Genomic DNA, 72,089 nt, shown 5'->3' with positions numbered 1-72,089 from the left:
GCACAAAGCTTTGTGAAGGGAGCTTTGATGGGAAATCAAAAGGTGATCATTTTAGGCAGGTGAATTAGAGGGGAAAAAAAAAGAAAACCCTTTAAGGCAGATAAAGACAGATTAAAGGCTGGATTTAAGCCTTCACTCTCACCCATGAATACATACTCTGAGCCAATACTTACACTGCTCAAGGGCACCAGGAACCTTGCATAAGGAGACTCCCAGTAAATTTCTTTCATTTCTTAAAGAGCTTTGTAAGAAGTACTTGCTTTGTTCTTTTGTCAGGCGAACATTAGCTGTCAGTTGATAATCAGCCTAAAGCCCATGAAAGGGGTTACATGTAAAGTATTATGCACAAATAAAAGAACAAAAACACCATAAACAGCACCATCATTACTTAGAGGTAAGAGTTTGTAGCCTTAAGGAACCATAAAAGTCTACTACAACTGCTGTGGAATAACACCAGGAATCAGTCACTCCTGTGGAACACTGTTTCATTTTTAAACACCTTTCTCTCTGGAGGCTTATTTCACTAGATCTTCATAACAATTGTTGGAAGGAGTCATTGTTTCCTCACATTGCAGATGCAGACTCTAAGGTATATATTGTACACACTTGGAATAATATACACCCCATGTTGAAGATACAATAATGAAGGCTGTACTGTAAGTACTATTCAAGGTCAGGCGCAATAGGTCACAACTGTAAGCTATGGAGGCCAAGGCTGGAAGACCACTTGAGCCCAGGAGTTTGAGACCAACTTGAGCAACATAGCAAGACCTTGTCTCTACAAAAAAATAAAAAAATTAGCCAGACATGTTGGCATACACCTGTAGTCCCAGCTACTCAGGAGACTGAGACAGAAGAATCACCTAAGTCCAGGAGATTGAGGCTACAGTGAGCTCTGATTGTGCCACTGCTCTCCAGCCTGGGTGACCAAGTAAGATTCTGACTCAAAAAATAGATAGATAGGTAGATAGATAGATAGATAGATAGATAGATAGATAGATAGATAGACAGACAGATATTAAAAGTACTAGTCAAAAGTTAAGTACAGACATTGCAAACAAGCAAATTTGGTGGTATATGTTTCAACCATTGTGTTTTGTTTAGACTTCAGAGCACCTTACAAAACATTTTGGTAAACATTTAAAGTTGGTAAATTGCATATAAAAATCCAGATTGTCATGTCTGATATTCTAAAATGGCACCAGGCTGTTGGAGGTAAGTAGTAAGAACCCTCTTAGAAAAGCTGCATTCCTTTCAGGGGAACGTCTACTGTGAGCATTATTTTGAGCCTGGGAAAGAGCAATGAACAAACCAGACAAAGCTCCTGCTCTCATGGAGATGACATTCTGGAGAGTGACATGCATGGAGAGTTTGATGGAACTTGATGGAATCCTCTGATATATTTCATTGTAAAGGCCACATGCAATCATCTTGAAACATATTCAATCATTTAATGTACTATGGCGTTTGGGACTCTACTAATAAATTATGATATTGTGCTGCAGCAAGCACATTGCATATCTCATCTAAAAGTGAAAGTCCAGCAATAACTCTCGGAGACAGGGGTGATTATTTTCTTTATTTTAAGCATCATTTTTCAAACCAAGTCTCCTGGAGGAAAACCTGCTCATGATATCTCGGCTATAAAGCAGTGAAGTCATGATTCATTTACACATCTGATTAGCACAATTGTATTTCTTATACTTACTTATCATATGTTGCTTAAGGCCATTAGCTTCTCCTTCAGCATTTTGCCTGGAAGCCATCCTCCCAAATCTACAGGTTTGTTTGGTGCCCTTACCATGTGCAATTTATTTTATTTTAAAAATGTGAGGTACAATTCGGGATCAGATATACAAATGGTCATTATGCAGATACTCTTTTTAATGAGGTGTGCCACCCTCCCTCCCCTGGCAATTTTCCACTACCGCCAATCCCTTTCTTACAGAATTATGAAAATTGTTTAAGGTCTGCTTATGAATGAGAACTTGTGGTACTCAGTTCTTTGTTTCTGTGATAGATCATTCAGTATTATAGACTCTAAGTCCAACCAAAGGGAACACTTCTACATTGTTGGTGGGAGTGTAAACTAGTACAACCTCTGTGGATAATAGTTGGCGATTTCTAAAAGATCTAAAAACCATGTCTAATCTCTAGCAGTACAGTTTTATTATAGTGTATACATTGGTTTACCCTTTTACTAACCTCTTGCATTATTTTTCTTTTTGTTGTTGAACCTTTTTAAGAAATCTGTTTTCTTGTCTTTCACTATTTAGTACCAAATCCAATACCCAGTACTTTTTTGTTCTAGCAACAAAATACTTCCAAGTTCTACCCCTCATGAAGACTTTATCTGAAGAATTTCTGCTTCATTATAGATATTTTATCTGATTAGTCATGTGAAACCAATGGATTTAAATTTGTTGTGGTGAAAAGAGAATAAGGAAACAGATGTGAGATCAAATAGTATAATCGTGAATGATTAAGGGACATTTACCCTCATTGATGATGTTAACCATGTCACATGGAATATGTAGCTGTCAACAGATTCTGCTTTGGATGCGTGTGTGTGACAATAATTAAACCTTAAGGAAGTTAATTTCTAAAACAGTAAATTTAATTAGGTATCTGATTCGGCAGAGCAGTCTTACCACTATTGCAATTTCTTTTGTTCATAGATGGAAACTCCCATAAAACAAATGAGTTATTATTGGCAAGTGTTTTTTTTTTCTTAAGAATAAAAATAACTTCTGAATTATAATCTCCATTGACACTATAAAATCAAGGAACTCTGTGTTTCTATGTCAAACCAAAAAAAAAAAAAAATCTACAGCTTGAGTAATATTTACAGTTATCTTCAGGGTATAATTTAATGCAAGTGAAAACACATAGCAATGCATTCCTTCAAATACATAAATTATATATCTTTATGATTCATAGCCCTGTATCCCCTGCAAACATTATTAGAAAATGAATTTCTTTTAGAGAACAACAAGGTTGGGTCAATAATTAGTTACAAAAAGCAATGAGAGATGGAAAGACAATCAACTGGTAAGAAATTTAGAAATCTTAGAATAATAAATTTAACTATTCAAAGCAATATTATTAACTCTCTGAATCCATCTATGATTTTATTCAGGCACTAAAAACTTGCAAAAGTTTCAAAAAGTAGGAATTGTGCATGTGCATGGACACATATATATTTCCCTTGCCTCTATGTTCCCATGTCTGGTCACCAAGGCCAGCCGTGATGAGGTGCAGTAGGACCACCTAGCACTAGACTTGACATTCACAGTTTCTCAAATTTCAGCTTTCAGCACAGTCTCCAAACAATCTCATAGATATAGCCACAGAGATCCACTGATGGAATTTAAAGGAACCTATGAGCACACCACTCTACAAGCACAAGTAGTTTCATATCCTACTTTTCTAGATCTCAATTTTAAAATGCTAGCCTATGCAATGAGAAGGATGTTTCTCTCTATCAAACTTGTAGAGACTCTGATAATATGACTCTTATTTAGTAGTTTTTTTTCTTCTTCAGAATAGCTATTTACAAGATTGTGTAGCCAGTTCTTCAATTTGATTCACATCATAGTTCCAAATGTCTATTTAATCATTTAGTTATTCAACATATATTATTTAGCATTTATACAATGACCAGTGCACTAGATAATAAAGGTATCAGTGCAGAATCTTTATTCTTTATATGTGTACTAAAGGCACTATCATGTAAAAAAGAGAGAGACATACAAGCACACAAGCATAATTGAATGTTATAGTTGATTTGAAAAAAGTCTGTCTTAAGTACACGATAGTGTAGATAATGAAAACGAGTAATAACTACTTGTAAAGATTAGGACAATGGCAAAGATCAAGTTAGACCAAAGGGAATAAAGAAGAGATAATGGATCAATATCCATGGAAAATTCTTAGACCATTGATTAGTTATGGGGGCAGAAGGGGTGTGAAGGTGAAATAAAATCAGCTACCATATTTTTAGCCTAAGTGAATGAACAGGTGGATGGTTTTGCGATTTCCTGAGATTAAAAAAATACGAGAAAAACTAGTATTAGTGAATGATGGTAAGCTCAGTTTCTGGCATGCTGAGATTGAGGTTCCTGTGGAACATCCCAGCAGGGATACTCAGGAGAAAGAGTAATAGATAGTGTATAGACGATATCTCTAGCTCTCGTACAAGTTTTGCTAAGATATAATGCAAGCACATTTGTTTACATAATGTCTATGTCTGCATTTGCTCTACAACACCAGAACTGAATAGTTGCAACAGAGTCTGTGGCTCACAAATCCAAAAATATTTAATATCTAGCCCCTTACAGAAAAGTTTGCTGACCTCTGCTTTAGAGCAAGTGATTAGTGCGCTATATCATAAACAGATATCCCACAAATAACTATGTGAATTAAATGCATGAATTCACTTGTTTGAGCTATCTACGCACCAGATGTTAGAGTAATAAATGACAGATGGAAATTCTTCATTAAAAGTAATTCAGGCCGAGCTCGGTGGCTCAGCCTGTAATCCCAGCACGTTGGGAAGTTGAGGCAAGTGGATTGCCTGAGCCCATGGGTTCGAGATCAGACCGGGCAATGTGGCAAGACCTCATCTCTACAATAAATCAAAAATTAGCCAGGTTTGGTTGTGCGTGCCTGTAGTTCCAACTACTTGGAAGGCTAAGGCAAAAAGACCGCCAGAGCCCAGCAGGTCATCGCTGGGGTGGCCGTGAGTGTGCCACTGCACTCCAGCCTAGGCAACAGGGTGAGACGCCACCTAAAAAAAAAAAAAAAAAAAGTAATTCAGTGTGTGCATATATATGTATATATAGTGTGTGTAAATATGGGCGACCAAAAAAATGGAATTGATTTATGAAAAATGTGTATTTATTATTTCATGTTCAAACTTGTCACCTTTAAAGTACTCTGTTTGATGCATTACACCTATTGAGATGCTTTTTCCCACTGCTTAAACGGTTTTTGAATTTGTCCATTTTGATGCCTTTTAGTGCTTCTGCTGTCATTTGTTTCACCTCCTTCACATCAGCAAAACGTTTCCCTCTGAGGACTTTTTTCATCTGTGAAAACACAAAAAAGCTGCTTGGGATGAGATCAGGTGAATAAGGAGGGTGAGGCACATGGGTCATGCCATTTTTGGTGAAAAACTGCTGAACACTCAACATGATGTTGAGTCTGTTGAACAGATATGCTGTTAAATAATCCATCATGAAATGGGAAAACACAATGAAAGAATCTCAAAAAAAAAAAAAATTCACTAAAGTCCAACACAGCCTCTCACAACAATACTAGCTGGTACATAGTTGCTGATTGTGATAAGGAAAGAGACTTACTATTATTATTTTTTTCTTCTTGAGTTATCATAAGAAAAAAAATATTACCAAGGCAAAGTTTTGAATTCTGTCAATTTTAACAGTTTCCAGATAGTTTTGTTTAGGGTCATGCAGCATTTCTTTTTTTGGGGGGGTTGGAGTCTCACTCTGCCACCCAGGCTGGAATGCAGTGGCTGCTCCTGGCCACTGCAGCCTCAACTTGCTGGGCTCCGGCAATCCTTCCGCCTCAGCCTTCTGAGTAGCTGGAACTACACGTGCACACTTCCATATCCGGCTAATTTTTTTGATTTATTGTAGAGATGAGGTCTCACCAAGTTGACCAGGCAGGTCTTGAACGGGCGGGCTCAGGCAATCCACTCACCTCAGCCTCCCAAGGCGCAGGATTACAGGCTGAGCCACCAAGCCCGGCTCATGCAGCATTTCTACTAAACTATTAGGTGAGTATGGATTTTGTACCATCTCTCTCAGAGTAATTCTGCATTCTTGCACAACTCTAGAGATTTGAAGAGACTTTAAAATTGAAATCCATGAAATGCTAAAAAAAAACTTCCAGCTGGAATAGGCCATTGATGAGGAGATTTGAAGAAAAGACTGATTGGCATAACTACTACCACAATAAAGTAGGTGACTGTTCACTGTTCAAGGTCACCCATCCATTTACTTAGTAAATATTGTGAAGTACTTACTATATGCCAAATACCATTTTGGCCATGAAGATAACAAAAGTAGGAAAACTCATAAATCTAGGAACTTATATTAGTTGTGACATAATTGATGAAATTGTGTTTCATGAGGTTATATTTATCTAAAAGAATAGTGGAAAGAGGAAAGGAGACTATAACAATAGAATTTTGTAAGCTAAAAATATAAAGTTTACCAATTTAAAGAACTGACATTTGTAGTTTCAGCAGCAACATGTAAGGAGTTTAGACATTATGGCTGTCATTATTATTATAAAAAGCCAAACTGAATAGCAGTGACCTTTCTTGGACCCATCAGAAAAGGTAGGCTTCCTGGCAAAATACCATACTGAAATCTGGATATACAGGTAAATTCAGAGTCACAATTGGGGATATGCTTAATTGAAACAGAAGTCACTATTTCCATAAATTGGTAGAAACAATTTAATGGCAGTTTTGATGTATTACCAGAGGCTGAATGTGGATGACCATGACAGTGAGAATCTCCTGGGATCAGCAGTCTGGGGGAAGCCTATACTTTCATGGGTTTTACCTTTAGAAACCTCACCAAGTTCCCAAGTTGAAGATAAAAAAGGGAAGGAAAAAAAAACAGACCCTCATGGCTCTGGAATTGGCAGAGAATGATCATTTTATAATATGTCTGGAGTGTTCTCTGTAATAAAGACATACTATGCAGGGGAAAAGACTTTACCAGAGTTGTAGCCTAGCTAATAGTAGTGGTTTCCACCACTCCGGCTTCTGGCTTCTCTACCCTTCCTGTTTTACCAAGGAGAAGAGATGCTACACCAGGAGAAACACACTTGAGAGGGTCATAGCCCAGGCACACAGGCCCAGGAAAACTAAGATTCAATCATAAGATTATAGTCTGCTTTTTCTCCCCCCTTCCTTATCATCCCACATAATAAGAGTTAATTACAGCTGTAAGCGCTTCCAGGCACACATCCTCTCTGAGGAAGAGAACTTAGGGAAGACTAAAGCCAAGCAGGGAGAAGAAACAAGGACACCAGGGGACTTTAAACATTTTGTCACCCAAAACCACATCAAATATGGATATAGTCTAATTCCTAAACAAATTAACTGAAAACCTATCTGCATCAGTTCCCATCACTCAATAAAGCATGCCTAGTTTTCAATATAAAAAAATAACCAAATAGAAAAAGTAGAAGCAAAATAAGCAAAAGAACCAAATTCAGATATGACACAGGTGTTGGAAATATTGCACAGGGAATTTAAAAGAAAAACTATGACAATATGTTACAGTCTCTACTGGAAAATCTAGAAAACATGCAAAAACAGTTAGGTAATGTAAGCAGAGAGCTGAAAAAACCTCAAGAAAGATTCTAAAAGAAATGCTAGAAATCACAAACACTGTAACAGAAGTAAAGAACGGTGACAAACTCATCAGTAGACTAGGTGCATCTGGAGAGAAAAATCTGTGTGCTTGAAGATAGGTCAACAGAAACTGGACCTAAAATATAACCCTTTCTTTAAAAGTAGTAATAGTAACAAGTTATTGTGTGATTCTAGCTTATGAAAAGTGAAATGAATATCAACAATGTCATACGGAGAGAATGGAGGAATTGGGATTACTCTGCTATAACGTACCTGTACTACAAGTGAAGGGGGATAGTACTATTTTAATGAAAATTAGATTTGTTAAAATATATATTGGAGGCCAGGCTTAGTGGCTCAGCCTGTAATCCCAGCACTCTGGGAGGCCGAGGCAAACGGAGGCCTGAGCCTGTGGGTTAGAGACCAGCCTGGATAACTGGGTGAATTCTCATCCCTACAGTAAATCAAAAATTAGCCGGGCATGGTAGTGCAAGCCTGTAGTTCCGGCTACTTGGAAGGTTGAGGCGGAAGGGTAGCTGGAGCCCAGCAGGTCAACGCTGGGATGGCTGTGAGCGTACCACTGCACTCCAGCCTGGGTGACCGAGTGAGACTCCAACTCAAAAAAGAAAACAAAACAAACAAAAATATATATATTTATAAATATATATGAAAATCTGAGAAAACAGAAACTTCAGGAAATGAAATTTGAAGAGAAAAATGAGTAGCAAGAGAAAAACAATGTATGATTTAAAAACTGTGGAACAACATTAAAAGGTATAGCATACACATAGTTAAAGTACCAGAAGAAGAAAAAATATTTGAAGCAATAATGCCTAAGAACCTTCCAAAATTAATGATAGACATCAAATCATAGATCCTGGAAGCTCAGAGAACACTAGAAAGGATAAATATCTAAAGCAAACCCGAAACAAATCTAGGCATATCATATTCAATTTTCTCCTTCTACCTCCCCCTAAAAAAAGAAAAATAATCTAGAGGAAATAACTTTACCCTACATATAGAGAAACAAGGATACAGAGGACGTTTTGTCATAAATCATGCAAGGAAAAACAGAGTAAGGTGAATATTTAATGTGCTGGGGTGAAGAAGCACCTGGAAAGGATTCTATATCCAACAAAGTTGTCCTTCAAAGTGAATAGAGATAAACACTTTCTCAGACAAGCAGAAACAATTTCATTGTCAGCACAACCGCATGCGAAAAGCATAAAACACTTTTTAGGCAAAAAAAACAAGCAAGTCACAAACTTAGACATAAAGAAGAACATCTCAGAAAAAAAAATGATAAAATATTTTACTTTACTTGTATTCATTTGATCTAAACTATAACCCTTTTTTACAGTAATAATAGTCACAAGTTATTGTGTGATTCTAGCACATGGAACATGAAATGAAGGTACCAATGTCACAGGAGGAAGAAGGAAGAATTGGGACAATCTATTATAAAGTATCTGAACTACAAATGACTTGGGATAGTATTTGAACAAAAATGTACACTGGAAAACCTGAGATAACCACTAAATTTAGAAAATTACATTCTAACACAGGAGACAAAACAAAGGTATATAAAGTGCTCATGTAAAACGAGAAGGCAGGAAATGAAAAAAATGCAACAAATAGAAAAACATTTCAAATATATTAGCTATTAATCTACTATATCAATAATAATTCTCAATGTGACTAGTCAAAACATCATTTAAAATACAGAGACTCTCAGACTAGATACAAAAGCAAAAGCAAGACCTAGCTTTGTGTTGTCTGATAGAAACTGACTTTAAAAATAAGGCTGAGCAAGGTGTATGGTGGCTTGTGCTTATAATCCTAGCTTGAGAGGCTGACGCAGGAGGATCACTTGAGCTTGAGCCCAGGAAGTCAAGGCTTCAATGAACTATGATCACACCACTGCACTTCAACCTGGATGAGAGAGTGAGACCCCATATCAAAAATGACTAATCACAATAAAATAAGTTTTAAAAATCTCAGATTGGTTAAAAGTATAGAGTTGGAGGAAGACATATCATGAATCAAATGAAAGCTAAGGTAGTTGTATTAATTTCAAGCAAATCATACTTCAGAGTAAGTAAATATTACAGATAAATTGAGTCATTACAAAATGATAAAGTCAACTGTAATTTTTCCTAAATGTTTACGTATCAAACGACAACATATAAAAAAAGTGAGGCAAAAGCTGACAAAACCAGAGGGAGAAATAGACAAATTCACAATGAAAAACTTCAACACCTCTCTCTCAGTAACTGATAAATCATCAAGCAGAAAATCAGAATATATTTAAGGTGAATGTCACTATCAGTCAACTTGAGCTAATTGACATTTATGCTGTGCTCCAATCAACAATAGCAGAGTACATGTTCTTCTCAAACTCACATGGGATATTCATCAAGATTGACTATATTCCGGGACAAAAAATATGCTTTAACAAACTTAAAAGAATAGATAGCATGCAAAATATTTTTCTCAGACCCAATAAAATTAAAATAGAAATCACACAGGAGGAGAGTTGGTAAATCTCCAAACACTTTAAATTAGACAACTTCTTAATAACATTTGGGTCAAAGAAGATATCTAAAGAGAAATTTTAATAAATATTGGAAGTAAATGAAAATACAACATCAAAATCTGTGGGACAGTAAAAACAATGCTAAGAAGGACACTTATAGCATAATATATATATGAGAAAGGAAGAAATATCTAAAATTAACAGCCTTAGCTTCATTTTAGGAAAATAGACAAATATTGTTTCTTTAACTTGGCTAAGAGTTAAATTTAAAAAAACTGACATAGTACATCTAACTTTATATATTCTTGTTTATATATTCTATTTTATATAACTCTCACTTTAGAACTGTTTGTAAATATGAAAAATTAGGATATAATATTTTCTTCATAAACATAGTACCAAATGACTGTTAACAGCTATTTAGGTTTTTATAGACCTCATTTTTTTTTTAGTGGTGAGATGATGTGACCATAAAATGTCAGTGTTTTATAATTGAAGGGGAGTTTTGGATAAGAATCAGCCATCTCTTCTTTCAACCTTCATGTGGCAGCATGTTTGAAAACCCCTGGCTTAGATTATAATTCACCACACTTTGTAACAAAATACTATGATATAGTTAATTTGTCATTTGTATCCTATTGACAATATATAAACAATCATGTATAAATCTGTTAGTCATGTCTGTGATTTCAATATACTATTAACACGATTTTATTTGATAAAGAATTATGGACTTGTGACAAGGGTCCAGTTTAGTTTCAATTATTTGTTTAGCAATAACTGAACAACTTTACACCTATTATGCCAGATATTGGGAATACACAGTTAAAAGCTATAGCCCTGCCTTCAATCAACTTATAATTTGGTCAGACAAGCAATTACAATAACATTTTCAAAATAATGGAAAATTCTATGAGTTTGATTCATATGGACATTTGGTCTGATTTTCTCTTTATGATAGGATAGGAAGCTCTTATGGTGGATGTTGTAGATCACTGCTCAGATCTCCTCTTCAGTACAAATAACTTATTTCTCCAGCTGCCATAATTTTGACAATGACAGTTCGCAGCTTGGTGTGATGAAGGGTGCTACCTTGCTCAAGGATATTCCTTTCCTAGGGACCACTTACACACTGTTTGAAGTTTAACTGCTTTGCTGAATTCAAGTCAACTTGAGAGTCCTACCAGCTCCAGAGCTTCCCATGGGACTGGCTGAGGCTGATGTGAGTGCAACACAGAGCAGTCTCTCCTGCCTCATCCTGTTTCCCTCACTCCCTTACACCTGTTGTTTCTGAGAACTTCCTCCAATCAACCACCTTCAAGTAAAGCTTTGTCTCAGGGTCTGCTTTCTGGGTCCTGATCTACGACACCTTTGATTACATATCCACGCAAGAGTACAACATACCAAGGAAAACATCAAGGGGGGCAGTTTGAGACTGAGATAAGGCACTAAATAAGGTAATACATGATGCAAGATCTAATGTGGGATTTACAGGGCATTAGAAGGTCCATGAGACTTGGTCTACATGCAGTTGTTCCAGGTAACATCACTCAATAATGGCATTGCAGGTAATTAGCTGGGATCTGCACAGAGTATGGAGTAGGTCTGATAAATAAGATTTGTGTAGCCTGTGGATTGCTGTGATTGGGAATCATCTGTGACATAAAGACAGAGGGTGTTTGTTTGTTTTCTTTTCAGCTTGGTGGTTTCCTCTTTATGGATGTATACATCCACCCCCCCCCCCCAAATTCAGTTCCTTCTATCCCCTCCCAAAATAAAATAGTGACAGGAAAGGACTGTTTGAGTTTGGGGCTCCTTGGGTGGCTAGAAAAAGAACAGAAGCCAAAATAATCACTGAATGTGACAGAGATTCACAATCAAGAAGTCTAAAGCGGAGCGGAAAAAATGGGCAGTGAGAGGGGAAGAAATGAGAGAAGAGATATACAAGGGCCATCTCCACCATGACACTTCCTGCTATGACAGGCTGGAGAGAAAACCTCAGACATTAACAAGGGCAGGTCCTGAAGAAAGGAGGTGGTATTAAAGTCTAAAGAAGAGGAGGAAGTCAAGGAAGGGCAACACCTCTTTCTTTGTAGGAAGGGATCCACCCACCTCAGGGGTAGCAGGTCCACAGACTGTAGACACTTCTACCACTGTGGCAATGCATGGGAAGACATCTTTGTGGTATTTTTGTTATAGCTGACCCATTGTGACACTGACGGGTAAAAGACTTTGTTGAAAACAAACAAAACAGCAAGGCATCCTCGACTAAGCAATGAATTCACTGCCAGATCAAAAAGTAGAATTGACCAACTGTGAGCTCAGAAGCCATCAGTATTTCTTTTTGTTGGATCTCCTATCTGAACTTTGGGAGCCTTCTCTAGTACAATTGGATTGTTCCAGATATTTCTTTTTAATCTTCTCACCCTCAGAACTGTGCTTCTTGAAGGTATGCTCTTTGTGCATGAGGTCCTGGAGCCCTGAAACCCAGATGGACTGGACTGAGTGGAGGAAAAAAATTAACATTATTTTTAGTTGAAAAGTCAGAATGATATATATTTTAGGATATGTTGTAATGTTTTTACATATGTATACAATGTGGAATGATTAAGTCAAGATAATTTTTATACCTCTATCTTCTCACTTTTTTATGGTGAGCATCTGAAATTTACTCTTTTAGCTATTTTGAAAAATACAAAACATTATTATTAACTATAATTACCCTGGTATGCAATAGATCTCAGATACCTATTTTTCTCAACTAAAACTTTGTACTCTTTGACCAATATTTCCCCATTTTCTCTTCCCCACTCCCTATCTTTATTCTCTGATAACCACCAGTCTGCTCTCTACTTCTATGAATTCAATGTTTTTTAATATTTAACATATAAATGAGATTATTTGGCATATGTCTTTCTGTGTCTGACTTATTTCACTTAGCACAATTTCCTCCAGGTGCATCCGTGTTGTCACAGATGACAGAGTCTCCTTCTCTTCTAAAACTGAAGAGTATTCTTTTGAGTATATACATCACATTTTCTTTATGCAGTCATCCATCAGTTACCAAAGAGGTTGCTTCCATATCTTGGTTATTGTGAATAATTCTGAATTGAACACGAGAGTGCAGATATATCTCTTTGACATATAGATTTTAATTTCTTTGGATATATACACAGAAAGAGGATTGCTGGATCATATGGTACTTCCATTTTTTTTCATTTTGTTTTAGTTTTTTGAGAAACCTCCATATCATGTTGAGAACAGTGGTTTGAATGCCCGGGACCTATGTGAAGTAGATATAATATATAGGATTGGTATAGTCATTAAATTGCTATTATTGGGATTCTCTATGACATTGAAGACAGAAATTTGAATGACCTCACAGGCTTGGAGAACAAACAATATTTCTGATATAAACCCAACAAACTAAATGGAGCTTCAGATGGGAAACTTCCCAATATCTATATGCCTGACAACTTTTATGAGTTAATCATCACCAATGTTAAGTTAAATATAAAGTATTGGAATTTGACTTTAAGAGCATTGGGTTAAGGGTTATTAAATAGTTTCACAAGAGTAAAATCTACACCATTGATTTTAGGCTACATGATTTTAGGTGGTACATGAATAGTTTTATTATAACCATTATGCATTTATTTTATCACAAAACAGAAAATATAACTACCATACAGCAATATGATTTTGTTGACTAATATTATTTAGAATAACAATTGTTAGCCGGGCTCGGTGGCTCAGCCTGTAATCCTGCGCCTTTGGGAGACTGAGGTGAGTGGATTGCCTGAGCTCACGGGTTCAAGACCCACCTGGGCAACTTGGCAAGACCTCATCTCTACAATAAATCAAAAATTAGCCAGGCGTGGTAGTGCACGCCTGTAGTTCCAATTACTTGGAAGGCTGAGGCGGAAGGATCGCCGGAGCCCAGCAGGTCGAGGCTGCGGTGGCCGGGAGCAGCCACTGCACTCCAATCTGGGCGACAGAGTGAGACTCCAACTCTTAAAAAAGAAAAAAAAAAGAATAACAATTGTTAAGTAAATTGCAGAGAAGATGAAAAAAAATCTATGAAGTTGGTAATCAACTGACTGAATTTCAAGGATATCTGAGTTATGGAGAAAACTTAGGAAACTTGCAGCTTGGAAAAGTCTTGGGATTATGGAATGGAAATGGGGAGGCGATAGGACATATAGACAGATGGGGTTTGCAATTCGAAGTGTGGATCCTTGGGTTCATTTGTAGGGCTTTGAAAAGAGCACAGAGAGATGGTGAAGTCTTAACTTTGTAATATGGGAAAGCAAGCCAGAAGGATTGTGCCCTCCAAAATTAACACTCTGAAGGAACATTCAACTTGGGTTGCGCTTGGACTTAATCTCCTGCCAACCTGACAGGCATTTGCCGGTGAAGACAGGTTCTTCTAGATGTTTAAGGGAATTCAGTATGGAAAAATTGGCTGCTTGTGCTTTGGGGTCTGCAGAATCTTAGGTCCCACAGGGTTAATATTCAATATCTATTTACCCAAGTTAACCATATGCCATGCCTGTTTTAGAAGTGAGAGATACAACAATGAGCAAAAGTGACAATATTCTTGTTGTTACAGAGCTTGCATTCTGGTGGCCACATTTAAGAAGCCTTGTGGTAAATTAAGGCTGGAGTGAACTAAATGATGGTTTTTAAACTGCAAATGAAAGTAACTTCACTTCTCCCAAGGTGATGTTTGATATTGATTTTTCCTTTTCTAAGTTTTTTAATATAATGTTTAAATGATTTCTGTTGTTTAGAATTAAAACGTATAAGATGTTTATTTTCAATTTCAGCATACCAGTGTTTTTAAATTAAAAGACGCTTTGCAGAAATCGATGCTATCTTTGCAGAAAGATAGTAATTAGTCTTAAGTACTTTCACAAAAATAGCTAGTTTATGTAGAAAATAAGACCAAGATTAAAACTTTTGACTATGCCAAATTAGTCTCATTGTATTTTATAGTTACACAATATAGCTTTTCCTTTGTTTCACAGAGTTGCTGTGACAAGACAGGAATATTACTGAAGCGCTACTGATTAGAGACTTTAAAATATGCACTTGCTAATAAGGAGTCAGTTCCATTTCTCCAAATGTATTAGCTGGTGCTCAAATTGTATGGTCTTCACATAAACAAATCTTTGGTGATATTAAAGCTTTCTTGATGAATTATTTTCTAGAGAAAATCCTGTGCATTTGAATTGTTCCGCTTCTGTTTGGTATTGCTTTTAATAAAGAATGTTAAGCCTCTCCAAATTACACCTTGGGTATTATCAAAGCAAGCATCGAGGGTCTACTGACTGAAGTCAGAACTATCCTCCTGGAAGTCCTTCTCTTGAAGCATCACAGTGTTGGCTCCTTCCCAGCCTCTAATAGTTTCTTCCCATTCCACTCTCCTACCATTTAAATTTGAAAAGGAGTACTAGAATGTATGTATACGTGTGTGTGTGTGTGTGTGTGTGTGTGTGTGTGTGTATCTTTTTTCCTAACTTAAAATAAAAGTATCTGACTCTGCTTATATGAGGTACCTAGAATAGGCTAATTTATGGGGACAAGTTATGAGGTGCTGGAGGGTAGAAGAAATTCCGGAGTTATTGTTTAATTGGAACAGAGACTTTTGGATAATGTAAAAGTTCTGGAAATGGATAGTGGTGATAGGTGATAGTTGCATGACATTAAAAATGCACTTAATGTCACTACTATGAACACTTAAAACGGTAAAATTTGTGTTATGAATATTTTTCACACAATAAAATGTACACACCAAAAAGCCCTTTTAAACCACCAGATTTGCAATGGCATCATTAAATACTTGCTAGTGTAATGTTGATTCCACCACATTTTAATTGTCAGCTGGCTACAGTCAAGATTTGCAATACATGGAATTAAAGACAAGAAAACCTTCACAGTATTTCCCGTAATCTCAGCAGCTTTAGCAACATGCTTTTACTCTCTGCAGACAGGCGCATAATGTTCTTATCATCCAGAAAGCTAAGGAACCACCTATTTAGAAAGTGTTTTGATAGCACAAACTTCTATGGCTCCTTGCCTACGGGAAGAATTAAGTATTCTGCTTCTAGTTGGATTTGTATTATCATGAACCATGAGTAATGCTCGGGACGTTATTGAAACCAGCCTCCAAGAATGAAGATGTTTCATGAGAAGCCAATCTTTTGATCGAGAAAGCTCCAAAGAGATTTAAACCTAAAACACCAAATGTGATCATGCCCCAATTTTCTTTTGTTAACCCCATGGGCTCATAATTATAAAGTAAGCTTGCATATGGATGATTTAATGCTTTTTTAAATGATAAGCTTAGAGATTATTTACAAAGGATGGTCACATAAAGTATTTCCAAGCAGTGATATTTCCTCTGGTAATTGAAATGGATTTATTCAAGATACAGGATTTTTAAAAAAATAATTTTAAAAACCACTCATATGATTGAAATGGAAAGCATGTTGCGCAATGTTGTCATGTTAATATATCTGCATCAAAAATTCATCTCATGAATTATTAAAGATATAACCTCAAAAAAGGCAAATTACAAGAGCTAAATTATTGCTGTTGTAGGAATAACTTGAATCAAATCAAATAGCTCTCAAGGGGCTGAAACTATCTCAGAAAAAGTTCCTAAACTAAGTTATTATTTTACAGTACCAACACTAGAAGAAGACTTTTCATTCATTTGCCTACTTAAATTCTGACTGTACTCTGTAGTGGTACATTTACTTTTCCTAGGATACAGGATAAATTGGAAGGAGCCCAGCAAATAGGAACCCTGCAGTATATACATGACCTACATTTGAATGCTCCAAATTAAACAAGACATAATTTTCAGACTAGAGTATTAATAAAAGGCAAGAAGAAGGCCGGGCTCGGTGGCTCAGCCTGTAATCCCGCGCCTTTGGGAGGCTGAGGTGAGTGGATTGCCTGAGCCCGCGGGTTCGAGACCCGCCTGGGCAGCGAGACCTCATCTCTACAATAAATCAAAAAATCAGCCGGGCGTGGTAGCGCATGCCTGTAATTCCGGCTACTCAGAAGGCTGAGGTGGAAGGATCACCGGATCCCAGCAGGCAAGGCTGCGGTGGCCGGAAGCGGCCACTGCACTGTAGTCTGGGCGACCGAGTGAGACTCCAACTCAAAATAAATAAATAAATAAAAAAGGCAAGAAGAAGAAGAAAACAATCTCTTAAAATTCTGGATCCATTCTGAAATTGCCATTGCTTGATGTAAACTTACAGGGCTTGTCCTATATAACAAGACTGTTCTAGACCTTTACACATACTGAAGTATTTTATCCTCATGTTAAGTAGGTACTATCATTAATGGAGAAAATGCCTGAGGTCACAGAGATAGCAGCAAAGCCGAGACTCAAACCCAAGCCATCTGGTCCCAGGGTCTGTGTTTAGGTCAAATGTTATACTCTGCTACTCCCCTAAAAAGCTAATGAAGAAATATTTGTTGAAGGAAATCACAACCAAAGAGTCTTTTCTGTTTTTCATGTTTCAGGCATTGCAAATTTTTCTGTGCTGTTTCATTTTGTGTTTAATCTTTACTTTCATCTTCACAAGGCCATATTTCTTTGTTTGCAAAGGAAGTATAGCATTTCCAAAGAAGTCTACTTTGGCAGGTTCATGGTAGCAGACCTGATTTCCAGCAGCATTCATCAACTAATATGCAAACAAAATGGAGCAGGGTCAGGGAAGGCGTTTTGCAGGTAGTGTCTGGCATTTGTCTTTCTCTTTTTGGTAGTTTTCACTCACTTTCCAGACCCACAGTTCAGAAGCTGGTTTCATCTGTCACATGTCAACATTTTTTTCATGAGTGCAAGGAGCTTTCATTCAATACCGAATCCTTTCCCATGCGAAAATTCAGCCAATCAGGAGATGAAGCTATGTGAATCCTCCTTCCTTCTTTCATTCTATAATTCCAATTGCATGATTTCTCTAACATTACTCAGACTACTGCCTCTATCAAGATGGCACATTATTTTAGTGCCCTAAATTGAACTCAAACAGAACAATTCAGTTATTGTAATTTTTGTGTACATCTATAGCTTTGGGTTAACTTAATCGTCTTTGTTTATTGTCTCTTTCCATTGAAAGAATGTTCTTCTTAGAGATAATAATGCAAGCAGAGCATCAACTGTCCCTGCCATCATGTACATGACAGAATTATTGGTTAGAGCATTACAGAGGACAATGTTCAGAGGCCGCGGCTTCAACCCTCATTAGCTCTGTGCTTTTAAAATTGATTATGAAAATTGTTTATGATAATGACTAACTGATAGGTATATTGTGTGTCTTAATTGAAGTGGTACGTTTAAGGACCACGCCACAGTGCCTGGTACAGGATGGATGCTCTAAACATTTATACTTAATGTAGCACATCAACTTTTTGAGCAGTGGCCCTATTTCTGCCCACCTATCTTCCTGTTATTAAGATATTAACACACTGAGATTAAGGCAATAACCTCCTAACTAGTTTCCTTGACTCTAGCTTCACCACCCTGCATGTACTTGCTAGATCTGATTTTCTAAAATAAAACTCATATATAATGTGATTACCTCATTCAATTACCTTTGATAGCATTCACCTTCAAGCAAGTCATGGGCATAATCATCAAACAAACATTTGCTGGACAGATGAATGAATAAATGGATAAGCCCCCATGGAACCTTTTAAGTTCTTCCACAGTTAGATTCTACTCTTATTATTGCTATATCTCCCTTTAGTAATTTCCATACATATGGGGCATTCATTTACCCTGTGACTTTGGCATGTTGGACACCATGGCAGTTGTTGGACACTCAAGGATGATAAAGGAGCTCACAGCTTCTTTAAAAGAAGGATCCGTGTAAGCCACATTGATTTATTAATTGTCTCCTGCTTCCCCGAGGTTTCCTTACTGCCATTGCTAGAATAAAAAGCCATTCTCTCCTTTCATTCTATGTACATTCTTTTTATCCCTCAGGATTTAACTCAAATTGTGCCTTGTTCTCCATAAACACTTACCTAACCACTTAAGTGTAAAGCGATCTCTCCCTTATCCCCCCTCTGACTTGCTAAGATAATTATTTTTAATTGCATCATACTTTATTTTGGCCAGAAATTATGCATTATAAGTTTTCTGGTATGCTAATACTAAAATATTATTGGAGAAATCTATAGTTTATGCCCTAGATCCTTTTGCAGCATATATCCCTGAAGGTCATGCCCTTCACAATGTGTTTCTCAGTATCTTCAACACTGCCTGGTATTGACACTTTCTCCCCTAGTGTTTCCTCAGTCAGTATTTGCTGATTAATTGATTGATTGGTTACTGAAAACTTCCTTGTTTTTAACAGAGAAGTATGTGCCTTGTAAAACTAATAGATATCCAATAAATGTTAGCTTGTTGTCCAAGTACAAACTGATGAATCAGTATTAATCTCTTAATTACAACTGACAAAAGTGATGCTTCTGAGTATTAAAGAAGAATCAGAGAATTAAGGATTTGAATACCTTCTTGCAGTGAAAGAAAAGTTCACAGCTCTATATCTTTTCTTAATTTGCTGCTTATCCTGTCCCTATATCTATTCCTATTTCTACATTATTGCTCAGAGTAGAAATTCTTAACCTGGGCTCTCTGTTTCCTTACAAAGTCCACGAATGGATTTCAGCAGAACTTGGAACCCAATGAAATGTTCTGCACATAGAAAACCAGGCTGTTATTTAACAATACAAAGTAAAGTCTTAAACCCAAACTTATCTACCTCCTAAGTCTTTGTTCTTCCAAATACATTAAGGTTTAAGTGATACCTTGGGTTGTTAAGCAGAAAATTCATTGGCCTATAAAAGGAGATTTGGTCTGATTATTGTAATAGAATGTCTGACATAAGATTTGTAATAACAAAAAACATAAGAGAAACAGCATCAGAAGCAAGAACAACTGCTCCTGTGTTGTTTGAGATACATCAGGTGTGGTTCTAAATGTTTCTGTAATCATCTTCTTTAAACCTCGCCACAAACTCATGAAGAAGATAGTGCTCTGGTTAGCCATGTATTACAGATTCAAAATCTGAAGAACAGAGTGATTAAGTCACTTGTGCAAGATACAAGGACATTGAACACAGTGGGGAGGGTGGAAAGAGTAGAAACATGGAAGACAACCAAAGTACCATATTTTGTTTCAAGCCATCTTGCATTCAAAGCTGCCCTCAATTCCACCCTAGCCTTCCTCCTTGGCTAAGAAAGAACTCTGTCTAGAGTGGCAAAATACAGGTCCAGACAATCCACGTCAGCCCCCAACCTGACTTTGAAGAGTCATTCTATGAATAAACCAGTCACACCAGGTTTGTGAAGATAATCACCTACTTCCAGACCTCCTAGAAAATAAAAGGGTGTCAGTAGGAGACCCTTCTAAGTTCTGGCATTCTTCACAGCCTTAATGTGCAGGTACAATCTAAATCACTTGTATGTGACGTCAGTGAGAAAGAGTGAGCAGCCCTGAAATGAACTTTGACAGTACGCAGAATACAGCTACCCTGTGAGTGAGTGGGATGTCAGTAGAAATCAAAGTCTAAGTGGTTTTAACAGCAGAAGTGGTATGTGCTCCGAGTTCGAATATTTCAAATATCTATATGACAGCCAGGGTTTCAGGGAATCCTACCCCCAAACATTCCAAGGCAGGATGATTTTAAGCTATCTCTACACAAATATTGCTTCTAGCCTTAAAATTGTTCCATCTCATGTTAGATTGCAAAAGCCCTGGATTCTGGTGAGAGTGTCATGACCTCTTTGTGACTTAACTGTATATGACTTTACAGTGACTTAATTTTCCTACCAAAACATGGATGGGACAGCATATATAACTTAACATGTGGTTAAAAATCTAATCTTTAAATAAGATGGTATTTGGTAACATGTTTGAAATTTTGGAGATAAACTTCTTACTGAAATAAAAAAATGAAAACATTTGCTTGTTTCTGTATACATATATAAAGATTAAGAAGCATTATTATGTAGTCACAGTTTTTAAAATAGTCTGCAAAGACCTGTAACCCCAAAATTTTGATAATTAATTTTCTATGCATGAAGAGTTGGCTCTTAAGATACAGTGTGGTAAAGAAAACTGGATTAGGTATGAGAAGACCTGGGTATTTGTTTCTGCTTTGTTTTTCACCAACTCTGTGAACTTGGGCAAGTTACTGGATTTCAATTTTCTTATCTGTAAAAGGGGAATAGAAAACATGATATCCCTTGCCTAACTCAAAGGATTGCTTCAATTTACATCAGGAAATCATGAAACCTAATGTTTGTGGAGTGCTTACCTTATAAGAACCATACTCTAGTTATTGCTTTACTTCTTCTTCTCTCCTATATGATGAGTTAAGTAAGAATGTCTACCCATTTTACAGATGTAGAAACTGAGATTCAGAGAGTTAAATTGCCTGAGTTCCTACAGTTCACCAACAGAGAGAAACCCCAAAATGTAAACCTTAACCAAAATGGTTCCACTTTTACAAAAGTAAAATAATCTACATACCAAGGTAAAGTGGTAATACCACTTTTTTCTCCTCCTTCTTCCTCTTCAACTTTTTCTTTTAATATTCCCTGCTTCTTCTCTCCCTCCTTCAATAATCATTGCTATTATTTATCACATACACTTTAGTAGAATTGGGTTTTATTTCAGAGCAAACCAGGAGTGAGATAAAACAATAATCATGGTATAGGCCATGATTTGACAGTCCATGATGTGACTGGCTTTTTAAGTAATTTATCAAGTGTTTCTTAAGAATGTACTATATACCATAACTATTCTGTGTGCAAGGACTCCACAGATAAGAACACAGCATACTTCTGCCTTGGAGTAAGCCATGTCATAAATAATTATAATATGTTGAAGAAGTGATTACAAATCATCAGAAAGGGATAAATTCCTTGCAAAAATAATTCAGAGGAGAAAATTAATTAATACCAGGTAAGGGGACCATGTACTTTTGCACCAATGTCCAGGTAAAAGAGTGCTTGTTTTTTCCTAAGCCATCAGAATTAACTAGGCATGTGATCATTTAACTTAAGGAGAGATGAGGGAGTGGAGTGCTAACCTGGGACACTGAACTTGGAAAAAAAAAGCAAACTCTGATGGGCTAACACCCCACCCCTTCCTTTACATGCCCACTCAAGAATTTAATTCCTTTACGTTTTATCAAGGCAAATGAGTGTTTACTGTAGATGTATATACTTAGATGGCTAAAGGAGGGTGAAGGATCAGAGGGGGATTCTCTCAAGTTTCACAGATGTGGATTTCAAGTTTCCATCTGGTAACAGCCTAGAGGCAAGGGCATGAGATATGAGTCAAAACACAGAGAATTTACACAGAGACAACTACCAGCATCCAGCAAGGGAATTATAAAAACTCAAAAAATCTTTCCAGTGGCTAAATAAATATCTTTCCTTGTATTTGCACTTTCTTTTTTTCCACTTACTGAAATTTGGAAAGAGTCATAGTATCTATTGCCTTTTCAAATTTCTGGATTACATAAAATACAGTCTATGGAAATCAGATTTTTCACATATAGACTAAACTATCTTGTTACCAACTTCAAGTATTTATGTCTTTGTTTTTTAAATAGATGGCAACAGGAAAGATTTTAAGCTATGGGTAATTAATACATTAATAGATGACATACTTTGCGTGTAAAACCATGGCTTTCTTCCAGCACATTTTAGAAATATGTTCAAAATAGATAGAAAAATGCCTTAGCAAAGTACTTAAATTTGCACAAACATTCCAAGGCAAGTAAGAGTTCGCATGAGTATTTTCACATAAGGCTACTCATTTATTTTTACAGACCACATTTAAAACAACCACAAAATTAATTTCATTCCATCTTCTGGACTTACACATCCTGAAAGCAAGAAAAACGGTCATTTCTGAAGTATAATAAAAGTTACTCATAAACAAGACTAGAAAGGGTGGAGAGTGGATTGGGACTGGGGGAGGGGAAACCAACCCTTTAGTTACAATATTTTTGGGAAATGAATTTGCAATAAGACAAATTTCAAATCAAGTTGCTTCTCTATACTACAAAAGTCGTTTAGAATCTTAAGCAGATGCAAAAGAAATAAAGCAAATGGGGAGAAAAAAAAGACCGATAAAGTTTCTGGCTACAATACAAGAGACATATCATTACCATATGATCTAATGTGGGTGTCAGCCGGATTGTGTTCATTGAGGGAAACCTTATTTTTTAACTGTGCTATGGAGTAGAAGCAGGAGATTTTCAACCTAGTGACAGTCACAGAGCAGCACCTATCCCCTCCTCCTTTCCACACCTGCAAACTCTTTTGCTTGGGCTGAATATTTAGTGTAATTACATCTCAGCTTTGAGGGCTCCTGTGGCAAATCCCCGGATTAAAAGGTATGATTTTCAATAATTGTCCTGAACTCTGCTACAGACAAATACAACTTGGGTCAAGTTGAGAGCAAAAGGAATGCTTTTGGTGAGGAAAAAAAAGAAAAGAAAAAAAATCATGCTAAACTTTTTAATAATCTTTATGCAACCTTTAAAACAAGTATTGCTTGAAAATAGAAGTTAAATACTCGGTAAAACGGTTGAGTGCATTGTTTTAATTCTCTCTCTCTTCTGTTCTTGCAAAGATACTTATTAAAAAACTGTAACCTAACACCATGACTATCTATATTGATTTTTTTTCGTGGTATTTGTACTAATGAAATGTTTAGCTCTTTAGGATGTGCTAACAGAAAAATATTCTAAGTAGCATACTACTTGTAGTTGGACTATATATTTAAGGATTTATTCCCCTCCTGATTTCTTGAATACTTGAAGAACTTTTAAAACCCCAGAGAAGTGAACTCTGGTGATTATGAATCTGGTGAGATGGAATGTATGTTTCTTAAAGCCCAGAAATGAATAAAAATTATCACCAGAGAGGTGAAAATAAATATGGAAAATATTTATGCTCTTAGAGACCTAAGATAGTCTCATAGTTGTGTAATTCCTTAATGCAAAGAACCATCCCTCTCAGCATTTTAAATGCATATGAAATTTAATTATAGATATATTCACTATAAAATGAGGATGTAGGTTAATTTTCTAATTTTAAAACAGAGTAGCACGATGACCACTGGCTAAGTGGGCTCCCAGTGATGCAAGTACTTGTGGCTTTTGTTTCCTTTTCCTTTTTTTTTTTTTTTTAGCCAGAAAAAGAGCCAAATGCCTTCTATAGTAGCCTTTGTTTGTGGATAAATGCTGCTTTTATTGTTTATTTTTACATTATTTCTATTAAATTTCTACTTAAATTATTTCTGGGGGATTTTAATTTTGCTCTGCATTTCTATCTTTACTTATCTTCTGAGTGTCAAATTTTGACGTTGAAAGTTAAAAGCAAAGGCATAAATGACATGATACCAATGTTGATCTGGGGGATATTGTTAATTTGATGAGCTGACGTAGTTTTAGAAGCCAGAAATTATTATTTTTGATAAAACATTCATTAACTATGGCAACTAGTTTTAGAGAAATAGTGGAATTACACTAGCAATTAGCATCTTGGAAAGTGTTATACATTTTGAGAATCCTTAAAACAGTTTCAATACAAAGCATATCATCTCCATAAAATCTCTTTGATTTCTACATGGGCAACTTCTCTTTGCTGTTTACATTTCTGACTTCTTAAGGAAGGAAGAAAATGACTAAACAAATGATCAATATCAGTAGTCAATATTAATTACTTAAAGAAGCTGAGTCCTTACAATGCTGTGTCTTCAAGTATCATGAAATTAATTTAAGAGAATTTATTTCATGGAGAAATTTGCATAAGTCCTCTGGACATGCTATTACTCTTCCTCAGGGCATTCGGGTTAAAATGCAAATACTCACACACATGCAAATGAAAGTGAGGTAAAAATAAGTCATTGAAGTTGTAAGCTGCTTTACTGCATTCAGCTTCCATCAAAGAGAATATTGTGTGGAGAATGTTCAGCACTTTAACAAGAGTAAACAAACATAGATGATAAAATGACTTCTCTGAGCTAGCACTCAACATTTCCTTTTTTGGGTTGTTAGTGAAACAACCAGGCAATCTTCTCTGCTCTGGAGAAAAGATTACAAAGCAACATCTGCATTAACTCTCGCTGTTATTTATTAAATCTGCAATTACTCTGCTTCATTTTTCTTCTAAGATTGTAAGACATTAAATATGCAAGGCCAGCAAGCTTGTGGTAAACCATAAACATTGCATTTTAATGTGAAACAGATAGAAAACCACTCCCTGAGATTACAATCCAAATGAGCACTCTGCCAAAACAATAGAGTCTCTCCTCTTAAAGGGAAAGACAGTCTCTCAGTGGGAGTGGGCTCCTATACCACACTTGACACTGAACTTAAAGTGGCAGCGTCAACAATAAATGTACGATGTTTTAAAAATAATACAATACAATTGTATTATTGTACAATTGTACAATATTGTACAATAGAAGCCGTATTATTAGTGTGCTACCTCAGACATACCTCAGTAGTAAATATAAACTAAGAACAACAAAGGATAAGAAATTGAAAAACATCTGTTTCCTCTTTAGTGAATCTAGGTAAAAGTTACCAGAAGATACCTTAGGGTTAGGGCACAAATGTCTTTCTCTCTCTTTCTTTTTCTCCCTTCCTTTCTTTCTTTCCTTCCTTCCTTCCTTCCTTCCTTCCTTCCTTCCTTCCTTCCTTCCTTCCTTCCTCTCTCTCTTTCACATATGCTACAATTAGATAATGATTCAAACAACACTTGAATTCTACTTACAGCTCTAATGTAGGTTCTTATAGGTAAAACCCCTTCAAAGTAAAAACAATAAGACAGAAGGTAATATCTGCCATATGTTTTAAGAATACTTAGAACGGTTTCAGTGAGATTTTAAAATGTCATCTCAAAAACAGACTACTCATTTTCTATAAAATCTAGTACTTTTTAGTATTCAGATTTATTAAATTTTTGTTATTCAGATTAACTTAGTTAACTTCAGTTTAATCACAGATGTATACATCTCTAAGTTCTTATTAAATGCATGCATAGTGTGCAGATTTGTCAAAACTGTACTTTTTTGTTTGTTTGTGTTTGACAAATTCCCTGTTGGTAAAATCAGATAAAATATAAGTCAAATAAAAATCAATTAAGGTTTTCCCTGTGTTTATTAGCTTATAAAAAATATTCAATTTAAGCCACCTAGGAGCCCAAACTTCACTTCATACAGCCTTTTCATGTAGTTAATCCTCACTTGTACTCCACATCTCCATAATAAAAATAAATAAATTAAAGATTTAAAAAATCAGTTTAAGAACTAGACAATGGATTTATTTTTAAATGAATCTTGCTTATTACCAAGTTGAAGTTTTCAATTTGCTAACTCTCTTATATCAGAAATTTGATGTTTAAAAGAGAAAATTTTGTGTTTAAAAAAATCAGACTGATAGAGTAAATTGTATTCTTAATAAAATGACAGTCAATTGAGTCATGTGTGTGCAAAATATTGTGCAAGGCCCGGTACAGAACAAGGGATAATAAGACACGCCCTGAAGCAGTACATCGTCTTGTGGGGGGGGGCAGTCCAAGCACGCACAACAAATTGCAATATAATGTGATAAGTTCTTTAAAAGAGGTAAGAGCAACCGTGCTTTGGGAGCAGAGAAGAGGGAGGAAGCAGCATCCTGCCTGCATGAGCCAGGGATCACAGAAGGGAAGCTCACTATCTCATTTAACCTCCACAGCACTCCTGCAAGGTAGGTGCTCTAAATGGCAAGTGGCTTAGAGGCTTACACTGTCAGGGTTGAGGTGAGGGCTGGGAGTGGAGAGAAAATGGGGAGAAATGTGGCTAGAATATCAGTTGGCATCAGATTAGGAGTAGTCTCACATACAGCCCGGAGAATGTGGACATGATTGACAAGTTCCGGGAAGTCAACAAACGGTTTATGGTAGAAACTGAAACGAAACTAATTTTTAGAAGATGATTCGGGTAGCAAAGTGGAAGATGACCCGAAAAAGAGAAAATATTTAAGGCAGAGATGAGCTGGAAGCTCTTGCAATAGTTCAGGGAGTGATGAGAAGGGTCTGGACCAAGATAAATGCAGTAGGATGGAGAGATGAGAGATGAGCTTCCAGAGATGTGTCTGAAGCAGGAACTGGAGATCTCTCATGGGTATAGACAGAATTGCATTTGACTGTGGCATGGCTTGTGTTAAGTGAGCGTTGAAAACACCAACATGACTTATTAGCATTTTCTGCAAATGATTTTAATATATGGTATCTCATCTTAATTCAGACCCAATATTCAAAAAAGCTGATGAAAATAATATTCAGATTTCTCTTCATAAGTAAATAGCTGTGCATATGATACTTTATAACCTATCACCTTTCAAATATCTTTTCAATGCTCTACTTTCTAATAATAGATGAAATATACATATTTTTGCTTCTTTCTCTATGCTCACTTAACTGTGGGGCATTATATAAGAAACAGCATACAGACAAGGCAACACTGCTCTTCCTTAACCCTCTTATTTGTTCCTTAGGCTCTCTGGTTGTGAAAATACATGAGATAAATCATGAAGACTATCATCATCTTCCTCCTGCTTGCACAAGTTTCCTGGGCCGGACCATTTCAACAGAGAGGCTTATTTGACTTTATGCTAGAAGATGAAGCTTCTGGGATTGGCCCAGAGGAGCGTGTTCCTGATATTCCTGAGATCCTAGAGCCCCTGGGACCAGTGTGTCCCTTCCGCTGTCAATGCCACCTCCGAGTTGTCCAGTGCTCTGATCTGGGTGAGTGAGATGCAGGGTCTCCTTTTCTGCCTTGTTTGTTTTACTCATGGGGTTGGCATCTCTGGGAGTTTAGTAGTTTTCAGTTGTAATCTCTGCAATTCCAAATGCGAGAGACAGTGCCATCTAATGAGGAGTGAGGGAAGCAGAAGAGGGGAGGCAGAGGAGTAGCTTCGAGGTTAAGAGACTTTTCCCTTCTTTCCCTTCTAAGTCAGAGGTCTGCCCCTTTGCATCTTGGATAAATCACTTCTAGAAAGCTTTCTGAGTTTCATGATCCTCCTTCTACAAAATGCAATTTTGAATAAAACGAGGATTTTGGTTCCATGATTTCAGAGTGATGGTTTATTTAACTGTGATTTGCTTTTATGAAATCTTAGATGTTGAGTAAACCTCACAGAACAGACTCTCTACTCATGACTTAGCCCAGATAACAGAATTTCAACATTACTAAATTGTAAAGTATGCAGGGTTATTAAAAACCAAACAAGCAAAATTTTACAACAGAAACTTATCTTTCAAGTACCAAGTTACTCCCTTAATTTCTGATTCTTGGTTTTGTCTTTACCTTTGGCATTTTGCAATCTAGCTATTTATATTTTTCAGAAAGTTTCAAAGGAAATATTTGTAACTAAGGTATGGCTTAAACATTCAATATAATCTTGGAATATATGTCTTTAGCTTAACATCAAAAAGACAGTTTAATTTATCATTTTAAAATAAAGATGTAGTCTGGAAATTCCAAGAGTAATATACTTAGAAGACAAATCTCCAGAAAGTTTAAAGCACCACAGGATGGACTGAATGAAAATGAACTTAGTTTACATCACAGCTGACTCACATTCTTCTTTTTTTTAAAGTATTTTGTAATTGGAAAAAAAAGAAACATCTTTACATGATTATTCTGCCAAGGTATATTTCCTTCTGGAAGGCATCACGTAGCATTTTAAGGCAATTCTTTTAGGAGTCCTATATTTATTCAGGACATGGTTCCTAGCAGGAGTTCATAGAAGAAAGAGTCACTAGCTTCCACTATTGGAGTAAACTACAAGCAGGAACCCAGAAAAACATAAAACAAACTCAATACTAACAACTTAAAAAAACACTTGAGATAGTGTGTTCAATACTGATATATATTTTATAACATTTAAAACCCAAATAAAAAGTGTATATAAAGGCTTTCAAAGGCTAAAAGGATAATTCCAGTGATTCATTCATTCGTTCAGCAATTATAACAACAGCCCACCATGGATTAGCTCTGTTCTAGGCCTGAGGAGGAAGGGATAAGGAAGACAAATTTTGTCCCTGTTCTTGCAGGTCTTGTATTCTAGTGGTGGTGACCTCTCCCATTTGAATTGTGTTTTTGCTACAGAGGAGATTAAATCACTATCAAATTATTTAGAATCTTTTATAAGCATCTAGAAATGACCTCCATCCTTGTCTTGTTTGGGAAAATAATGGAGTGGGAAACATCTGAACAAATAAATCACCATTTGATGGATATACCAGGAGTAAATTTTTCTGAAATTACGAAAATGGCCAAGCTCCCAGGAAATATTTCAAGTTAAATTTTTCTTTGCTCTGAGAAAAAACAAAAAAGGATTTATTCTTATTCCCACTTCACATATTATCAGAAATGAAGGGTTGATGTTTTTAAGGATGGAAGAGTTGGCCAGTTACTTGACTGAAGTTTTACTTTTTTCATAAATAGAATTTGTATTTGCTTCCATGAAACATTGTTAATAAAGTTTATCTTTGATGAAACATTAGGTCAGTTTTCCAATTCTCTATCATGGAAAAGGCCTAAGCCTATTGCTCAAAACTAAACAACAGCAGAATGAATTCTTAGGAAACATCAAGTTCACTAGCGTGAGAGTCTTGTGATACAGTTTTATTGTTGTTGTTTTATTTTGTTTTGTTTGTATGTGAGAAAGTTTTCTACATGTTTTCTTTTTTCTAAGAGCCCAAAGTGTGTCTCATTCCTTAATTACACTTAGGTTTACTGACTTACAGACTGAGGGAGTAGTTGAGAATGTGATAATGATTTGTTCTTAGAAACCATATTTAACAGAGAGATCTAAGATACCACGAACAGTGGTCTCATCCAAGATACCTTTAGTTTTTATTTATTTACAGGTGCATATTTAAAGATATAGTAAAAATTTTAATCAGATACTTCTAAGACAGAAGATACATTTCTTAAAAGGAAGAAAAATCCATTTGTCTTTAAAGAAAACCAACTCTATTCATATTTTCAACTACCACCTAACTCTTGCTTACTTGATGAACATTTTTTTTTTTTTGAGTTGGAGTCTCACTCTGTCGCCCAGACTGGAGTGCAGTGGCTGCTCCCAGCCACTGCAGCCTCGACCTGCTGGGCTCCGGCAATCCTTCCACCTCAGCCTTGCAAGTAGCCGGAATTACAGGCATGCGCTACCACGCCCGGCTGATTTTTTGATTTGTTCTAGAGATGAAGTCTCGCTGCCCAGGCGGGTCTCGAACCCGCGGGCTCAGGCAATCCACTCACCTTGGCCTCCCAAAGGCGCGGGATTACAGGCTGAGCCACCCAGCCGGCTTGGTTACTTTAAAATAATAAACTTACAGTGTAACTCATTCTTGTCAAATCCTTTAAACATGCCCTGATCTTGATCTTGCTCTTGATTGGATATTCTGTTGTTTGTGCTTGGTATCTTGAAGGAGGAGTTTCCTTTACTTGTATACTTTTTGGCTCAGCCATTCACCTTTGAGTCAAATGTCACTGGGTAGTATGGTTTGGTACTTTCATCTCATTTCCGAAAAGCAGATCTGCCCTGACAAGTCAGATAAGCATAATTATTGTCTTTTGCATTTTCTCCATATTTGAAGTAACAATTATTATAAATAAAAATTATTTAACAGTAGAAAGACCTTGGGTTATGCAGTTACACACCTCTCAAGTCAAATTCTGCTTTGCCATTAAACTTTGTTTCCTCATTTGGTAAGTGGTAGAACAGGATTATTTCACTGGGTAAGAGTAGAATATATTTATAACTACAGTCTATTTATCTATATATACTTATGGTAGTAATTTTTGTATTTCATTTGCCATCTCAGACAAAGCACATATAGATATACATGAGGCTGTTCCTGACATGCTCTTTTATTTTCAGTTTGAAATTGAGTATGTCTAATAAGTATATGACTTTTCAAACTGGATACAAAATAATACTTTCTCTCCTCTTTCCTCTAGAGAGGGCCACATCATTTTCAAAAGTAAACAGATGAGAATTTTTTTTTAAGTATAATCATCAAGCAATTGGGTGTTTTCCAAGCCAATATTTCTTTGAACAAATGAGTTTGGTTGAATTAAGAGCAATGAGGCATTTGGCTATTTTATAATCATAAATGACTCACAACCCTCATACCTTGCCTTCTAGAAATGGCACCAGAAGGTGAAATACATTTAATTTTACCTCATGTAAAAGTATTTCTAATAACTATTGGTTCCTAATATGTAACTCATAAGGCAAATAATATTTTAATTTTAACTATCTTAGAAAAAAAGTACAACTTTTTAAATTGTATAAAGTTAGTCTCTTCTGCTTGTTAATCATTTTTATTGAACTTGGGACATATTATACCACAGTTTATTGTTTGGCTGGGGAAACTTGTTTTCCAGAAGCAGACCTTATACATTAGGTAAATTAACCATTAGACTCATTTCATGAATTCAACCCAGAAAAAATAAGGAGCAGACAGGAGGCTAGAACCTCAATTGCCTTTATAGATTATGTCTGGCTCTGCAGCAACAAGGATATAGAGGTGTTTCTCATTCAGATGCATCAAAAGAGTGTTTCCAAAACATAGTATAGGAAAGAGACTGTGCACAGAGCATGCCCTGTGGGTTGCCTATATTGGCATTGGGTATGGGTGAAATATGACTGGCCAGATGAAGCGAGAGTAAAGCTCAGACCTGACCCAGATGATCAAGGCTCCTGACTCAAAGAGTTAAAAGTGGAGAAGAGGAAGAGAGGAGTCAGAGAAGGCCAAAGGAAGCATCTGTTTCCTCGACCTGAATGAGAACTGACATATCCCTGGTTTCCTTCTCAGCCCCAGGAGAGAGAAAGAGGCAGCTGTGAGGGATCAAGACATTTTGTTAGATGGCAGCTGTGATTCATTGTCCTTCGGAAGAACATCCCTGGCTCCAGGGAACATGGCAGGAATTGGTTAGCTGAAATATCAATCCCTGAGTAAGAGAGGAAAACTGTGAGACCCTCTAATCTTAACTTTTCTCCTTCAAAAAAGTAGCAAGAAGATTATGTATTTATCCTTGGAAATAAGGAAAAAGAAATTAAACTAGTTTGCAAGCCTTAATAAAAGAAACCCTATAGCAACTATGCTGGGCCACCCAAAGCACAGTTACCCTTGACTTCGACCACAGACTGCTTTGATACAACCTCTGCTACTTGTCTACTCTGCTTTCACTATAATCTACATTTACATTGATTATTTTATAATTATCAATTATATACACATATCTATAATTACTCAGTATCTTTTGATCACCTCTTTATACATCTATGTTATCTGTTCACCCAAAGGGAAATGTGATCATTTATCTTTGTACTTCCGCTTAAGCAAAGTGACATACTTGGTAAGCTTTTTCAATATCAATGGATACTTGATGAAGGAATAAGTGCACATATACATGACTTAGCACTTGAATGAATATTCTATATCATCCTTGACTCTACCAACCTGGGAAGAGGAGACAACATGGCTGACTGAGAAACAGAAGTCATGGAGCTGAGGGACACCCTTACTTTTTCCCTTTGAGGATGACTATAAACCAGGAGACTTAGCTCTCCCTTGTGGTTTTGTAGAGATAGCATGGAATTAAAGGGGGAATCTTTTGTTTCTTAAGCCTAGTCCAACTGGTACCACAGTCAAATCGTCATTTTTTAAAGAGATAAGGAGGAAAATTTGCCTGACTGCCTTGAGCAGAAAAGATTTTTGGTAGGGTTGGGGCTTCTAAATATGATTTTGGTCATTTGCCAAAAACTGAAGTCTATCACTGTTGTCCTAATTATGAAGTTGATGACAGAATTCTAAAAAAAATATTGTTTAAAGTCAGTAAGAATAAATCTTGGAGTTTGGACTCCTTCCACATGGCAGAAATAAAGCATGATGTCTTAGGATGACCTGGCCTTTGTCCAACATGATGTTTACCAGATTGCTGACATTTGCTAGCAGAATAATGCTATTTACCATGGGAACAACCAAAAGAAGACACAAAGAAAAAGAAGTACATTTCTTACTAGCCCTCTTCAGAAATAATTTTCTGGTATGGTCTTAAATAGAGTCTTGTTTACTTTCATAAATAATCTTATTTTTTAAATGATAAAGCTCTTCTTACAGAAATTGGGAGAATAAATAAATAATTCAAGTTTGCTCGGTCACACTGTGTTTTAATGGAAAATTTAGAATTATATTAAAGGATGCTCATTGAAAACTAAATTTAAGAAATCACATTGTTTCTGTTACAATTTCTGAATAAATATTTCCCCAAACATGGAGGCTTAAGAGATCATTTTATTTTGCTCATGACTTGAGGTATGTAAAATTGGGAAGGGCTCCGAAGGGTGATTCTCACTTGGGAGTTGCTTTTGGAGTCAAATGTCAGTGAAGAATGCAGTCACAGGAGGGCCAACCTGGGCCAGACACCCAGGGCAGTTCAATCTTATAAACTTTTGGTCCTGTTGTCACCTACAAGTTCAGTTGTTCTATCATCTGGAGCACCTCAGATGGCCTCTCCTACATGGAGGTCTCTGCGTAGATATATTTTTCTATGGCCCCTGCCTGTACCAGAGCAAGCATCCCAGAGGAGCTGGGTAGCAGCTGTAAACCTTTTTTGAGTTAGCTTCGAATGTCAAATGTCTCACTTCTGCTATAGCCTATTGTTCCTAGTGGCATTGTGAGGTCTTCCCAAATTCAGACAGAAGGGAAGGAAATTGGATTCTCCTTCTTGATGGGGTTGGAACAAGTGCCTGTTGTAGAAGAGCATGTGAGGCAGGAAATTTAATGCCATCTTTGGAAAATATAATTATCTACATACTTACTTAGAGCTATATATCTTTCTAGTGAGAAGTATAGCATAATGTATGTACCATATGGAGAAGATCCACAGATATTACATGTTCACATATGAAGATCATTATTTGACAATCACAAACTACTTTAGAGGTTAAGTAAATTATATTTAAATTAATTTAAAAATCAACTTCATACTTACTTAAATCTCCAACTTAAGATTGTAAGAAAGGCCTTAAGTCATATCTTCATGACTTTGTTTCCTTTAGACACCATATTTTTTTGAAGCAAATCTCACCTGGCTTACTGATATAACATTTAAAATGCTTAATATATTACTTTCTATATCATATATTATCTTATATATAACCATAAAATTCATTAGGATCAATAGGAATAATTTAGTTTCACTCATATGTAGTTAATGTAATCATATATGGTGAAAGATAGAATTTGTTTATTTAAAAGGTTAAAAATGGCCAGATATGGTGGCTCATGTCTATAATCTCAGCACTTTGGGATGCTGAGGTGGAAGAACTGCTTGAGCCCAGAAGTTCAAGACCAGTCTGGGCCACATAGTAAGACTTTGACTCTGCAAAAAAATAAACAAATGAGCTGGGAGTGATGGTGCATGCCTGTAGTCCCAGTTACTTGGAAGGCTGAGGCAGAAGTATCACCTGAACCTAGGAGGTCAAGGCTGGGGTGAGCCATGATCGTGCCACTGCACTCCAGCCTGGGAGACAGCAAGATCCCAACTGAAAAAAAAAGAAAGATTAAAATATTTAAGGTAGTATAAATTGAATGACTATTTCCATAGTATATAATCTGTTTTTATACTCCTTGAAGATTAGTTTTAGTTCAAATAAGCAATTTTTCATCATCCAAAATAATCCTTAGTAATGTTGTATTTCCACCTCGATTTACTTCACACTCGGTCTTTTCACACAAGGAAATAAAGGCTGAGGAACACTAACTCACAGATTCCAGTCACTTCTAGTTAATGGCTGTGTTCATTTTAACCCAAGTCATCCCGACTCTAAAGATGTATACACAAAACCTAATATTTTATCGATTTGCAAGAGTATAGCATTTACCACCACTTAAACAGGGATAATTGACCAGAAACAGTCTTTGAGGGTCTAGTTATTTGTTGGAGACCAGGTACTTACTGAACTGAAGGCTTACTAGCCAGAGGCAGAGCTTTCCAGAGTCCCTGGACTTTGTGGAAGTGATGATAAGGCAGCAAGACCAGGAAGTGACTGACAACAAAACCCAACTCAGGACCAAGATATGTAGGGGAAAAAAGTCTGTTTGATATAACTGCAAGACAGATTTCAGTCTCAGAACAATATGTGCAATAACTGTATTGCATAGATAAAAGGCTTACAGATGAATAATCAGCAAGGTAATTAGAGCTGCAACCTCTCTTTTTTTTATTGATAATAATTATAAGTAGCGTACTTGAGACCTTTCTATTTTGTAGTATGGCTTATTGAATTCTCACAAACAATTTTGTGGAAGATGTAGAAAAACTGAAACACAGAGAGCTTAAGCAAATTTTCCAGTAATCTTGAGGATCAAGAAGAAGAAACAGGATTGAAATTCAATAACAGTCTTATAAAAAGAACTTATTATGGAAACAATTTTAGTATGCAAATTCTACAAAATAAGAGACCCTTGTGTATCCCTTACAGAACTTCAACCAGTATCAACTACAGCCATTATTTTCTTATGTATCCCCATCCACTTTCCCTCCTCCATATTAATTGAAAACAGATTCTAGATATCATATTATTTTATCCACATATATACACAGGTACACATATACACATATATATTCATATACCAATATATTTCTCTGAAAAAATATGATCTTTAATAAAGTAAATTGTTAATTTTAGATCACATCTAAAATTAACAATATTTTAAACACCAGTTAGTCACTCAAAGTATATATTTCCAATATAATAAATATTCTAAATATTTATTTTACAATTCATTTTACAGATTTTAACTATTGTTTCACCATTTGTCTTCATTTTCTCTTGCAACTTAATTGTTGAAAAAATTGAAATGTTTTATGAATTCATCTCTTTAGTGAATTTTAGCATGTTCCTTTGACCTGTTTCCTGTCAGGTGGAAGTTAGAGCTAGAGGTCTTATCAGATTTAGGATGGCTTATTTTTTGTTTCTGACAATACAAATTTATGAGTGAAAATTTGTTTCTTCATCTAAAGACGTATCATTGATTCTTCCCCAAGACAAATATATGCCAGACAAAGAAACTCTTACCACTTGATTAGTTACCATGTATGACAGAAAAAGCTGTCTCTTTCAGGCACATGTGTGACGAAAAGTGTTTCAAAAAGCAGAAGAAAGTGAGAGAAATTTTCAGGTGCAGATAATGAGAATAACATATTTGATGATAGCATTCACTTATAAAATGTTCTTGGCCAAACGAGAATCAGAAAGAAAAACTTGATCATGATAGCCAGTTGTATCCTAATACATCTCAGGAAAAATAAGCATCCCATGAAAGTGGGGTGTGAGGAGATGATAATAACAAAAAGCCATGCTCAAGAACTTTTCACCATGGAACCGCAAGGACTGTCTTTAAAATTAATTAATCTGAAAGGCCCTTCCTGTATGCAGAACAGCCAAAGCAAAGCTATGATGAAAAACATTCTTTTTTTGCTGCTTACCCAGAACTTATAGAAAAGGAATCCAACAATTAAAAAACAAGACAGGCAGGGCCCAGTGGCTCAAGTCTGTAATCTCAGAACTTTGGGATGAGACGAGAGGATTGCCTGAGTTCAGGGGTTTGAGACCAACCTGGGCAACTTTGTGAGACCTTGTCTCTGCAATAAATAAAAAACTAATAAACTGGGTGTGGTAGTGCCCGCCTGTAGTTCCAGCTACTTGGAAGGCTGAGGCAGAAGAATTGCCTGAGCACAGCAGGTCGAGGCTGCAGTGGCTGTGAGCATGCCACTGTACTCCAACCTGGGTGACAGAGTGAGACTCAAACCCAAAAAATAAATAAATAAATACACTAAATTAAATACAAGACAGTGTATCATAAGCTAATTAAGCCTGTAGCCCATAAGGAGTTTGGAGGCGGGCCCTCACTGTGATCTGCGGTGGTCAGGATGAGTGGTGTGAAGTATTAAAGGATTATTAGAAAGGAAGAAGAAGGAAATGAATGGGTGGAGTTGTCCATAAAATACCCATTGCTTGAAAAAACAATGAGTAGCTAGGAATAAACACCAGGAGCAGCTGTAGATCAGCATGTTTCAAAATGTGCATTGACCACGTGGGTAGATCACATACCACATCGTTCTGAACTGAGGACTCAAGGCATCTTGGTTCTTGGTCTTCTTTATCCATGAGGCACTCTGGATAAGTTATTAAGCTTCTTTGAGTTTCTGTTTACCTATGAAAAGAGAGGATTGGATGAGCTTAACAGTTTCTGCACTTCTGGGACAAGTAAACTTCTATGAACACTGAACAAATTAATTTCTTATTAAGGTCAAAACCAAACCTAGCAAAATAACAACCTGCCATATGCTATCATAATCATTTTAAAACTAATGTATATTTAAAAGTAGAAATGGAAGTTGAGGCAAGAACTAGTCTCAGAAAAGTGTGTGTGTGTGTGTGTGTGTGTGTGTGTATGTACGTGTGTGTATGTGTATGTATGTGTGTGTGTGCGTGAAGAGAATTTACATTAAACTAAACTAATAGTTGCTTTATTTATTTATTTAGATGTAGACTGACAAATCCTCATCATGGAATCTACCTGATCATCATTTGGGAGCCATAGGCTAACTGATATTTAAGGGTCCTTTCTTTGCGACATTCTGAGAATTCACAACTGGGGTAATTTCCCCATTATACTTGCCTATTTTCTTTGAGCAAGCTAGTTAATACTCTAATGTCTTGTCTATCCCTTAAATATACAGGATTTTACTGAGTCTGACGTGAAAACAGTTCTTTCTGGGGATACATATACCAGAAAAAGATACCATGTTGAAAGTGAGGAGAGATGTCTTCTAGTTCACATTTTGTCATCCCTAGTTAGATAAGCTTGTTCATGTCATTAAGTCTTTTTAAAAATTCATCTAAAAAATGAAATGATCATACTGCCTTCACTATCTCATTGAGTTGTTGTGAGGTAAATAAGAGCATATTTTCTGATTGTGAAATAAACTCTAAAACTATGCCATATATTAGTACCAACATACTAATATATGAAGTATCCCAAAGAGGTATGAATTTGCTAGTAATTTAGAGCAGATTGTAGAATCATAATTTCAGTCATTAAAATGACTCTCCAGGAACTAAACTGCAAATATTACAATCCTGAAGATAGCATATTTTTATTCTAAATCTTTAAAAATAAAATGCATCTAATTTACCTCAAGTAATTCCTATTGTTATAAAATTTTAGGGTGAAATATAATCAAAACTTGGCAGTCATCCAGACACATCTGAAATTTTATCTGCAATTTGACAATGACCAAATGCTAAGAACGTTGCTAGAATTTAAGTTCCCCAGTTACTAAAAGTAAGCATAAGCGGAAATAAGACTGACAAAAAAGCCCAAGAAGTAATTATAAAATGTAGTAACTATATTCCAAATGAAAGGAAATGTGTCTCTTCTTGTTGGAGACCACTAATCATCAAAGATTTGGCAGAAGTCTACTACTACTAATTGCATGAAATTAGCAAATTGACATTTCTGAAAATGGCAATGATTCTGATTGCATGGTGTCGTTAAATATCCTCCTACAAGGTAACTTTTCTGGTATTTAACTGTTCATCACTGAAAACACTTCACTTTTGTTATTTCTATGGAAACTGTGTCTCTAGTAAGTTCTATATTTATGTAACATATTTCTGTAAGTTCAGAATCACCTGTATTTTGATATTTAAATTTATAATGATAGGTAATCACTGAATTAAGAACAAGACTTTTATTTCCCACTATCAACAGAACAGTGTTATTGTCAACAAAAAGTTATATGGAAATAACTCCTAAGTAGGTGATAACAGATATGCTTTCTGCAATTTTCATTAAAAAATGAAGATAGTTGAATTATGACTAACATGGTGGTTTACAAATATATGCTTTTATATTTGTAATGTTATCACTCTAACACAGCAGTTACTACACCCTATTGTAACTTTAATGGACAACTGTAGATTAAATTATATTTTCTATGGGAATGTGGGCAATATCTCTCTTGTTCCTATGTCCCCATGATCACATAAATTGACAGTGCCTGGGCAGAATTCAACAAATGTTAATTGAATTAATGAAACAATGCTCTTTAGTACTTTAAGTCTCAGATATGATGGAAAGGTTGCTTCTACCGAGGGTTAAAAAACATTTTTCATTTATTTTATGCAATCTTAAAATATAGAAATAATCATATTAATTTGAATTTATAGAATATCAAATTTTTACTTATATCCTACATCGGTATGGAAGAAAGCCCATGGAAGAGAAAAGAGTAAAAATCTTCATTTAATATTTCTCCATTCATATTCATAATGATTTATGCAAAATGATATACCTTTTGAATATTAGTTCATCTTTATACATCTAATTGAATGACTATGGAAACAAACATTTTTAAAAGATCGTGTATCCTTTTTTATTCAATGTGCTTATAGTTTTGGGTTTTTTGTTTTGTTTTGTTTTGAGTTGGAGTCTCACTCTGTCGCCCAGACTGGAGTGCAGTGGCACTCTCCCGGTCACTGCAGCCTCAACCTGCTGGGCTCGGCGATCCTTCTGCCTCAACCTTCCACGTAGCTGGAACTACAGGTGTGCGCTGCCACGCCCGGCTAATTTTTTTTTTTTTTTTTTTATTGTAGAGATGAGGTCTTGCGAAGTTGCCAAGGCGGGTCTTGAACCCGCGGGCTTAGGCAATCCACTCACCTCAGCCTCCCAAAGCCCGGATTACAGGCTGAGCCACTGAGCCGGGCAATGTGCTTATAGTTATAAACCAAAAACAGTAACTCAATTAGTTAGACCTTCATCTAAAGTCCAAAAGTAATGTGTTATAAAATCAATTTTAGAGAAGTTACACTACCAAATTATTTTATTTGAGTTTAATTAGCCATGTATCTATTGATCATAAAATATCAACTAACGTTGATATTGTTTTGGCATTCCAATTAAAATGTAAAGAACTGTTCTTCCAAAAGCTTGGGCAAATTTTCAGTTTCTTGATGCAACTACTTGGTTACACGTTTATATAATTTTAAGTGGAGATCTGTGACAGTGTTAGGTTTGTCAAAAAGACCTTTAAATTTGATAATTTGTCTAGACAGAGTATTTATGTAGGTATGTACAGATTTACAAAGCACTCATATTGAACACTTATCAAAGAAATTACTTTTTAATACAAGAACAAAGTAAAGCATAATGTGTCCTGAGAGATTTGAGGCAGGCCCTAACAAATGTAAATTCCCCTCTTATACAGAAGAGTAATTGCATGAGGAAAATATCATTCGGTTTATGATTAAAGGAAAAAATTCATTTGAACTGACTGGAAGAGATAAAGCAAACCTTTTTTTTTTTAAATTTAGATTTGGGAGTATTCAAACCTAAATTATGTGGACATATTGTATAGTGGAGGAGATTGGGTATCAGGTGACCCATACCCTGATAGTGGACATTGTGCTCTGTAGGTAGTTTCTGAACCCTAACCCCTTTTCCCCTGCCCCTTATTGGTATCCCCAGTGTCTATTTTTCTCTCTTTGTGATGGTTTAGCTCCCACATATGAGTGAGAACATGCACTGTTTGACCTTCTGTTTCTGAATCAGTTTACTTAGGATGATGATCTCCAGCTCCATCCATGTTGCTGTAAAGAACATGATTTCATTATTCTTTATGGCTGAATAATATTCCATGGTATATATACACCACATTTTTATTATCCACTGATCAGTTGATGAGCATTTAGGCGGAGTCCACATCTTTGCAATTGTGATCTGAGCTGCCATGAACATGCGGATACTGGTGTCTTTTTTATATAATGACCTCTGTTCCTCCAGGTGGATACCTAGGAGTGAGATTGCTGGATCAGATGATAGATCTACTTTTGGTTCTTTGAGTAATCTCCTTATTGCTTTTCTGAGAGGTTGTATTAGTTTACACTCCCACCAACAGTGTATAAGTTTCCTTATCTCCACACCTGCCCCAGCATCTGTTGTCTTTTGATTTTTTTAATAATGATAATTCTGACTGGTGTAATGTGGCATCTCAAAAAATGTCCAACATCATTCATAATCAGGTTAATACAAATTAAAACCACAATGAGATAAAGCAAACATTTTAGAATACAATTAATGTCATTTTTAGAAGAAGAAACGTGTTTCTGATAAAACTATCATTGCAACATTGATTTCTTGGTGAATACGCCCTTGGGATTCTGTAATCGTGTACACCCTTGGGATTCTGTAATCGTGTGTCTTTTTTACTCACCATGCATTCCTTTGACTCCTATGTTAGGCCTGGACAAAGTGCCAAAGGACCTTCCTCCTGACACAACGCTGCTGGACCTGCAAAACAACAAAATAACTGAAATCAAAGACGAGGACTTTAAGAACCTGAAGAACCTTCATGTAAGAACCATTTTATTTTATTTTTAGTTACAAGATATGATTCAAAGTATTTTTCAAAACAAAACCTAGGTAAAGCCAAGCATTCTGTATGGGAATCAATAAGCACAAAAGTGTTTCTTAGGTTCTCTTTTTGGTGGTGGTAGGAAAGCAAACATTGTATTCATTAACTGCTAAAAACAATTTTCTCACATGTACCACATATATCTTAAGTAGTTGCCTCATAAAAATATTTTATATATTAATCCTCTCATATTTTCATGACTGAAAATTATTACCATACCAATTAGATTATACTTTAAGAGTGGAGCATGAACATCCAACGTAATACAATAAGAAAATGACTGACAGTGGTGGGAAACTATGGGGGGGAGGAGAAGAGAGATGTGATTAATGGTAGTAAATATCTGTCTGGGGATGGGGAGACACCTCTTATCAACTAGGGTGCCTGAACGAAGCATATTTGTGTACCTAACCCTTAACTGTACCCCACAATATCATAATAAAAAATATTGATTAAAAAAAAAAAGAGTGGAGCAGAGCACAAGACAGATTGAGTTTAGTATTGTTTAAATTGTTTATTTCTTTCATTTTTTTCTTCCCCTCATTTTCTGAAATGTGAATGACCTTCTGAGGTCTCAAAGATAGGCATCAAGAGAAAAAGGAATAATCATTTATATTTGAGTAAATATAATTATATATATATTTCTTGCTTTATACCTAGAATTACCATGCATCTTTATCTGTGTTTTTGTTTTTCACTTATATCTATTCTATTATAATGTCCATTAGTCTATTCTATTATAATGTCTATTGGTCAAGAGTCTATCACAGAAGAGATAGGTGGCACTCTCAAAAGGATTTTGTAGAGGAGGCTTTACTGAAGGAACTATTGCAAAAATGAGTGGGAACCCAACAAAGCATTGTGGGGCACCCAGATCCCCAAAGTCTGAAGGGTCCCAGAGCCACAGAAGAGCTGGGGAGCTGTAGTCCCACCTCTAATTTTCTGTGTCTCCCATGACTGTATCTACTTGGAGGCCAGAACACGCGGGCATTTGGTTGATGCAGTCCACAGAAGTCAGTCTCCTAGGACACAAAGAAGGGCCAGAAAGGGCAAAGAATGGCTATAGCTGTAGTTGGGACAGGGCATGTTATACAAGGATAATGACCAACCAAATCAGATGGGATTAAGCCTTGCTAAGGCAACCTTCTGTGAGAACACCAGAATCATGATAGAATACATTATCTAAAAGAACTCTTTCTTGTGGGTTGAGTGTGATGTGGCCTGGGACTCAAAATATCAGTGCATATTTATATACATAAGCCATACTTCAATGTCCAAAATACACACTGTGAACAATTCAGTATCTATATTCCATTCTGGTAGGCCACATGTGAAGTATTGAGTCTGGTCCCCGGCAAGTCATTTTAAGAAGGGTAATAAAGACATCCACAGAAGGATGATTATGGGGATAAGAACCTGGAAATCATATCTTATTGACCCAGTTGATGGAGCCATGGATATCTAATCTATGTAAAGGATCATTAGCGACATATTTGAAGGGCCATGTTGGAGAAGAGGAATTGCATTTGCTTGCTTTCAAGTACAAAATGGCAGAGTTGTCCTAGTGAGAAGAAGTTTCAGTGAAGTGGATTTGTTTTTGAGTTGGAGTCTCACTCTGTCATGAAGTAGATTTTTATTCAGCACAAAAATGAAATTCAAAGAGTTAGAAGCTTTAGAAAATGGCCAGATGGTGATGCGTGCCTATAATTTTGGAGACCGAGGCAGGAGGATTGCTTGAGGTCAGGAGTTTTAGACCGACTTGGGCAACATAATGAGACCCTGTCTGTACAAAAATTTTAAAAAGTTAGCTGTGTGTGATGGTACACTCATGTAGTCCCAGTTACTTGGGAAGCTGAGAAAGGAGGATAGCTTGAGCCTCGGAGTTCGAGGCTGCGGTGAGCTATGATCGCACCACTGCACTGCAGCCTGGGTGACAGAGTGAGACTCTGTCTCTAAAAAATAAAAATATAAATTTCTGAAAATGGAAAGAATTCCCTAATGATACATTACCTACCATGGAGATACGAATGTCATGGGAATACATTCTAAAGTTTGGAAGAATAAGCATAGTAAATTCTAATTTCAAATCCATTTTTTTTCTAGTCATTACTGAGAATAATTGAGGGGGGTGTATAGTAAGAATAGGCAATACATGGTAAACTATAAATATAAAATTAAAAAGTTGGCTGCTGTATGGTAGAATAAAAAATATAGATGCTAGGGAAATAGTGTAGTATAGAATAAACTGACCATAAGTATTAGAGTTAATATTACCAAGATAAAATTTAGTTACCAATTTTTTGACAGCCAAGATGAGAATAAAGGTAAACATTAATCCATTAGGAGAAAATATTCAGATTTTTAAATAAAGCAAAAATTTTTCTCTAAGATTTTAATATTCTACATGGCACAGTTTTTAAAAAAATTGCAGATAATACAGTGTCATGGTCTATTTTTTGATATGTTCAACACTATAAGCACAATATGATATAAGAAAAATTAGACATCATAATATATCCAGTTACTAGCTAGTGTTTGAGAGAATATGAGACATAAGTGTTTTAGAGAATTAGAAGTTTGAAAGGCAGAGAGAAAAATAGAGGGCCTTCTGGAAAAGAGGAAAGCAAAGTAGAAGAAAAGAAATAGACAAAAAAAAAAAAAATACAGTCTGACTAGAGTGAAAGATACAGGCTCCAACCTTGGACCTCTTTCCACTGAGAGGATACTAGGCCTGAGCAAGTACTATACCGGGATACAAAAAAAAAAAAAAAAAAAAGTCTACTCATTTCAAGAGATGTCATCTGTGTGTTACTTTTAATCTACCATAATCGGAAATGTCTGATGGCAAGCACTTTGAGCACCTCTTGTAATTGCAGAGGTCAAACATGACTAGTATTCATCCTTTGTTATTCGTATATATTGAGCATTGCAATTTTAATACAGTTTTTTTCTTTCTTAAAATGTGTGTACTTTTTTTGGCACCCTCTGTATATACTAAGTACTGTTCTGCACTGTATACTAGTACTACTCACCAGCTCTCTCCTTTCATCTTAATGTCTAACTTGGATTAGCTGATGGTGAAACCAACAAGATTTGTCAATGACTATTTAAACTATCATTGGAAAACGTTTTAAGAGGAGACCATATAAAAGGAATATCATTACATTCAGTAAACTAAAATATTTTTAAAAATTTATTTGCATACATTTACCCTAGAGCTATTTTTAAGGATGAAAAATTCTTAGTCTAATCTTAACTTCCTATACATTTAAGTATAATCTCAATGATAAAAAAACACAAGACTTCTATATGATTAAATAAAAGACATCTATTTTCCATGATGGTTCTCATTAAAACTGGCATTTGTAATAATGTGTCCTTTCTTTACCCACATCTCCTTCCAAGTATGTTTTTAGGCAGCCATCATCTTGACAATCTCTTTCTTTCTACTTCAAAATACATATCATCAGAAGAAGGCAGAGAGTTTATTAGAGTTAACAACCATTCAGAGGATGTTAAACAGCTGTTTTTCTCTTACTCTTTCATTCATGATCACTTCTATCCCTGTTATTATGCAAATAAACATCAGAATTTCAGTAAGGAAAGCTACACTTGAATGGAGAAGGAAGGGGAGAAGTAAAAATTTAGCAAGGATTAAGATAGAAAGGATTTCATAGAAACATGTTTCTTTATTCTCCAAACATTGTATCTATTTACAATTCTATGGCTCATTATAAATAGTAGTCTTATGTATAGTAGGAAAAATACATAATTGTCCTGTAAAACAATGGAAAACAAAGTGTGGTAACAGTCAATGTATTTTTTGAATTGAAGTTAGTAAATCTAGTAAGAAAGAGAGGTTCATTGGAAGTCAAAAAATTATCAAAGACTAAATAATAGCAAACACTTGTTTAGTAGTTACTATATACTAGGCACTGTATATAGTCATTTATTTAATCCTTATAACTACTCTTGTGAGATTGACATCCTTGATTGACTCTATATGCAGAAGAGAAAACACAGTCACAAAAAAATTAAGTCATTTGCTCGTAGTCACATACCAAATAAGAGCCAGAGCTTGAGATTCAAAACAGAAGTCTGGCTTGAGTATATGCATTAATAATTGCTAATAAGTATCGTTGTAACTGGAAAAGCCCTCAGAACAATACTTGTCACAGTGCAAGTCTTATGTAAGTGGCTTTGGAGACAAATGTATATGATATTAAAAGTCAGTTATCATAATACTGCAAGAAAAGGATTGGCAATAGTGGGAAACTGCCAGGAAGGGAGCAGGGAAGCAGGATTGGCAGTAGCAGTAGCGGGAATCTGCCTGGGGAAGTGGCAGGCACACCTCGTCAACAAGGATAGCTGCAAATGAACATCTGTATACTTAACCCTGAATTGTACCCCACATCTTGAAAATAAAATTAAAAGAAAAAAAAGCTGGAAAAATAAATAAATAAATAAGAAAAAATTTCAATATTTAACATAAACCATTTTTTGGATCATGTCTAATACACTTAACTATATCAAGCTTTCTAAATTTCCCACGTGTGGCAATTCAGCATGTCTTTTGCATTTTTCATTAATGATAAGCAATTTTACGTGTCTTGTAATTATACAAGTCACCTTATGCTCTTGCTCTTCTGACTGACTTTTCCCTGATCTTTTTTTGTTTGTTAATGTCAGTTTCCTATGACTTTAACCCCCATATGTTTTTTAAATTTCATTAATATTCATCATTGAAATCTCTTAGGATTTGTGTTAATCAACCAATGCATCTTTCAGGATTAGTCAAAAGATTACATTGCTTAGTAAGAAGTTTTAATTCTTCAAATAATGTGATCTACATGAGGATGTACACAGGCAAATTAACCAGCTATTATCTTTGGAAAACATCCTTGAGTTTCTGAGATTGAAAATCCTCACTGTCCCATTACTTCAGGTCAATTTCTGCCCCTCTACATTCTCAAGTATGCAAAAAAGTATACTGCAGTTGAAAATACAAGTTTCGAGTACCCGAGCCTGGGGCCACCTCACTCTCCTGGCCTCTGTTTCTCTCTCTGTCTTTGTCTCTGTCTCTGTTTCTCCATCTTCCTCTCTCCCTGTCTGTCTGTCTGTCTCTCTCTCTCTCTCTCTCTCTCTCTCTCTCTGTCTCTGTCTCTCTGTCTCTCTCTCGGTCTCTCTGTCTCTGTCTCTCTGTCTCCATCTCTCTGTCTCTTTCTACCTCTCTTTCTGTTTCTATCTTTCTGTGTCTGTCTCTTTCTTTTTTGGGGGAGGGGTTGGAATCTCGCTCTGTCACCCAGGCTGGAGTGCCATGGGCATGCTCACAGCCACCGCAGCTTCGACCTGTTGAGTTGAGTGATACTTCTGCCTCAGCCTTACAAGGAGCTGGAACTACAGGCGCACGCCACCACGCCGGCTAGTTTTTGTGATTTATTGTAGAGATGAGGTCTCACCAAGTTGCCCAGGCTGGTCTCGAACCCCCAGGCTCAGGCAATCCTCTCGCTTCGGCCTCCCAAAGTGCTGGGATTGCAGGCTGAGCCACTACATCTGACTGTCTCTGTCTCTTTCTGTCTCCTCTATGTCTCTGTCTCTTTGTGTCTGTCTCTCTCTGTCTCTTTGTACCTCCATCTATGTCTCTGTCTCTCTGTCTCTGTCTTCTTCTGTCTCCATCTGTGTCTCCCTCTCTAAAAAAAAAAGAAAGAAAGAAAATACAAGTTTCTCAGATCCTAGTCAAAGTTTTTTAAATTCCTTATAATTAATTGATGTTTACTTTTAAAATGGTGTGGTTCTGTTAAATATAGACAATTGCAACAGAACAAAATAGTCCAAAAAATAGGTTTAGCAGTTGCAATTGATGTAACAATAATGAATTAGAGGAAATGTCTTTTTATTTTATTTAGAATTGTGGAGGTACATGTGAGGCTTTGCTACATAAGTAAATTGTGTGATGGCAGGCTTGGACTTCTGTCAAACCCTCCCACTCACAGTTGGGCATGGTATCCAGTGGGTGCTTTTACACCCCTTATTCACTCTTCCTCCTTCCCTCCTTTAGCGGTGTCCAACATTTGTTTTCCTTTCCTTGTGCTTGTGTGCCCAATATTTAGTGCCCACTTATGAGTGAGAACATGTGGTAATCAGATTTTTGTTTCTGTGATAGTTCACCTAGAATGATGGTCTCCAGCTGCATCCATGTGCTATAAGATGTGATTTTGTTCTTCTTTATGGCTGCATAGTATTCTGTCATGTATAGGTACCACATTTTCTTAATCTATTTCACCATTGATGGACATCTGGGTTGCTTTTATTCTTTTGCTATTGTGATTTATACACTTGTTAAATAAAGGAATAATATCTGCTTAATTTTTTCTGATTTCTTACATTTTCCAGATTTCTCTGCTAGTCCCGTCAATGGAAAACATAGACTGTGTACTTATTTTCTATACATGTGGAAAGTCTTGGATTTAAGGAGATGTTTTTGTGCACTATCTACAGGCATTGATCCTTGTCAACAACAAAATTAGCAAAGTTAGCCCTGGAGCATTCACCCCTCTGGTGAAGTTGGAACGACTTTATCTGTCCAAGAATCAGCTGAAGGAATTACCGGAAAAAATGCCCAAAACTCTTCAGGAGCTGCGTGCCCATGAGAATGAGATCACCAAAGTGCGAAAATCTGCATTCAATGGACTGAACCAGATGATTGTCATAGGTACAGATATTTTATAGCTTTGAGACCAGGATTCAAGGTTCACCTTAAGAGATTTCAAGTAAGCTTTACGTGCGGAGAGGCAGTTATGGGCCTGGAACCTATACAAATTACAGTAGCAGGGCCAGGAGAAATGGAATTTTGAATCTGTAACATACAATAATGTTTCAATTCCCTGTCCTTGAGGATCTGAAAATATGGAGGAAGCGCTAGGGCTGAAGTTACTCAATTGAATGCCCAGTGTTAGGATGGATTTAAGCAGTGCCTTACTAGAGGTATTTTGAGTATCTTTCCGTTGTGGTGATTTGCTGTGTTGTGAGACTCCATAAATCATTTGCCTTTTAAAAAATGTGTTACAGCCAGGCTCGGTGGCTCAGCCTGTAATCCCGCGCCTTTGGGAGGCTGCGGTGAGTGGATTGCCTGAGCCCGCGGGTTCAAGACCCGCCTGGGCAGCGAGACCTCATCTCTACAATAAATTAAAAAATCAGCCGGATGTGGTAGCACATGCCTGTAATTCTGGTTACTTGGAAGGCTGAGGTGGAAGGATCGCGGGAGCCCAGCAGGCGAGGCTGCGGTGGCCAGGAGCGACCACTGCACTCCAGTCTGGGCGACCGAGTGAGACACCAACTCAAAAACAACAACAACAACAAAAATGTGTTATAGTGGTTTGCTAAATGTAAGGCCAAAAATTGTAATTTTATTATTGGCTTAAAAAATGCTAATTCAAATAACTTAGCAACATTTTATTTTTTCTTTCAGTGAAATTTTTTTTTATTATTCAGCATTTTTTCTTCAGTTTCTTAAGGTTTAATTTACATAAAATTGTACATTTTAAGGTGTACATCATAATGTTTTGATATTTGTATACATTGTGTAATCATTAAATCAAGCAAATTAACATGTCCAACGCTTCACATATACATCATTTTTTTGTGGTGAGAACATTCAAGATCTACTATCTTAGAAATCTTTAAGTAAACATTCCATTATTTTAACTATAGTCACCATGCTGTACATTAGATCTCAAGAACTTATTCTTCTTAACTGAAACTTTGCATGCATTGACCAACATTTCTCCCTATTTGTCAACCCCTTCTCCCCACAGCCTCTGGTAACCACCATGTTACTCTATGCTTCTGTTTGGCTTTTTCAGATTCCACATGTGAAATTAACTTAGCAGCATTTTTGAGTATATTAGGAAAGTAATAAATAGAATAAGATATAATTTGGTAATAGTTGGTTTGGTTGATTTCTTGGCATTTGCACCTGAACTAATCGTATTGTTCTTGTTTTTGCTACTAGTAATCTTTTTTAAAAAATTTATAATTGTTTGTGTGACTTTTATTTGCTTTCATAAGGGAATTTTTATTCCATTTTGCTATTCTTCTGAGAAGTAAGCCATTTAGTTTTGCCTTTGTTTTTCTGTCAAGTTTTTATTGATCCAAATTTCTTTCTAGATTCCTCATATATGTAGACACTCCTCTGAGTGGTAATATCCTAATTTCTCTAAAAGCCTTGTCCTTATTGCATTTGTAGAGCTGGGTACCAACCCGCTGAGGAGCTCAGGAATTGAAAATGGAGCCTTCCAGGGAATGAAGAAGCTCTCCTACATCCGCATTGCTGATACCAGTATCACCAGCATCCCTCAAGGTGACAGACAATGCTCTAAAGCATTTTGGAAAGTCCAAATCCAAAAGCTTTGCCATTTTACAAAAATTGAAGTGAAAATATGAATTGTGACCCAAATGGTCAACCTTATTTTCAACAAATTTTCTGTTCTTGGAAGTGTTTCCACTGAGCATGGTGACCACATAGCCATCCAGGCTCACTGTAGACATGAACCTTCCAGGCTCACTGTAGACTTCTAGAGGCCCCTTTAAGATGTAAATTAATGCACAATGATTTTATATTATAAAACTGTGATATCACAAGGAAAAATTTACATTTATTTTTACATTTGTTTTTAAAATAGCATGCCTTGGCACTTGGTTTTAAAAAATGATATATGGAAGTACCTCTGATATTGAGCAAATTTTTACTTAGAGTCTTCAGTTCCTTAGAGAATTCTCTTCCTTTTTAGAATATTCAAAGTATTAATATTTGAATGAGCAGAACTAGGATTCGTTCTTAATAGTGGTGGCTGTACGTTTTAAAGTGTGTAAATTTGGGAGTCAATTTGCTTCAGTTCAAACACCACTTATTGCCTCAAAGACCTTGGATAAGTTATTAATCTGTACCTTGATTACTTTGTTTCTAAAGTAGAATTAATGTTACTACCTACTTCATAGGTTTCTTTTTAAATGAAATAAATTGTTAGAGGAGAATTTAGCATATAGATAAGTAGGGGATTTTATTGCCTCCTGTTATTCATTAAAAATGGTTTGAACGCTGGGCTCGGTGGCTCAGCCTGTAATCCCACGCTTTGGGAGGCTGAGGTGAGTGAATTGCCTGAGCCCGTGGGTTCGAGACCTGCCTGGGCAACTTGGCAAGACCTCATCTCTACAGTAAATCAAAAAATCAGCCGGGCGTGGTAGTGCATGCCTATAATTCCGGCTACTCGGAAAGCTGAGGTGGAAGGATCACCGGAGCCCAGCAGGTCGAGGCTGCGGTGGCCGGAAGCGGCCACTGCACTCCAGTCTGGGCGACAGAGTGAGACTCCAACTCAAAAAAAAAAAAAAAAAAATCTATATCATTCTCCATATATGCATGCACGTCACCCATCTCCTGGTGATATTCTTTTGCACCACTCATGGAAACGAAAAGACAGTAGAATTTAGTGTCTAGATTATAAAATCATACTCTCAAGAGTGACCAACCTGGGTGAGAGACCTAACTCAACCACTTAGTTGTTCTGTGACTTCAGAATAATCATTACACCTTTCTAAGACCTCAGTTTTGTTATCTGTAAAATAGAAATATTGACGCATCTTCTAGGGTTATCATGAGGATTTCTGGATATAAGTAAGGCTTGTAATGTATACCCACAATATCTGGCCCAAAAGTAAGCCTCAATATATTTTATCTTCCAAAGGGAAGTAGAGAAAGAAATAATGAAAGTAACTAAAGTGTGGTTTCTTTAGCTAAATGCCTCAGTGACAAAGATTAATGACGCTCTTTATAAATTTGCCTCTCTCTGTTCTGTTGCAAAGTTTTCCTTGACAAACTTCTTCCTGGCTATAACTTAACTTTTGGGAAACTGACACCCCAAAGGAGAAGGCACTTAGAAACTAGATAAGAGTAACAAATATGATGATAATTGACATAGTAGAGGCAACACATTTAAAGAAAAAATCTTTTCATGGTGACAGGGAAGAAAAGATGTATATTAAATATGTTTTGTTATATATTCACTTGCTTTACTTTTGAAAGTATTTAAAAATTGATATGTATTTGTTCTAAAGAGAATAAAATGTTAGAAATTCCTTATTCCTAGAGTGATCGTGATTTTCTAATACTTATAAGAATAATGCAATTGTTATTTCCTTTCCTGCAGTTATGAGCATGCTATTTTAACTTCCTTTGGTCAACTGAAAGCACATTTCATTCCCTACTTAATAGATATATAGTCTACAGACTTTGTAACTTTCAATCCCTGTTTCATTTTCTATCAAAGGGGATTAATGATCAATCATTTATACACTGAGAGAATTAAACAACTTGAATTAGGAAAAGTGCTAAGATCGATATCTGGTGCATAACAGATACCCAAAAGTAGACGTTCCTTTTCTTAGCATCTCCCACACAAAACATACAACCATAGAGAAACTGCTAACCATTCACATAAAAAAACGGACTAGACAATTACATTAAATAGACAATATTGACAGAATTCAGTGGAATGTTATGAAAATTTCAGACCCAAAGTAACCTGTGATTTTCCAACTCTGTATTTTTACAGATAAATAACCAAGACTTTCTGTCAGTCAGATATCAGCTCTACCCATAACCTGTTTGCTATTTTCCTTATATTTGTTGCTGTTCTTTTAAATGGAACAATATGCTATTTGAAAAGTTATGTATTATATAATACATCCTCAAACGGCAGGAGGAAATTAAAATAAAATATTCAAACTTTTATATTTACATTACTCAATCTTTGGAAATCATAGTCATTCAAGAAGTACTTTCCAGAGGTTTAGTGGGTACTTTGGGTCTAAAATTATTTCCCCAGGTGCTCTACATATGGAGATCACTTGATTAGAGTCCTCTGTCCTTCTCTTGTATAAAGAAACATTTTGGATTTAATAGGTATAAGTAAACTTTAGCTCTTTCACAGACATGTTACAGAGACATCTGAATTTTTTTTTTTCCTGAGTTGGAGTCTCATTCCTTTGCCCAGGCTAGAGTGCACTGGCCTGCTCACGGCCACTCCAGCGTCGACCTAGTGGGCTCCTGTGATCCTTTCACCTCAGCCTTCCAAGTAACTGGAACTACAGGCACACGCTACCATGTCCAGCTAATTTTTTGATTTATTGTAGAGATAAAGTCTCACCAAGTTGCCCAGGCTGTTCTTGAACTTGTGGGCTCAGGCAATTCCCTCACCTCTGCCTCCCAAAGTGCTGGGATTATAGGCTTGAGTGCCTGGCCAGCATCTAAAAATTTTATGGAAGGCTAAGTCCAGCACAGTATATGAATATTAGCTATTATTGATGCTCATCAATGAACTAGCTGGTTAAATTTGTATATTAGTTTAACTTATATATAATGTCTTCCTCATAGTTTAAATACTTATCTCTCCATTTTTAGCTACTATCTATCTCAATATCATTGTTAGTCCATTAACAGAGATAGAAGAGAATAATGAGAGTCAGGGTCTGACTTCAGTTCTAACTTGGAAGGATGACAATATACTATTTGATAAATGATCCCCAAGTTTTTGTTCAAGTCAATCTAAAGGAATGTGGCAAGGCCTTGTCCTACCTCTAAAATTGTATATTACTATAAAAAAGATGAAGGAAAAAGATGAAAAGAAAAACTGATTCTTGGAAACTGTATGTCTGAGAAAACTGATGGCCTGGGTCCTCATTAAGCTCTTTCACATTCCATGTTCATAATGTCTATCTGCTAATGTAGCATCTTGCCTTTCCATTTTCCAGGTCTTCCTCCTTCCCTGACTGAATTACATCTTGATGGCAATAAAATCAGCAGAGTGGATGCAGCTAGCCTGAAAGGACTGAACAATTTGGCTAAGTAATCATATTCTTTTGTGTCATTCTATCAAAACAGTGGTTAGGAGTAGTAATGCCATTAAAACTAAATGAAACACATAATGATTGATTAACATTTAAAAGAAAAATTAAAGCTGCTAAGTTAGTTGATTCAATTAACATTTTAAAGAGAAATCTGAATTTCTATTGACTTTTTCTAAGTATATTAGCTCTTTAAGCCTCTGTTTGATACAAAACATATGACATCAACATGAAGGTACAGAATCTCCAAATCTCCATGCCACTTTCAGTACAAAATAATTTTTCTGAAAGGGCACACATATTACAAATTTTCTGTATTCAAAACCTTATGATATTGCTTATTGCTACTATTATTACTACTGCTACTAATCATCCAATAGTAACCTTCTACATATTATAGCTCAAGGAAAAACATGAAGGCCGTTGCCAGGACATTGCAGCCATCGCCGGGACATTGCCTTGCTAAGCTATGGTGTGGCCATGTACTCTTTGAGCTATGGTTGGGTTGTGTTTCCTGGCTTCGGCCCTCTCCCCTACCTTGGGGAGGTGAATCTCCGCTTTTTCTCTCTTTCTCAAATTTACTTTCTAAATAAACTATATTTTTTAATCTAAAAAATGTGAAGATTCGTTTATGACTGTACCTTATTTTTTGCTGTTGTTTCTAACTTCGAATTTCAGTATATTTCTTGAAAAATCATTGGTTGAGAAAGTCAATGAAATAGTACACTATAACCACCAAGATCAGCTTCATATTTGTGAATACTGTATGTGAATACTGTATTATTTTAAAGTTAGCTATATTTTACGTACAAGATATTCGATTGTCAGTATGTGCATTTAATATATCCTATTTGCATTAAACAGAAGATTAAGCAAATTATACATGTCCAGAATATGAAAATGCATTAAAAAGAGAGTTACTATGACATGAACTATCAAATGTCACACAGAGTCCTGTTAGAATAGTTATAATGAGATTCTCTACTCTCCTTTTTGAAGAGTTAAAATGTCTCTGAATATTTAATGTAGGCCAAGAAAATGATTTTTTACAAAAGTATTATTGTTGCTTTCCTGATTTATTTTATTATTATTATGTTTTGGTTAGAGTCTCACTTTGTCACCCAAACAGAAGTACAGTGGCATAATCACAGCTCAACACAGCCTTGACATCCTGGTCTCAGGCAATCCTTCTGCCTCAGCCTCCTGAGTAGCTGGGATTACAGGCATGCACCATCTAGCTAATTTTTAAAATTTTTTGTAGAGATGAGGTCTTGCTCTGTTGCCCAGGCTAGTCTCAAGCTCCTGGGCTCAAGGGATTCGCTCATTAAATTGAAGCAAATCGCTTAATTGGTCGGGCAAAGTTTCTCAGTTTTTGAATCTAACAGGCATATTATATTAGAATGAAATTTAGAAAAATCTTTTATTAATCCATCAAATTCTTATGTTATTTAGTTTTCATTAACATTGGAACATGGGAAGTATTTTGCTGCTAAAAATAAAAACTATAAAAATAAAAAAGAAACAGTCACTAATCTCAGAGTATTGTTTCAGGGCAAATGCTCCAATTAACTATTAGAAGCAAATTAGAGGAAATGGTGTATGCCCCTCTGCAGAAATAGAAAATAGTTTTCTGATAAACTTCTCTTACTTTTCCTAAGTATATATACACTTGAGTAATGTGTGTAATATATATAATATTTATATAATCATCAACCGTGCTAGGTAAAATATTCTTTGATTTAAGAAAAATCTTTTTTTTTTTTTCTTGAAAGACAGTTTCACTGTGTTGCTCAAGCCAATATCAAACTTCTGGTCTCAAGCAATTCTTCTGCTGCCTTGGTCTCTCAGTGCTCTGGGATTACAGGCATCAGCTGCCATGTCTAGCCAAAATCATGGATGTGGATCAATATGACCTCACAGTGCCTAGCACTTTCATGCACATAGCAGTCTTTTAAAAAACATTTGTCAATTAAGTATATAAATACATGGTTGAATAGTGAATAGTTTACTTAGATAATTTATCAAGAATATTATGTTCTGGCCGGGCTAGGTGGCTCAGCCTGTAATCTCGCGCTTTGGGAGGCCGAGGTGAGTAGATTGTCGGAGCCCGTGGGTTCAAGACCCACCTGGCCAACTTGGAGAGACCTCATATCTACAATAAATAAAAAAAAATTAGCCGGGCATGGTAGTGCCTGCCTGTAGTTCCAGCTACTTGGAAGGCTGAGGCGGGTCGAGGCTGTGGTGATTGGAAGCGTGCCACTGCACTCCAGTCTGGGCAACAGAGTGAGACTCCAACTCAAAAAAAAAGGAATACTATGTTCTAATAAATGTGTTAATCCAAAATTGAATATTGGAACTTAGAGTATTATAGGAGATAGGAGGTGATGACCACTTATGTACCTAACACTGAATTGTACACCACGTCTTTGACATGAAAATAATAATTAAAAATTTAAAAAAGATATAAGAGATAGAATTCTGAAATAGAAAAGGGAAGGCCAGAAACAATAGATGGATGCCCAAGACTGAGGGAAAAGCAAAATGTTCTGGGCCAGGTTGCCAGGTTAATAACCAATGTTGAGGTAAACCAACTGTGCTATTAATTGCTTAAAATCAGTCAACTTTAACCTCTCTTAATTAAAACATCAAGCCATCATTAAAAATGGGAACCTTTGTTTGCTTCAGCTAGTGTCTAAATCATAAAATTGCTGGACAATTAGAAACAGCTTAAGGCCAGCAGAAACCATCCTATAAAACGTGTCCACGTCTCTGCCATTGCATTTGAAAAAAATCTATTCATTCTTCCTTTCTCTTTTTGGAGCTTTCTGACTCTGTGATCTTGCTGCCTCATTTCTTGTATCCCCTCTTTGCCATCTGGATTGACATCACCTTGCTTTTGGTGGTTTTATCCCTAGAATGGAGAATAGACCAGCCATGTCTCCAAGTCAGCTTCTCCTGTTGGAGCCCCATTTACTGTCAGGGGATGTCCCAGTAGCAGAACTCTCATATGTTATGCATTTAATTTTAAAAACATGAACCAAAACCTTAAGTAAATTATACTTGAAGGACACATATGAGGGATGTCAAAGAAGGCAAGAGACAGAGATCTGGGTCAAAAGCCAGGAATGTTGACACAGGCAAATTCTGAGAGCGACTCATGGTCACTGAGGAATGCTTTCACACCAATGCAAAATGCATTATCAGTCTGTTAAACTTTCTAGCAGGTAGGCTTATTGTCATTTTAGAATGCTGCACATTTATTTTCTTTTTCTTTTCTTTTCTTTTTTTTTTTTTTTTGAGAAAGTGAGATTTATTGAGAGGACAGAAAAGCTCCCACAGTGGGAGGGGACCCAAGATGCCCATTTATTTTCAATGAATAGATTTTTTTTATAAGTGCAGAATTGCTTGATTTCCAAAGTGATAATACTGTTTATTTCAGTTCTTTCATATGAATTTACCACATTCATTACACAGAGAAATAAACTCAACAGCTGTTTATAGAGCATGTACAGCACTGTGAGTTCTGGATATATCAAGGAGACAAACACAAGAACATGGGCCTTTAAACACAATCCCTTGGGTTTTATAATAGCTGACTACAGAATGTTCTAGAGCAGGCATATCCAACCTGAAGTCTGTGGATCGCATGTGGCCAGGACAGCTAGCAATGTAAGGCCATAAAATCTTTTTTAACATCTTGTGTTTTTTAGCTTTTATTTTCTTTGTGACACTGTGCCTCATTCCATTTTTGAAGTTCACAATCATGCCTTATTCATGACATCATTTTTTGACAGCATATGCATTGTGAACAGCTGTTTTCAGTTATGAAGCACATGGAGGTAAAATTTGAACAGACATTTCTGACGAGCACCTTGAGAACTCACTAAGAATTGCAACCACTTCCATCAAACCAGAGACTGATAGATTAGTTTTACAAAAGCAAGGTCAAATTTCCCACTAGTTTTATACTGATTTCATTTTTAAAAAAATTATAATAAAGGTATTTAAAAAGAATTATTATGTACATACACTAACTATATTATATAATTTATGTGCAGCCCAAGACAATTCCTCTTTACTTGATGTGGCCCAGGGAAGCCGAAAGGGTAGACACCCCTAGTCCAGAGAATTCCCAAGGGAGTACCTGTCCAGTCATGATCTGTCAGAGTCTCAAAGAAGCCAACTTTGAGCTGAGACTTTAACAACAAATAGTCTTTGGCCAAACTCAGAGAGGTTGAAAACAGCACTCTAAGCAGAAGGAACAGTATGTGCAAAAACAAAAACAAAATATATCCCTTTCTATAGACCTAGTTAATCACACAGTGCCTGTAACAAAAGCGTCCATGTGTGGTCTATGATTGCATCTCTGTTTTCTCTTGCAGGTTGGGATTGAGTTTCAACAGCATTTCCACTGTCGACAATGGCTCTCTGGCCAACATACCTCATTTGAGGGAACTTCACTTGGACAACAACAAGCTTATCAGAGTACCTGGAGGGCTGGCAGAACATAAGTACATCCAGGTAATGCAAAGTCTCCGCTACTGTGGGGAATATCTAAGAGGAGTCCTCCCCACAGGAAGCTCTGCTTAGAAACCTTTTTTTTTTTTTTTGCAGAGTGTCTTAGCTAGAATCGCAGTAACCAAGTACCTTAAAGTGGTGACTTAAACCACTGACATTTACTACTGGAAGTCTGAGATTAGGGTATCAGACTGGTTGGGTTCTGGTGAGGGTGCAGACAGCCAACTTCTCATTTTATCCTCACATGGCAGAAAGAGAGTTGCTGAATATCGGGTCTCTTCTTATAAGAGCACTAATCCCATTTATGAGAGCTCAACCCCATGACCCAATTACATCCCCCAAAGTCCCTTTTCCAAATACCACTACATTGCGATTAGAGTTTCAATATTTGAATCTGGGGGAAATAAAAATCTTCAGTCTATTGCTCAGAGAGCTATTTTTAATGTTCCATGTAAATATTTATTCTGCTTGTATAAAAGACATAGGTTTAAATTATTAATTTTTAAAATTAGTATTGTTGTTTTGAACTTACTATAATGCTAGCTGCCAAAAAAAATAGTCTATTTTATAAAGCAGGGTAATTTCAGGACACAGATCAGTCTAACAAATAAATACTGACTGTGCAAAATATGTGATGCATTAATATGGAATGAAATCATAGTTTTAGCTTTAGCAAGTGTCATCTATTAAAAGAGAATGTTTAGCAGTATGACTGAGTTTATTTTATATAAAGTTATAGCTTTTTGTGAGAACAAAAATACATGGTTCAGTGATCCACTGTGTGATAGCGTTTTGCAGTCTGTAAATCTACAAATGAAAGGCATGCTTATTAGTTTAAATAGTGATAATAATATAACACTTTTATTGTTACATTGAAGAAAATGTTAAAAATGTGATTCAAATAATTCAATTGTTCAAAAGTTCAATAATGCGATTATTCATAGATTTTACATATTTTGTTATTTTATTGATTTCTTCAATTTTTAAATAAATGTCATACTTAAATTTTGTTTTGGAAATTTACATAGGTATTTAGCTTCACTATGGTAACTCAGAAACAATATTTTGAAACTCATAGGTGAAATTGTTACATAAAGTTGCTCTTTTGGTAATCTAGTATCTAAACTTTGGTGGTATTGGAGGTAAGTTTATCTTTCACTCTGTTGCCAATAATGTCAATAAATGGGTAATTCTTTTGTTGTTGAGTTGTGATATAAACTCTAAACTGAATTGAAGTGCATAATTTATATTAGCTAGATTTCAATGAAGTGTGTGATTTATAAGCATAAAGATGAAACTTAAAGTCTTTTGTAATGTTGACTATTTTTAGTGGGGTCTTTGGTGGTGGTGGTGGTAGATTGGTGAGTTAGGAAGAGTTTGAAGTCACAAGCATAATTAGGATGCTTAGAAGACTTAATAAGACTAACAATGTTTTTATTAGGAAGGATTTTGCTACTAGTGGGTTGTTTTGAGTTTTGTTTTTATATTCTGGAATAATCATTTTTACCTTCTTGAGTGCTGTTTTTTGGATATCAGGTATTTTAGGAACGATTGAGTGTGTAAAATCAGTTTAATGGATTCATTAGGAAACATTAAAGAAAGAAACAAATGAATAGAATAGGGTAGATTTGGATAGTTACCTAATGATAAGTACTTCATTAAACTTTTGTTTCATATGCACAGGTGCATATACACTAAACCTCAATATATAATGTGTCTTTTTATTGTGTGTCACAGAGAAGAGTTACAACACATGCTGTTTTGGAATCTGTGTTGAATATAAGCAAATCTCATGGACATCTGCAAAATGTCACACTCATATTGGAAGGGCCACATGCTTGGTTTTCCATCTCTAGTCAGCTGTCCACGTGCCCATTAATTCCATTCCTACAGGCTCCTAAGGATTTTACCTACTCAAGTACATAATTTAATTTGTGTAAAAGAAAGCATAGATTCCAAGCTCATTCTGTGAGCAAAAATTATGTAATTGTTCAGTGATCACCAAAATTCAGTTTTAATGCATTTCTATTATCCCCCACATAGTCCTTTTGTGTATTTCTAGTCAAATTTTAATCTCATCCGCAGTCACGGAGAATCATTAATCTATTTTATCATTTTTGGTTCATTTTATAGATGATAGTTTTGATGTTAAGCCTAAGAATACTTTATCTAACTTCTAACATTTTATAATTTTAACTCATATTTGAGTCTATAATCCAGTTGTGAGATAATCTTAGTATATGATGTGAGGTAAGAGTCTCATTCATTTTTTTTGTATGTGGACGGCCAATTGTCCCAATGCCATTGCTGCAAAGACTATACATTTTTGTTGAAAATCTCTTGGTCATAAACACAAGGACTTATTTCTAGGCTTTTAATTCTGTTACATTATCTATATGTTTATCTGTATGACAGTATTATACCTTTTGATTGCTATAGTTTTTTATTAAGTTTTGTAACTGGGAAGTGTAGGTTCTCCAACATTTTTCTTCTTTTTCTGAATTGTTTTGGCTACTCTATCTTCTTTGCATTCCATATAAATTTTAAGCTCAGCTTGTTTATTTCTGCAAAAATATTTTTCTAGGACTTCAGGAAGGATTGTATTGAATCTGAAGACCAATTTGGGGAGCAATACCATCTTAATAATATTTGATCTTTCATTTTACAAACAGGATTATCTCTCTATTTATATATTTTAAAATTATTCTCAAAAATTTCTTGTCATTTTGGCATTCACATCTTGCAACTTTTTTACTAAATTGATTTCTCCATTTTTCATTATTTTTTATGCTGTTTTGAATTAGTTGTTATTTAATTTTTTTGTTGGTTGCTAATATATAAAATTCAATTGATGTCTGTATATTTTGCTATCCTTGTATCACGTTAATTTTTTTAGTTGTAATTTTGGTAAATTCCTTTGGATATCTCATATTTAAGGATCATGTCATTTGTGAATAAAATAGTTTTAGTTATTCTTTTCTAATCTGAATTATTTTAATTTTTTTCTCATTGTACGGGCTGGAATCTCTAGTGCAATGTTGAATAGAAGTCAAGAAGTTACACATCTTTGTTTTATTTGATGTTTTAGGAGGAGGGAACAATTTCATTTTTTACCATTAAGTATTATGTCAGTTATGGGTCTTTGTAGGTGTTGATTGCCAAGTTGAGGACATTCTCTTCTATTTCTTGTTATTTTTATTGTGAATGTTGTTTTTCACATGGTTTTTGTATGTCTGATGAGATAATCTTGTGTTTTTGTTCTGCATTATTTCAATGTGATACATAACATTAATTGATTTTCTGTTGTTAAACCAATTTTATATCTCTACTATGCATCATGTTTGGTCATAGTGTATAATCCTTTTGCAGGTTGTGAGATATAGCTTCCTAACAGTTTGTTATATTTTTTGTCGATATTCATAAGAGATATTTGATTATAGTTTTTTTGTGATAATCTTTTATCTGGCTTTGGTATTAGAAAAGAATAACTTCATGAAACAAACTTGGAATCTATGTTTCTTTCTTTTACACAGATTAATACTTGCTTTATATCTTTAAATTTCTTTTCTTGCTTTGAATATAAACCATAAATACTCACCAAACATACCTCCCTTTTCTTGTTAATCACTGCTGGAAAATAGAGGATGGTAAATGACAACAAGACATTTTCAAAATCTGAGAAACATAAAACATACTTATAAATATTTCTTTGACTTTAACATCATTTGTTTTTGTTTTTACATGACATCTACTAGTCTCCTTTTAAATCCTTTCATAAACAAGTTCCTTTTCACCAACATCTGGTGCGTGTCCTGACTGTAGAGCAATATTTCATGTCATTTTTTTAAAAAAGGATCACCTTATAGGCTTTACAGTTCATATTAGACACTGTTACCTTTGTATTATTTTCTAGTCTTTGTTGTATGATCTTGAATGAGACTCTTCCTGATCTTCAGAACTCACATCTACTAAGTAGAGATATAAAATCATTTCTGATATTTAATGATCCCAAGAAAATCTATTAACAAATAACCATTATCTTAGACATGATTATAAGACATATTTCAGAACAAAATCCTAATGAATTAAAGCACTATATTCATAGAGTATAATTTGTAACATAGATTAAATACAGTTTTGTTGAAACTTTCTAGGTCTATTTTCTTCAAATGTCATGTCACTTAAGTATGTTTTAAAGTTTGTGATTCTTTATCTGCATTCCAGTATTGTGTGTTCCCTTTTACTTTTTCAATGTCCCGCACTTCTATATTTTATATAATTTTGCTAAAAAGGTCTGTCAGTTTATTCTTGCCCTGAAAACATAATATTTTATGTAGACCTATACAGTTCATGTAGAAATCATATGTGAAATAACATATATTCATTCAACACATTAGTGAACACCACCTTTGTTCTAGTAGGCACTGGAGATATAGCCATGAACAAACAGAATAGGTTCCTGCCTCATGGAGCTTTTACTCTTGAGGAGGAAAACAAATAAAAGCAAATAAATATATAATATGCCACAGATTGATAGTGCTATAAAAATACAAAATATAATTTTATTATCCCCAGAGAATAGCAGAATGGGGTGGTCAGGGAAGGCCTCGCTGGTAATAAAACAATGAATGACATGAGGCAGTAAGCCTTGCAGACACTTGGAAGAAGATTATTTCAGGGACCATGCTTTGTGTGTTAAAAGAGCAGCAAGTGGACACGGATGCTTTACTTGAACAGTGAGGGAAGTTGAGGTCTGAGTACAAGGATGACAGATCATAAGGGGCTTGTGGACCATTGCTAGAACTTTGGATTTTATTCTGCATGAGACAGATACCACGGGAATGCTGAGGAAAATAATGGGTAATTTGGATTATTTTTTAGGAAAATTGCTCTGAGAGCTAGTAAAAAAGAATGTAGGAAGGCAAATGAGGAAGCAGGAAGAACAATCAGGGAAATTGCAATCATCCAGAAAGAGACATTGGTGACTTGGGCAAGGTTGTAGGAAACATGGGCAGAAGAACCGGATCATGTGCATATTTTGAAGTTTGAACTAGCAGTATTATTTGAAGGTTGAGTAGAGAGGATAAGAGAAAAGAGAACAGAGGCTCAAGCATAATGGCAATGTTTCCATCCTGAGCATTTGAAATAATTGACATGCAACTTACTGAAATGGGAAAGACCAAGGAAGGGCAAAGTAAGCTTAGAAAAGAGGGGAGATATCAAAAGCTTGGTCTAAGAAATATGTATTCCAACTGAAGGATAAAGATGTTAAAAAGAATAATGTATTTAACTGAAGGGCCTCAACATATGGAGGAAAAAGTAATTTTTGTCCATTGTTTCATGTTGCAGGTTGTCTACCTTCATAACAACAATATCTCTGCAGTTGGATCAAATGACTTCTGCCCACCTGGGTACAACACCAAAAAGGCTTCGTATTCGGGTGTGAGTCTCTTTAGCAACCCGGTGCAGTACTGGGAGATCCAACCCTCTACCTTCCGATGTGTCTATGTGCGCTCTGCCATTCAGCTCGGAAACTATAAGTAATTCTCAAGAAAGCCCTCATTTTTATAACCTGGCAAAATCTCGTTAATGTCATTGCTAAAAATAAATAAATAAATAAAAGCTAGATACTGGAAACCTAACTGCAATGTGGATTTTTACCCACATGACTTATTATGCATAAAGCCAAACTTCCAGTCTAAATAATTGCCTACAATAAAGAAAGCATTTTGCCTGCCATGTTCAGAATTCTTTTTTAAATCTTTCTGTTGATGTTAGCTGAGCTACTAGAGATGTTCTTATTTCACAAAATGTAAAATTTGGAGTAAAAATATATGTCACCTTTAGTAAAGCTTTTCTTTTTGTCAGTTCCAGAAAAAATAATCAAATAAAAAGAGTACCAGTCTTCTGTAATTCATTGAGCAGTTAGCTCCTTTGCCGTAAACACTAGCTCTGTATTAATTCCCATTATTACTGGTAAAGCCTCATTTGAATGTGTGAATTCAATACAGGCTATGTAAAATTTTTACTAATGTCATTATTTTGAAAAAATAAATTAAAAAATACATTCAAAACTTACTATTGTACAAAAGTTTAATTATAAATATGCCCTAAACTTAATTTTGTAAAGAGAGTAACACGTTGCTTTGCTGACAATAATGGCACACATTTTCAAGTTCTCAGGCACTTTTTCCACACCTGCCTTTAAAAAAATTCAATAACTTTGGGGGGTACAATTAGTTTTTGGTTATGTGGATGCAGTCTGGGCTTTAAGTGTACCCACCACCCTCACCTGTGCACGTTGTACCTGATAAGTGATTTTTTCATCCTTTTTCCACCCTCTCCTTTCTGAGTCTCCAATGTCCATTATACTGCCAATGTCCTATATACCTTTGCAGTTCCTGAATTTAGCTCCCACTTGTAAGTGAGAACATGTGGTGTTTGGTTTTCTGTTCTTGCATTACTTTACTTAAGAGGATGAATCTTCAATTCCAACCAAAATTGTGCAAAACACTATCCAGCCACCCTTGTCTTTTAGCATGGTAGCCTACATTGTCTACATTCAAGATCAAGCTTATAGCACACACACAAGAATCCTTTTTTATTGGTCTAGAGAACTAATATTTCAAGTTACTAATTAAATAAATGCTCAAACTCTCATGTGTATCTCATATAATCAGGCTGCTCGATAAGCATTTCTACAATTACTATATGTATTAGAAATACTTATTGTCTGTAGTGAAATCATCAATTTTAGAATTTTCTTCTGTAGAATTTAGAAACATCTCTCAAAGCAGACAATTTAACAAGCTGGGGAATGGGCTGATGTATTTAGAGTAAATATTTGCTGAATTGTACATTCATGCTATCAACATCTAATAAGCAAAAGTGTGCAATTTGTTTCTTCTATGAACCTGAATGTTGGATGGTCGCAAATCCTAAAAATTCAAATCCAAACTGTTTTAAACTAAAAAGGGGAATAAAAATAAGTCCTGCTATGAAATGAGCCTTCAGGTACAGTTTGATCAGAGCTCTGAGTTTCTCTGCATTTCTTTCCATTTTTCCTTTCTTCATTTCATTTTCTCACTGGCCTTCCTCATAGTTACAAAATCTGAGTCTCATCTGTTATTTAATCCATTTAGAACACAAAAGCATATTATCTCAATATGTTTAGAAATAGCCATGAGATTCTCTCTACTTATTACACACCAACTCCACAACCCTATAGCGTACATATTAGTGTTCCTATTTTACAGAGAAGTAAACAGAAATTATCAGAAATTAAGTAGCTTTCTAATAGTCGAATACCTGATAAATATCTGGTACCAGAGTTTTCTCCTTTAATCTGTACACAATTGAGGTGTGGTAGAAAACAACATTTATTCCAGAGGAGTAACATGAAGGTGATTTAATGAAGAAACTTTATAGAGTGTACCCAGAGTTAACTGGCTAAACAAAGGATGGGGAGGAACTCAGAGATGGGCAGTAGGGAGGAGTCATTCCCACTCATATGGCCAAACCAACAGCAAAGGAAGATGGGTTTCTGAGGCCAAGTGCAAAGTCAACTACAGAGGATTTCTATCCCCAGAGGGTTATAACCTTGGAGGAGATTCACCTTCGACATAGATGAAGCTCTGAAGCAGGGCATCTAATTTGTCTCACTTCAGAGTCCCTGTGAGTGTCTCTCACTGATCAATCCCAATAAGAAGACAGCCAGCAAAGAAGCCAGGGTGAATGAAGGGCAGGGCAGAGAGGGAGGTAAAGTGAATCTGAGCAAGATGCATGGAGAATAATTCACCCTGCCATAATAATTATAACTGTAGGACTATTGAATGAATTCACCAGCCACAGATAAGCATGAGCTCCACATCACACATTGTACAATTTTCTGAGCTCCATTTATAGGCTTTCATAGATTTTCTGCATTGATCAGAGGTTCAAATAAATAAAACATATTTGATGAAATTTTATCAAATGGCTAACTGAATCTGGTTTTCCTTTCTGAAACACCAGGCTATTTTGATGATGATGATTTAAGCAGAGTTCACTTACTTAAATATTTCAGTGTTAAAAAATCAAAATATAAATAGAAAACATATATATTGTCAATACTAATGAACAGCCAATTATAGATTATCTGTAAATTTAACAGAAAATAGAAATGTTTGAATAATCATGAGAATTGTGACAGAGTATCGAACGCTAAGCTGTTGCAGTTAAAGTCATATTTGTTACTGCCTGAAATATACAAAGCCTTTTGATGAACTACCTACTTACATGTTGGGCATTCATGAAGTGATCACATTAGTAATATCTACTCATAGTCTAATATAAGGCAATAACTGGAAGGGAATATTTATTGACAACATATCTATTTCATTTATTCAATAACTAGCATTAAATATGTTGTAGACTCAAGATAACCCTTAGTTAAAAAGTTGAACATAACAGCAATAACAAGTTTGTATTTCTGGAGTTTATTAAGAGTGTACAAATTTCCAATTTTCATGCTAGGCTCTTTTTAAACAGTGTCTTTAATTTTCATAAAAATCTCATAAGAATGTATTATACCCATTTCACAGATGAAGAAATTGAGATATAGTAAATGCATATTAAGGTTTATAATCTCGATGTGTGCTGATCCAGATGTCAGGAGGTCAGCCTTTGTTTTTGCAATAGTTAATACAATTCATGATAAGTTGACACTAAGGCAGTAGTCTTAGGAACAACAAAAGGATCTATTCATGGTTCTTAACAGTTCCTCTGCATGTGGTAATAGGGTAGAAACTTGACGTGCAGGTGCCATGAGGATAATAACTATCATTTATTGGATAATATGCCTTAATTATATATATACACTATCTTTTTTAATATTTACAATAGCTCTGCGGTCTATGTGTGGTTGTTTAGTATCCCTCTTACAGACGAAGATAAATAGAGCTTCAGAAAGATCAAGTAATTTGCCTGTGGACACACAGCTTGGATGAAAAAAAAAGGCACATTTTTCATCACTTCAATGTGTTCAGCCTTCAGCTACTATGGAAAAGAATGTACTCATGTCCAACAATCAAGAATCACTGAACACCCAAAACATCACTTACCTTCTTTACAATGTTGTGCTGAGCTCTAAAAACATGGGTGAGCTCACAGATGGAATTACCATTCCAAATGGGGTGACTTTGTTCATAAAAAATGAAAATATTCGACAACACTGTTCAGTCTTGAAAATATTCTATATCAGTACTACCCAGTCATGGGGTTACTTGCCCCATGTGGCTACAGAGCCCTGGGAATATCCTACTGCCATTGAATTCTACTTGATAGTAGTAAACTTAGATTTAAATAGCCCCGTGAAACTAGTTCATTATTGGACAGGACACTCCCAGTGAGCTTAACTGTGACTTTCATAGTACAGAGTGGGTCTTCAGTGGTGCAAAAATATTTACTAAGCCTGTGTTGGATACTGGAGATATAAAAATAAATAAAATGTCATCCTTGATTTTAAGATGATCATAGTTTAATCGAAGAAACAGTAATTGAAATAAACACATTTTAATAATGGATTAAATATTTGAGATACAGCAATCCATTGAAATATGGCAAGATAAATTTTAACATAGGAATATATGCGAGTTACATCAGTGGCTCAGAGTAGAGGTGATCAATTCTGCCATCAGTAGCAGAATGAGTGCAGAGGAACATGGGACTTCACTGAGGAGGCAACAGTTGAGGTGGGTTTTGATAGACACATAAGAGTTCAACAGGAAGATTTGATGGGGAGATGCTATTCAAAGCAGAGATTACGTTTAAAGAGGTGTACCTGAAGCCTCTGATAGGTGGACATAAAAGAGGCTTACTCAAATTCTTTTCCTTCTTCTGAAGCAGAGACAGTCGTTTTCAATTACATTTGACGTGTACAAGGTTAATGATAACAGTGGGGAAAGCTACACTTTCCCCTATTTCCACAGTCCTGCAGGACCATAAGATGTGAATTTCCTCTCCCGATAGATCCCACTGTCATAATTATGTGTAAAGAGGCGTTTTTTGCTGGAGGATGTTCAGGTGCTCAAGGTCCACGGCTATCACTGAATATCTTTTTTCATATCTAGACCTGAAATGGTGCATCCTTGTTTCTGCTGTTGCCTTGAATGATGCGCTTTCCTCTCTGTTGTAGCCTTGAATGACAGACCCTCCTGTCTGTTGTAACCTTGAATGCTACGCCCTCCATGTTGCACCCTTCCTTTTATGGGGGAAAGCCTGTTTGTAGCCTGCTGATTAACCAACAACTGGGATGAGGAGCAGCTAGAGAGCCTCCAACACACTTTTTCCAGCAGTCAAGCTATTTCCAGTTTTGTTCAATATTAGAAGGAGAGAGAGAGAGACATGATTCCTCAGGACCCCTCTCTCAAATATCAACACAACTTCCCGGCTGTAATACATGTTTCATTTGAAATAAACATAAATATAGCTCATTTCCTTGGCTTCAACACTTACTACTTGCTTAATTAAGGGAAGTTACTTAACCTATCTGTGACTCATTTCCTTGTCTGCAAAATGGAGATATTAACCGTCCACATCTTACAGGTTGGTGTGTATATTATATCAATTAACATGTGGTATAACTCTTAGATCAGAACAGAGTCCAAGGAAAGGGATCAAATTTGTTGTTCTATTGCTGTTGCTATTCCAGGTACATAGTAGTACTAGAAGCATCTCTAGGGAAATTCTCACATGTAGGGTCTGAGATTCTGCATTTCAAAGAAGCTTCCAGAAAGGCTGTTGTTCCTCGGTTCATACTTTGAAAAATAAGGCAGCAGAGAATCCTCTCTTCTCCTATTGTATCTTGTCTTCCTCTGTCTCTTGTTCATTGGCCCCTGTAAGAAACCCCCACCATATTCATTTTCTAGAGTTTCTCTAACAAAGTGTCACAGATTGAGTGGTTTAAAACAACAGAAATGTATTCTTTCAAAGTTTTGGAGGCCACTTCCTGGATCTTGACATATCATGAATTGTATAATTGAAGTTCAAAATCAAGACCTCAGCAGAGCCGCGACCTTCCAAAGCGAGGACACTTCCTTACTTCTAGGCTTCTAGGCTTTCGAGATGTTCTTTGGCTCATGGCAGTAGGACTCCAATTTCTGCCTTCACCTTAACATGGACTTCTCCTCTCATGGGTCTGTGTCTCTTCTTTTCTTGTAAAGACGCCAGTTACATTGGGATACGGCCCATTCTAATTCAACAGGAGCTCATCTTAACTTGACTGCTTCTATAAGGATCCTATTTTCAAATATTGAGTGTCAGATCTTGGATATATGTTTTGGGGGAAACACAAATGAATAACTGGCACTATTTTCCTTCTTCTAAAATGTTTATTGATTTATTTTTAAATTAAATTAAAACTTGTGTAGTTTACATCAGAGTTTGGTAATGGCGAAACTGCCCACTGATACTTTGTGGTTGGGCAAACCTCTTTTATGCATGTATATGCTAGCCTAGGATGGACCACTATCTGTTTCAAGAACAGGCATAGCATATGCAAGTGCTTCCAGAGCACAGCATTTATGTTATGGGAAAGCATTTCTCTTCAGCGACCTTGTTCTAGCAATGAATGTCACCATGTCATTCTCATAACATAAATCAGACAGAACTTGGGTCTCCCTTCCCTTCTTGTTTACTCATTTTTCTGAGTCATCATCCTTATCTTTTTATTTTTCCTCCCCCTTCTCTGTAACACTATTCCAAGGAACATCTTCATTCCATAGTTTTACTGAAGCTGCGGATGCAGGATGTCATTATCTTATCTTCAAGCAATCCAAGAAACGCCTAATCCCTCAAGTAAACTAAAAATGCTTTACACAGTCGTTTCTCATTCATCCAGAGTTCCAGGCAGGCCTGGTATAAGGTCACCCCTTCACACACATGTCACTCTTCATAAGACTTCATTGCCCTTCATCTGATGCAGCACAGACATTTGAGGCTGCTGAGTTAATATCGACTCGTCTCGCTCTTGACTTTGTTGCTCATTTTTTAATTCCCACACTTATTGCTCAAGCATTCCTTTTAGTGGGTCTGTCTATGTATTCAAGCATACCATCTGTCACAATTGCCTCAAGTCACAGGTCTGTGACAGACTGTCAATTTCACACTACAAGGTATAATATTGGAAAACAAAGTAAGTTCAAGTAAAGGAAAACACTCAACTTATTAAAACCGCACACAAGCATAAACATTCAGGCAAGTAAAACAACCTTTGAAGGAATTAAATAATAATTTTGAACTAAGAGAAAGACCATATGTTCCCCAATATAAGATACCCAGAAAAAGACTGGACACAATGTCTCTTGAGTATATAACTCCCCACTGTGTATGAGGCTTTGGAGATCAGGAGTCTTTCTTTTTGAACCAGGTCATTTTTTCCCATAGGGCCTTTGAGGGTTCAGTTGATGCTTCCAGGTTATTAGAGACAGGCACAAAAACACAAATTAATGTATAAGTATACTCAAAATACCAGAATAATCGAGAACCCCTGTTCTGGCATTTTTAGTAATACATATCACTTTATCTATTCAACAAATATTTCTTAAGGACCTACTATGTGCCTGGTACTGTTCTAGAAGTTGAGACATAGCAACTATGTTTTGCCTTCCTGTGGGGGACGTCACAGCAGGAGGAGATATCCCAGGGCATGACAGTGAAATTGGAGGACAGTCTAGCAGAACTGGGGAATTTGCGATTTGAGAGGGTGGGACTTGCAATTTTCTGTAGTATGACAAGGCAAGATCTTATCTGAAGTGACCTATGAGCCGAGAGATGAAGGGTGGAAGGCAGCAAGACAGGAAACAGGGCCTGAAATTAGGAAGAGACATGGCAGATTCTAGAAAAGCAAGAGAGCCAATGTGAGCAAAGTAAAGTGAGGAGAGACAAGGTAACATGCAGTCACAGAGGTAATGGCAACCACATCCTGTAGGGCTTTTAATTTATTATTATTATTACTATTATTATTGCTATTGAGAATGAATCTCCCTCTGTGGTTCAGGCTAGAGTACAATGGCATGATCACAGCTCATTGCGGTCTTGATATCCTGGGCTCAAGCAACCCCTCTCACCTTGACCTGAGATTACAGGTGTGTGCCACCAAGATTGGCAAATTTAAAAAAAATTTTTTTGTAGACATGGGGTCTTGGTATGTTGCCTAGGCTGGTCTTGAACTCCTGAATTCAAGTGATCCTCCTACCTTGGCCTCCCAAAGTGCTGGGATCACAGGTATGAGCCACTGCACTAGGCCTGTAGGGTTTTATTTTAGGCATTGCAGGCTAGCTTTTACTTTGAGGAAAATAGGAAGCTATTGGAGGGGTCTCAGTCGAGAAATGATGTGATTCAACTGTCTCTGAAAGGGTCTCTTTGCCAGCATTGACAGTAGAGAAGCAGGGATAAGCTGTGGAAGGATATTTAGGGTGTAATTGTGATAATCAAACAAGAGGTGATGGTGCTTTGACCTGAATCATAGCAGAGAAAATGTGGAGAAGGAGTCAGAATATGGAATTGCTCTGATGGCAGAGAGGACAGGAATGGCTGAGAAATCATATGGGGCAGGAAAGAGAGTACAGACAGAGATGACTCCAAGAATTTTGGCCTGAGTCACTGGAAAAGCAAAGTTGAAGTCACTAAGATGGAAAGGCTGTGAGAGGGTGAATTGGAAGGAATGAGAAAAAGAGTTTTGTTTTGGAGCTGTTCATTGTGAAATGCTCATTCAACTTCCAGGTGGAGAAATCAAGTAGAATGCAGCTCTAGGACTTTGGGGTTCAGGGGAAAAGTTTGAGCTATAGACACATATTTTGGGAGGCCAGAATATAGATTGTGGTCCTTCTATATCAACACAGAAATAACTTTAGCCAAACTAAGCAATCTTACTGTGCATGTTAGCATCACATTTTACAGGGCCAATTTGGCCTTTGGCAGCGTCCCGTGGTTTCCAAGATAAATAAACATATTCTATGTTTCCCTCTGGATGCCTTTACTGCAATACTGTCAGCATTTCCAAAGCAGTTCTTGCCTGACCAACACCAAGAAAGAAAAACCTCTTGAGAAAGGACTGATTGATTAAAAAAAAATGCTAGTGTTTTTGACTTATAAGTTTAGAA

General features: G+C 36.1%; 1 protein-coding gene across 5 annotated transcripts; it reads left to right on the top strand.

Annotated features, from left to right (window-relative positions):
• Positions 1-14,594: 14,594 nt before the first annotated feature.
• DCN (decorin) lies at positions 14,595-64,022 on the top strand. Of its 5 annotated transcripts, XM_021717894.1 has the most exons (9): positions 22,970-23,374; positions 26,424-26,737; positions 27,527-27,776; positions 41,359-41,471; positions 48,031-48,244; positions 49,778-49,891; positions 53,338-53,431; positions 57,813-57,951; positions 63,298-64,022. In XM_021717894.1, exons 3-9 carry the CDS (start codon positions 27,560-27,562, stop codon positions 63,490-63,492), a joined length of 1,086 nt encoding a protein of 361 aa, XP_021573569.1. In that variant the 5' UTR covers positions 22,970-23,374; positions 26,424-26,737; positions 27,527-27,559; the 3' UTR covers positions 63,493-64,022. The 5 variants fall into 5 exon arrangements, with proteins under 5 accessions (XP_008066901.1, XP_008066900.1, XP_021573570.1 ...); XM_008068710.1 differs by lacking the exons at positions 22,970-23,374; positions 26,424-26,737 and adding an exon at positions 14,595-14,654; XM_008068709.2 differs by lacking the exon at positions 26,424-26,737 and having other exon boundaries at positions 22,899-23,374.
• The last annotated feature ends 8,067 nt before the right edge of the window (positions 64,023-72,089 follow it).

This window comes from Carlito syrichta, unplaced genomic scaffold (assembly GCF_000164805.1).
Source record: "Carlito syrichta isolate Samal-C Ts95f unplaced genomic scaffold, Tarsius_syrichta-2.0.1 Scaffold311480, whole genome shotgun sequence".
Lineage (NCBI taxonomy): Eukaryota > Metazoa > Chordata > Mammalia > Primates > Tarsiidae > Carlito > Carlito syrichta.
This window is presented reverse-complemented; position numbering and strand designations above follow the sequence as displayed.

Bases quoted from the DNA above. Each gene is read 5' to 3' on its own strand.
- DCN (XM_008068710.1), top strand. From the start codon at position 27,560: ATGAAGACTATCATCATCTTCCTCCTGCTTGCACAAGTTTCCTGGGCC. The intron at 48,245-49,777 runs GTACAGATATTT...TTGCATTTGTAG, and splicing joins GAACCAGATGATTGTCATAG to AGCTGGGTACCAACCCGCTG. The intron at 49,892-53,337 runs GTGACAGACAAT...TCCATTTTCCAG, and splicing joins TATCACCAGCATCCCTCAAG to GTCTTCCTCCTTCCCTGACT.